The 71,496-nt window shown below is 45.0% G+C and overlaps 1 protein-coding gene across 1 annotated transcript; it reads left to right on the forward strand.

The window, feature by feature from the left end:
• Nucleotides 1-2,919: 2,919 nt before the first annotated feature.
• Nucleotides 2,920-32,951, forward strand: fgl1b (fibrinogen like 1B). Its single transcript, XM_060826801.1, has 8 exons — nt 2,920-2,986; nt 13,969-14,047; nt 16,222-16,429; nt 24,726-24,885; nt 27,066-27,163; nt 27,301-27,389; nt 27,507-27,697; nt 30,615-32,951. The coding sequence occupies exons 2-8, from the start codon at nt 13,988-13,990 to the stop codon at nt 30,802-30,804; spliced, it is 996 nt and encodes a 331-aa protein (XP_060682784.1). The 5' UTR covers nt 2,920-2,986; nt 13,969-13,987; the 3' UTR covers nt 30,805-32,951.
• Nucleotides 32,952-71,496: the final 38,545 nt, after the last annotated feature.

Here is a 71,496-nt window from a genome sequence, read left to right on the forward strand (position 1 = left end):
AAACCTCACAATACCATGAAGCATTCACATTGTGTATTGAAAGCAACTCCTTGTCGAGATGCTTATTTGACATTCCTCCACAATATAAGGAATACAAATGGAACCGAGCATGAGCCAATCAGTCCCATTATGGATATTATGGTGGAAGGAAGGCTATTGAGGAAGCAACTGAAGATGACAGATTTGATAGGCTGACCCAATTTTACATTTCATTGGAGAGCGAATGTGTCAGGGTATCAAAACTGTGTTTAACCTGATCCCATCGGCTTCCTGCCAGAGTTATGTCAAATTTACTCCTGAGTGAATGCTGAATTTTTCAAAGATGTTGATTTCATCACTTGTTTTTTAAAAAAATTTTGTTTGGCAGAGAAGTTATTTTGAAAAATGATTATGAATTTCTCATACTTGGAGATTCCATTTGTAACTATAGTTAACTTAATGTTTTCTACCTTTAAATTTAAACTGTTGATATTCATTACAAAATATCAGTTGGTAAATTCCTGATCTGTATAGTAATATCCATTCTTGTATACTTTCATTAAACATTGTAGGAAAGTTATGTGCTTGTTAACCAGTGAAGTTTGAGGAAAAAAATTAAAATAGTTAAGACTGCAATGATCAATTTAATTAACAGACCTCAGTTACTATTCTATTCCTAATGGTGGAGCATATTTCAATCTGTACTCTCCATTTGGGAAATCAAATGGATGAAGATGAGGCAAAATTGTATTATTTTATCATAATCCCTTATTAGGACCTCAATTAGCTCACGGCCACGGGAATGGTTTGCATTATCTCTGGGCTCTAATGGAGAATGCAAACTGGCAGAAATAATATTGTTGATGTTTTCATGACCTAGTTTCAAATTAAAATCATATTTCCACCAGATGCATACTTAGAGAAAACTTAGTATCTAATTGTGATCATGATTTATATTTTTGTATATATAAAACGCTTATGTGCGTGCATACATAAACAAGGAAATTTGCATTTTATGCAATTTCCATGCTAATTTAGTGTGGTCATTGTGTGATATAAACTCTGATTTATACATACTATTCTTAAGATTGGGTTTTACATTTTGAGTTAGTAACTTATGGATTTTCGAGGTGTCTGAAATTGTTAATTAACTTGTAAGTATTTCTAAAACTATGGTTATTTCTTTTAAAACATTTTTTGAAGACTACTTTGGTAGTCAATTGAGTTTCTGTTTACTTTGAGATTTTATGATTTGGCAAGGTAAACAATTGTACCTCAAGGTTTTTGTTAGAAATTTCTGGACTGGGAGTTTTATTTTAAAGCATTTAGACAACATCCATAATCAAGAAAGATAAAGACTTTTCATTCAGTTTCACATCGTTTCGGGGAGTTCTGTGAAATTCGTGCATTGAGATGCACTGAGTGCTCCTGAGACAGGGAGAATATAGTAAGGCAAATAGTAACATGAAATGGGAAATTAGTGATAACCCTGGACCACAAATGTTGGGATAAAACCAGAACAGGAATTGAACCTGAGTCTTTTTAAACTCAGGTGTATGATAATTCTAGGAATAAGCTGTCAGAGGTTTTAGTGTAAGAGTATCAAGGTATTCGAGTATAGAGTAATCTATCGAGGTGTTTGAGTAAGAGTTTATGGTATTACTACTGTGCAATGTTTTCTGTTGGGTAATGTGCAAGGGATTTTCTTTACCTTGTAAAGGTATTTTGGGATGATTGGAATTACACTTTTATTTCGTGTTTAAAGCTTTCTGAACTTGTAACTAAGTAGATCAGCTTATTCTATGTATATTAATATACAATATATTATATTCAATTAGTAAACGCCTGTTTTATTACTAAGGCAAAATGTGTAGTATTGCATGTTACTGTTTCAATGACAGAGACTGCCTTGTCAAAACCAAACCAAAACAAAATGTGATCTATCAAGCGGATTTTGATCTGAGATCTGATAGAAGTTTATAAGGTTGTGAATAGCATGGATAGAGTGGAAAGTGTGAGGCTTCTTCCCAGGGTGGAGGGGTCAATTACAATGGGACACAGGTTCAAAGTGCAGGGGGAAGTTTAAGAGAAATGTGCAAGGCAAGCTTTTCACACAAAGGGTGATGAGTGCCTGGAACGTGCTACCAGAGGAGGTGGTGGAAGCAAACTCAGTAGCAACATTCAAGAGGAACCTGAATGATACCTGAATAGGAAAGGATTAGAGAGAGACAGATTCTTTAAGTGAAGACAGTTTTAGTGTGGAAGGGCAAAATGTGTCATTGCTGACTTGGGTGGTCAAAAGGCCTGTCCCTGCACTGTATCATTCATTGTTATTCTCTGCTCTTTGTTCTTTGTCCAGTAATAACATCAGCTGGAATCATAACTGTTTCCACTGTGTAGATGGTATTTAAATAGATCCATAAGGGATGATGGGACAGTGTATTTTCATTCTCACCTATCAGCAAATTGTGCATCTAATGGTTGCTCTTACCCCAGTCAAAAATGTGCTGTTAAAGCTGACAATTTGGAACTGAAGTATAATCATTTAGCCCAGCTGCTGAGACCACTTAACACAGCTTTGAAATGTAATAACATGGAAGAAATTGCAAATTTTCCAATACGTATTGTTGCTGCCCATGCGTTCCTTTCAAATTACTTAATGGGTGTCGAGCCAAGATTGCTATGCACCTCTCTCTATTTAAAATGTGCAAGTCTAATCTTAATAAAGTTGTACATCTGTGAACATGGACATTTTCACAAGAGATTAAAATGTACTTTCACTTGTCAAAATATTGCAAATGGAAAAAATTTTATCACTTTGGCAGAATAAGCAGAAGATCTCCATTGCTGCAATGTGATGAAATAGTTTCCTCAGGGACCTTGATATAAACCATCTGGTTTCTTATGCACAGTAATATCAACAATTTTAGTGCCATTCTTGTTCGTATAAACCTTCGAACACAGACTGCTCTGTGTGAATACCTTATGAGATATTACTATAGTTCAGGTGAGTTTTGTTCTCCATCTTGTTTATCACTGTACAAATAATCAGGCTAAGTTAGAAGTCATGCCAAATGTATAAAAATGCTAAGTGCTTTCTTAATTGACCATTTGCTTTTCCAGTATTTGTTTGCATTTTGGTGTCGTATATATTGCAAAACATTATGATTTGACTTTTAAGGTATCAATAGTTATTTTAAATGAAGAAACAAATCTGTTAAATAGTGAATCTGTCAAAAAGACAAGCCAAACAAGTCTTTTGTCCTCACATAATAGATTGAATCTTTGTTTTTTTTTGTTTTCTAAATACACTGAGACTTTCAGAGGGATTTTAACTGTGAGGCCTAGCAAGAATTTTCACCTTATCTTAATAACATAGTTACATTAACTATTTAGTTCCTCCCTTTTGATTCTGGCCCCATCTAACCACACACTGTTTCCAGAATAACTTGTCACTCAATAGACAGTTGTCGGAAAGCCAGCAATCCCTGTGCCCAAGCCATCTTTCAAAGCCTGCTGCACTCCCAGGCAAGTGTTGGCAGCCTAACATTACCCATCACCAGTAATGTAATGGCACAGATGCCAGAAAGCTGCCCACAGCACCTAGCTAGCATGACTAACTCTTCCTCAGACATGCAACTGCATTCTCACAGCTGAGTCACTGTTTAACTACCCTGTCACACATCGGACCTCTCCTTAGATATGTCTCCTCTACCCACCCTCAATGAGTTCATAGAACATAGAACATAGAAGGATACAGCGCAGTACAGGCCCTTCGGCCCTCGATGTTGCGCCGACCGAGTCCTACCTAACCTATACTAGCCCAATAACTTCCAAATGCCTATCCAATGCCCGCTTAAATGAACATAAAGAAGGAGAGTTCACCACTGATACGGGCAGGGCATTCCATGAACTCACAACCAGCTGTGTGAAGAATCTACCCCTAACATCTGTCCTATACCTACCACCCCTTAATTTAAAGCTATGTCCCCTAGTAACACCTGACTCCATTAGCGGTAAAAGGTTCTTAGTATCTACCCTATCTAAACCCCTAATCATCTTATACACTTCTATCAGATCTCCCCTAAACCTTCTCTTCTCCAATGAGAACAGCCCCAAGTGCCTCAGCCTTTCCTCATAAGATTTTCCTACCATTCCAGGCAACATCCTGGTAAACCTCCTCTGCACTCGTTCTAAAGCTTCCACATCCTTCCTATAGTATGGCGACCAAAACTGCACACACTACTCCAGATGAGGCCTCACCAGAGTCTTATACAACTGCAACATGACCTCAGGACTCCGGAACTCAATTCCTCTGCCAATAAAGCCCAGTACACCATATGCCTTCCTCACAGCACTATTTACCTGGGTGGCAACTTTCAGAGATCTGTGTACATGGACACCAAGATCCCTCTGCTCATCCACACTACCAAGTAGCCTACCATTAGCCCAGTAATCCATCATCTTGTTATTCCTACCAAAGTGAACGACTTCGCACTTAGCTACATTGAATTCCATTTGCCACATTTCCGCCCAGCTCTGCAACTTATCTATATCCCGCTGTAACCTACCACTTCCTTCCTCACTATCCACAACTCCACCGACTTTTGTGTCATCCGCAAACTTGCTTACCCAGCTTTCAAGTCCTTCCTCTAGATCATTTATAAAGATAACAAAAAGCAATGGTCCCAAAACAGATCCTTGTGGTACACCGCTAGTAACTGCGCTCCAAGATGAACATAATCCATCAACTACTACCCTCTGTCTCCTTCCAGCCAGCCAATTCCTAATCCAAACCTCTAATGTATCCTCAATGCCATACCTCCGAAGTTTTAGCATTAGCCTACCATGGGGAACCTTATCGAACGCCTTACTAAAATCCATATACACAACATCTACTGCTTTACCCTCATCCACTTCCTTACTCACCTTCTCAAAGAACTCTATAAGGTTTGTGAGGCATGACCTGCCCTTCACAAAACCATGCTGGCTATCCCTGATCACGTTATTCCTACCCAGATGTTCATAAATCTTATCCCTTACCATTCTCTCTAAGACTTTGCCCACCACTGAAGTCAGACTCACTGGCCTATAGTTACTAGGGCTATCCCTACTCCCTTTCTTGAACAATGGGACCACATTCGCTATCCTCCAGTCCTCTGGTACTATTCCCGTTGACAATGACGACATAAAAATCCAGGCCAATGGCTCTGCTATCTCCTCCCTAGCTTCCCATAGGATCCTGGGGTAAATGCCATCAGGCCCAGGAGACTTGTCTATATTCATCCTTTCCAATATTCCCAAAACCTCTTCCCTGCATATTTCCAGGGCATCCATTCTAATTATTTGTGATTCCATATTCACATCAGCAACAGTGTCCTGTTCCTGAGTGAATACTGATGAAAAGTACTGATTTAATGTCTCTCCAATCTCCTCCGCCTCCACACACAACTTCCCACTACTATCCTTGACTGGACCGATACCTACCCTAGTCATCCTTTTATTCTTGACATACCTGTAGAAAGCCTTTGGGTTTTCCCTAATCCTACCAGCTAAAGACTTTTCATGTCCCCTTCTCGCTTCTCTTAGCTCCCTCTTTAGCTCCTTCCTGGCTACCTTATAACTCTCAATCGCCCCTACTGAACCTTCACGCCTCATCTTTACATATGCCGCCTTCTTCCCTTTCACAAGGGACTCTAATTCCTTACTAAACCACGGCTGCCTCACAAGGCCCTTTACACCATGCCTGACTGGTACATACCTATCGAGGACACGCAGTAGCTGCTCCTTGAACAATCCCCACATCTCATTAGTGTTCTTCTCTTGAAGCCTGTTTTTCCAATCCACACAACCTAAGTCATGCCTCACTGCATCATAATTTCCCTGCCCCCAGCTATAGCTCTTGCCCTGCGGCGCACGATTATCCCTCTCCATCACTAAAGTAAAAGTCACCGAGTTGTGGTCACTGTCCCCGAAGTGCTCACCTACCTCCAAGTCTAACACCTGGCCTGATTCATTACCTAGAACCAAATCCAATATAGCCTCCCCTCTTGTTGGCCTGTCGACATATTGTGTCAGGAAACCCTCCTGCACACATTGTACAAACACCGACCCATCTAATGAACTCGAGCTATAGCTCTCCCAGTCAATATCTGGGAAGTTAAAGTCCCCCATAACAACCACCCTGCTACCTTCACTCTTTTCCTGAATCATCCTCGCAATATTATCCTCTACTTCTCTAGGACTATTAGGAGGCCTGTAGAAAACACCTAACAGGGTGACCTCACCTTTCCTATTTCTAACCTCAGCCCAAACTACCTCAGATGGCAAGTCCTCTTCCATCGTCCATTCCACTGCTGTGATACTGTCTTTGACAAGTAATGCCACGCCTCCCCCTTTTTTACCCCCATGTCTGATCCTACTAAAACATTTGAACCCTGGAACGTGCAACAGCCATTCTTGTCCCTGTTCTACCCACGTCTCTGTAATGGCCACAACATCGAAGTCCCAGGTACCAACCCACGCTGCAAGTTCACCTACCTTATTCCTTATACTTCTGGCATTGAAGTATACACACTTCAATCCACCTTTCTGGTTACAGGCACCCTCCTTAGAGATCGCTGCATTATTCCTAACCTCCCTACACTCAAGGTCCTGTACCCTAAAGCTACAGTCCTGGTTCCCATGCCCCCGCGGAGTTAGTTTAAACCCTCCCAAAGAGCACTAGCAAACCTCCCCCCAAGGACACTGGTGCCCCTCAGGTTCAGGTGTAGCCCATCCTTTTTATAGAGGTCCCACCTTCCCCAGAAAGGACCCCAGTTGTCCAGAAACCGGAATCCCTCCCTCCTGCACCATCCCTGTAGCCACGCATTTAACTGCTCTCTCTCCCTATTCCTCGACTCTCTATCACGTGGCACGGGTAACAAACCAGAGACTACAACTCTGTTTGTTCTAACTCTGAGCTTCCAACCTAGATCCCTGAAAGCCTGTCTGACATCCTCACCCTTCTTCCTACCTATATCGTTGGTGCCAACGTGGACCACGATCTGGGGCTGCTCCCCCTCCCCCTTAAGGACCCGGAAAACACGATCAGCGACATCACGTACCCTTGCACCTGGGAGGCAACATACCAAACGTGAGTCCCTGTCGCCCCCACAAAACCGTCTGTCTGTACCCCTCACTATCGAGTCCCCAAGAACTATTGCTCTACCTTTCTCCACCCTACCCTTCTGAGCAACGGGGCCAGGCTCCGTGCCAGAGGACTGAACCTCGTTGCTTGCCCCTGGTAAGTCATCCCCCCCACAAGTATCCAAAACGGTATACTTGTTCTTGAGGGGAATGACCGCAGGGGGTCCCTGCACTGGCTTCCTCCTCCCACTCCCCCTCACTGTCACCCATCTATCTTGAACTTTCGGAGTAACTACTTGCCTAAAGCTCCGATCTATGACCTCCTCTGCCTCCCGAATGATCCGCAGTTCATCCAACTCCAGCTCCAGTTCCCTAACACGGGTTTGGAGGAGCTGGAGATGGGTGCACTTCTTGCAAGTGTACTCAGCAGGGACGCTAATGGCTTCCCTCACCTCATACATGTTGCAAGAGGAACATTGCCCTCTCTGCACTGCCATCCCTCTAAAAGTAAGCTTTCCTTAAAAAAAAACAACAAAAACCAACTAAATCTAAAGAAACAAACAAGGAAAATGCAGCACTTACCCGCTAGTCACAATTGGTCTTATTATTAGGTTGGAGGAGGTGGAAGGGTGGGAGGCTCTACTCGTGTAGTGCCTCGGGTGACTCGCCTGCGCCTTTAAATCGCCTTTTAATTGGAGTTCCAGTCACTGTCTCTCCAATGCCCACAGGTGACCTGCACCTTGTCGTTTTCTAGTAGGGGAACATCATATACTGACAAAATTAGAAGATTAGAATCCCTACAGTATGGATACAAGCCCTTCGGCCAACAAGTCCACACAAACTCTCCAAAGAGCAACCCACCCTACACTTACTCCTGACTAATGCACCTGACACTATGGGCAATTCAGCATGGCCAATTCACCTGACCTGCACGTCTTCGAATGTGGGAGGAAACCCATGCAGGCACGGGGAGAATGTGCAAGCTCCACACAGTCGCCCGAGGCTGGAATTGAACCTGGGGCCCTGGTGCTGTGAGGCAGCAGTGCTAACCACTGAGCCACCACGCCACCCAGCACTATTCCAACAAGCAATCGGACAAATCCAAATATGAGCCTACGTTGATGAGATAAAGGGGACACAATCCAGGATGCAGTTCAGTCCCACAGTGCAGACCAAACGTTAGCATCTTAACCATGACAATCCGTGATGGTTTCCTTCACCCAGCAAACATCTACTGGAATAGAGTGTCAGTCAGGTCCTGTTTGCCTAATAGCACCCAATGCAGCTGCTAAATTCTGTCATTCACAAACCGAACTTCCTTCAGTTCAATGTCATTGTCAAAGAGTCATAGAGATGTACAGCATGGAAACAGACCCTTCGGTCCAACCCATCCATCCCGACCAGATATCCCAACCCAACCTAGTCCCACCTGTCAGCATATGGCTCATATCCCTCCAGACCCTTCCTATTCATATACCCATCCAAATGCCTTTTAAATGTTGCAATTGTACCAGCCTCCTCCACTTCCTCAGGCACCTCATTCCTTACACGTACCACCCTCTGCGTGAAAAAGTTGCCCCTTAGGTCTCTGTTATATCTTTCCCCTCTCACCCTAAACCTACGCCCTCTAGTTCTGGAATCCCCGATTCTAGGGAAAAGACTTTGCCTATTTATCCTATCCATGCCCCTCATAATTTTGTAAACCTCTATAAGGTCACCCCTCAGCCTCTGACGCTCCAGGGAAAACAGCCCCAGTCTGTTCAGCGTCTCCCTGTAGCTCAGATCCTCCAACCCTGGCAACATCCTTGTAAATCTTTTCTGAACCCTTTCAATTTTCACAACATCTTTCCAATAGGAAGGAGACCAGAATTGCATGCAATATTCCAACAGTGGCCTAACCAATGTCCTGTACAGCCGCAACATGACCTCCCAACTCCTGTACTCAATACTCTGACCAATAAAGGAAAGCATACCAAATGCCTTCTTCACTATCCTGAATATAGCTCCTTGAAAGTGCGACTCCACTTTCAAGGAGCTATAAACCTGTACTCCAAGGTCTCTTTGTTCAGCAACACTCCCTAGGACCTTACCATTAAGTGTATAAGTCCTGTTAAGATTTCCTTTCCCAAATTACAGCCCCTTGCATTTATCTGAATTAAACTCCATCTGCTACTTCTCAGCCCATTGGCCCACCTGGTCCAGATCCTGTTGTAATCTGAGGTAACCATCAGATTTTGGTGTTATCGGCAAACTTACTAACTGTACCTCTTATGCTCGCATCCAAATAATTCATGTAAATGACAAAAAGTAGAGGGCCCAGCACTGATCTTTGTGGCACTCCACTGGTCACAGGCCTCCAGTCTGAAAAACAACCTTCCACCACCACCCTCTGTCTTTTACCTTTGTGAGCCAGTTCTGTATCCAAATGGCTAGTTCTCCCTGTATTCTATGAGATCTAACCTTGCTAATCAGTCTCCCATGGGGAACCTTGTCGAAAGCCTTACTGAAGTCCATATAGATCACATTTACAGCTCTGCCCTCATTAATCTTCTTCAAAAAATTCAATCAAGTTTGTGAGACATGATTTCCCATGCACAAAGCCATGTTGACTATCTCTAATCAGTCCTTGCCTTTCCAAATACATGTACATCCTGTCCCTCAGGATTCCCTCCAACAACTTGCCCACCACCGAGGTCAGGCTCACCGGTCTATAGTTCCTTGGCTTGTCTTTACTGCCCTTCTTAAACAGTCCTTCTCCTTGGATGACTGTCCCACAGGACCTCAGAAACTCCACAGATGATGGAGTGTTTTTGGGCAGCATTTGCTTCCTTTTAAATTATTATTGTTGATAACTCCTGCAGCACTGAGATGACAATGATAGTTAATCTGGCACCAATGGTTTGGTGCAATCTGCCTTTGCCCTGTATTCTATGCAGCAGCATGTTCACTCTGCATGCACTGCATATGTGCAAAGAAATGTTTACAAACACATGTGTTGTGCATTTGCCCCTTCAACATCCTCAAGTACAGGAGCAATAGATCTTATGATTCCACCCATCAAAGTGGTATTCACTATGCTAATCTTGGGCACGTCACAGCCATTTTCCAGTTGCATTTTAGCTGTTGAGAATGGAAAGTGGGGAAGGTATCTCAACTTGTTGTGAACACAGTCAGCATCATCAGGCTCTGTCTAGTCACCAGGCACACACTGCAATCAGACTTATCATCTCATTCTGCCACAGATTTCACCATCTCACTCAGACCTCTATAAGATTCTGCACATTATTACAAAACAGTGCATTTTAGGAGTTCTGTTGTCACTGGGTTGATTGTTCAACAGCTGAATGGGTGATACATCTTGTACCCCATACGTTAAACTAGACCAGCTATAAAGTAGTTGTGAAACTTCTGTCAATATGAATTGAGAATGAAATAATGCACTTTTAACTTTGTTTAATTGTTGGCTTTTCATAGCAGAATATGTTCCCTATTCATTACATCTTCAATATTGCCAGCTCAGATGTTCAAGTAAATTTACTTTATCAACAGGCTGTAGTGTACTTTCCTCTGAACCCCTGTCAACACTGCTAAGGCAGGATTTGTTCATCTGTTGTGATTGCTTGATAATGGATACCTGAAGGATAGAACTAAACAAATTCAGTTTTTCCGACAATCTAGCAGCTTCACAGACACTCTAGTGCACCTTGTACATTCCTGCCACAGAGTATTGGTGGCAGAGGGAGTGGCTATTAGTGGATGTGATACCAATCAAGTGGGCTCTTTGTCCTGGGTGATGTCAAGCTTCTAGAGTGTTGTTAGAGCGGCACCCACCCAGGCAAGTCAGGAAATATTCCATTACACTCCTGACTTGTGCTTTGCAGATGGATATGTTTGGGGGGTCAAGAGGTGAGTTATCTGCTGCAATACTCTTAGCTTCTAACCTGCTCCTGTTGCCAATGTATTTATATGGTAAGTCAAGTTCAGTTTCTGATGAATGGTGACCCTGAGGATGTTGACCATGGGGCATTCAGTATGGTAACACGATAGAATGTCAAGGGATGATGACTATATTCTCTGTTGCTGGTCATTGCCTGGTATTTGTGTGGTTCAAATGTTACTTGCCACCTTCAACCCAAGTCTGGATATTGTCCAGGCCTCGCTGCATTTGGACACTGACTGCTTCAGAATCTGAGGGGTTGTTAATGTTGCTAAGCATTGTGTAATCTTCAATGAACATTCCCACTTCTGATCTTATGATGAAGGGATGGTCATTGATGAAGGAGCTAAAGGTAATTGGGCTTAGAATGGTCCTCTAAAGAATTCATGCTGTGGTAAATAACATCTGAGGCACATAAGTGTCAAACAATGATCATTTCCAAGCAATAATTGACAAAAAGCTGAACTGAACAAGTCATATTAATGACTGGGTGAGTATTGGGAATTCTGCATTGAGCAATTCACCATCTATCTCCCCAGTAATTGCCCACCATCAACAGCACACAAATTAGGATTGTGATAAAATATTCTCCACTTGCCTTGATGGGTGTTGTTCCAGCAATACTGGGGAAACTTGACAATCCCTCAGGCCAAAGCAGCCTGCTGATTGACATCCTGTCTGCTACCATAGATATTCATTCCCTTCACCATCTATGCACAGTTGCAGCAATGTGTATCATTCATAAGATGCACTGGCTCACTCAATGGCACCTTCCAAACCTGTGACCTCTACTACCTAGAAAAAGAAAGGCAGCCAGTATGTGGAAACACCACCACCTGCAAGCTCTCTCCAACTCACACACCACCCTAACTTGGAAATATATCACCATTCCTTCACTATCCTTGGATCTCACTCTCAGAAGTGTGAGTGTGTCTAAACACATGGAATGTAACAGTTCAATAAATCAGCTCACCACCACCTTCCCCAAAGCAATAAGGAATTGGCAATAAATATTGATCCAGACAGTGAAGCCCCATCCTGAAAACTGATAATTTTGTTTTAAAATGTCTTAAATAAGATGTTATGTGTTTTCCATTCACCACTGACTTAATCATTAAGATTGGAAGTAATTTGGAAAAATTGCTATATAATGAATTTTGGATACAAGTGGATGGAATGTGGTTCCTATCATTGGGGCACCATGAATCCTGACCTACCACTGAAATGCTGCTAACTAAATCACTTAAACTCTACTCAGCATCAGAGAGTTAGGATTTCACCTCTTGATTGGTAAAGTTACATTTCCGGTTCTCAGTGGCCTGTTATGGACCAGACCAAATTCCCTCAAAATATATTAAGAAGACAGCCTAGACCCAAACATTGTCCTGTTTTAAAGGCAAGTGTAAGGTCGATTGGTCAAACTACCAGGCTTGAAGCAAAACAGACTTTAGTCATACAACAAAGTTAAAATACAGGCAAGATAAAAATGGAAGAAAAGAATTGGTTCGATTGTGACAGTATAGAAATAAATAAGATGTGATATATATATATATATATATATATATATATATATATATAAAAACCATTACTGCTACCAATATACTAATATCCCATAAACACACCCTTGACAAAGGCAAATTCAGCAAAATAGACTATCTCACATGCAATTCTAGCAGCAGGAAGAGACCCCAGCTTTTACCTGTAACAGAGAGACGAATAAAAACTTTCACATTCAGCTTAAACACCCCAGGACCTGCTACTGAATGCTAACACTAAAAACAATCTGGTTCTGTGGGAGCTTGACCCAATCCATTCAGACAGTTCCAACTGTAAAAAATTGTTCCAACTATAAAAAATAACCTCAAGGCCTCACAAACCTGTTGCCTTATTGGCTTTGGAGCAGAGCGCTCCTCACTTTTGTCTCAATCTTTCTTCATAAACAAAAAACAGGACAAAATATACCTTGTAGAGTCATAGTTTCATCAGTGGCACAATAAATTCCACTAATTGAGTGAAGTTTATGTGGTCATAGAGTCGTAGAGGTGTACAGCACGGAAACAGACCCTTTGGTCCAACTAGTCTATGCTGACCAGATATCCCAACCCAATCTAATCCCACCTGCCAACACCCTGCCCACATTCCTTCAAACCCCTCCTATCCATATACCCATCCAAATGACTTTTAAATGTTGCAATTGTACCAGCCTCCACCACATCCTCTGGCACCTCATTCCATGCATGTACCACCCTCTGTGTGAAAACGTTGCCCTTTAGGTCTCTTTTATATCTTTCCCCTCTCACCCTAAACCTATGCCCTCTAGTTCTGGACTCCCCAACCCAGGGAAAAGACTTTGTCTATTTGTCCTGTCCATGCTCCTCATAATTTTGTAAATCTCTATAAAGTCACCCCTCAGCCTCCGATGCTCCAGGGAAAACGACCCCAGCCTGTTCAGCTTCTCCCTATAGCTCCGATCCTCCAACCCTGGCAACATCCTTGTAAATCTTTTCTGAGCCGTTTCAAGTTTCACAACATCTTTCCGTTAGGAAGGAGACCAGAATTGCACACAATATTCCAACAGTGGCCTAAAATGACCTCCCAACTCCTGTACTCAATACTCTGACTGATAAAGGAAAGCTCTGACTCTCTACATTGTTACCAAAACACCACTCAATAATGTAGACTTATTATTTCATTGAAGTTGATCTTCTATTACAGAGGTTGCCCAATTTTCATGAGATTCAGGTAAATAGAATGCTACTTCAATTCTCAAAAATATAGTTTTATCGTCAGTTCTTAAGTTGAAAATCTATTCCAGTGAATCTCTTCAAATTTAGAAAAATATGAAAAATTAGATAGAGGGCAAGTCACTCTATGATTCGTTTGTAACACCAATGTTTTTTTTAAGATGAATTTGTTTTTTGCAGGTAGAAAACATTGGAAGCCATGATGCTACTGGTCTTTTTACTTTTGTTGGATCAAAGTTTAGCAGCTCACAGAGCTTTGGTATGTGTGCTCAAATTCAAAATATCATCTTTTCTAAACATGTCTGAATTCTCTATTTTTTTCTGAATGGAATTTGGAGTTGCAAATGAGTTAGGGTGTAAGCCATTTTCAAAGTAAATACCACTGTCAAATCGCTGCAAGGAGAGTTCCTGATTACCACTGAAGTAATGACCTTTCTTCTTGAACCATTGCAATTCATGTGGTGAATGGACTCCTGCAATGCTAACCTGTGGGGAATCCAGGTTTCTGGAATAAACAAATCAGAATATCATGTGGCTCGGATGGGGATCCTGAAGTTAGTGGTGTTTCCACAGACCTTGTTTCTTAGCCCATCTTGGTGGTGGAGATTCTGTCAAAGCACACTCCAGGAGTTGTCACAATGAGTACTTTAGGTGATACAAACTGCAACGATATCTGCCAGTGGTGGATACAGTGAGTCCTTGAGGTGGTGACTGGGCTGCCTATCAAATGGACTGCTTTGTGTATAGAGTTTCTTGAGCACTGTTGGAGCTCACTCACATAAGTCCACGTGAGCAGTATTCCACCATGTTACTGACTTCAGCCTTGTACTGAGGCTTGAATTGTCTGTTCTGGATTATGTGGAATCTTAGCAATAGTTGTGAATTTGGGTAATATTAACAGGAAGCAATGTAACAAAATTGTACTAGAATCTTCTTATCATCACTACTTTTATGCCTTTTGTAGGGAGTTGAAGACCATAGCTTGTGCTCCGTTTCCATTGATATTTGGGAGTCCTGATTTGTAAGAACTTCCCCTTTAAAATGAAGATCTAGAGAGAAACTTGTGCCAGTTGCTGTAGTCTGAGGATGAAGAGGCCAGCTCAGTCTACAGCAGTCTCAGTGAGCTGCTGTTTTGATCCAAAGAGAAGGGAGAGTGCAGTGGACCTTTCTACTCCTGCTTCTCCAGAGGCACATGGAGGAGTGGATTTATAGAGCTACATGCTTGAAGGAGGATGCACCACTCGATTATCATGAACTGTGCACTATATCTAGTAGAAAGGATTCCAATGAGAATGGTGACCGTTCTGCTAGCAGATCATCTGGGCTATTGCAGTCTGATACTGAGCTTTATTTTTATTTTTATACTGAGGTCATGTTTTGTTGGGGCATGGACCGGGATCGTGTTTCTACCCTTCCTCTGAGATCTGTGGGTTGACTTTTGAAATTTGGCCTGGAACATGTATTTTCTGCAGGACAGTGAGTTTCTTCCATTTGCCATTTCATTTTATTTACTGCATCCGCTGCACCCGATGTGGCCTCCCCTATATTGGGGAGACAGGCTGCCTACTTGCGGAACGTTTCAGAGAATACCTCCGGGACACCCGGACCAACCAACCCAATCACCCCGTGGCTCAACACTTCAACTCCCCCTTCGACTCCACCAAGGACATGCAAGTCCTTAGACTCCTTCATCACCAGACCATAGCACCACGACGGCTAAAGGAAGAGCGCCTCATCTTCTGCCTGGGAACCCTCCAACCACAAGAGACAAACACAGATTTCTCCATTTTCCCCATTTCCCCTCCCCCCACCTTGTCTCAGTCCCAACCCTCGAACTCAGCACCGCCTTCCTAACCTGCAATCTTCTTCCTGACCTCTCCGCCCCCACCCCCACTCCGGCCTATCACCCTCACCTTGACCTCCTTCCACCTATCGCAGTTCCAACACCCCTCCCCCAAGTCCCTCCTCCCTACCTTTTATCTTAGCCTGCTTGGCACACTCTCCTCATTCCTGAAGACGGGCTCATGCCCGAAACGTCGATTCTCCTGCTCCTTGGATGCTGCCTGACCTGCTGCGCTTTTCCAGCAACACATTTTCAGCCCATTTAATTTTATGTCAATAAATTGGAAGGAATTACCAAGCTGGTTCTGTACTCTAAAATTCTATTCAACCTAAGCCAGTGTCAATGCCCCCTAGGAGTCTTCACCCACTTCATCGGATCCTACCAACTTACAATCTTTCTTTATGTACTCAGCTACTGCCCACTCAAGTTCACCTTGAACTGCACCTCTCCCTCTAATATCAGGAGAAAATCTCAACATTCATTGAATACACATTATATGGTAACAGCTGCAGCAATATCTCCCAAAACACAAGACAAGCTTTGGCACTGTGTGTGTGGAATTTGCTTCAGGGTTATGTTTTTCATTTTAGCAGGAGGATGAGATATGTATGTTTGAAGTCTCCAAGCTTCAACAGCAGTTACAACATTTGCAGGCTCAGTTCCTGCGTGGAACATGGCAACTAAAGCATTTGAGGGAACATAACGAGCACTGGACAAAGAAAAACACAACAGCAGAAAAGAATGAACAAGGGACAACATTACAACCCATTACTTCACACCAGTTTGCATATCACCATGGTAAATATGTCGATATAAGTTAACATGTTTGATATAAAAACAGTCTTTGAAATGTTAGCTGTTTCCTCTGATTGTAATACTTGCTGTTTATGATATTTAGTAAATTAATCATCCCATTTGAATGTTTGTTACTTTTTAGCAACTTAATAGAAAGAATTGAACAAGTTGTAGGAAACAAAGTAATTGTAAGTGAAGTTACCATTTTCAGAGCCTTCATTGCTAAGCTTCAGGTATCTCCTGTTTTACATACACTGACCTGTCATTCATGATGGAAGATATATCTTAGATTATATTAGATAAGATTCCCTACAGTGTGAAACAGGCCTTCGTCCCAACAAGTCCACTCCGAAGAGTAACCCACCCAGACACCTTTTCCTCTGACTAATGCATCTAACACTATGGGCAATTTAGCATGGCCAATTCACCTAACCTGCACGTTTTTGGACTGTGGGAGGAAACTGGAGCACCCAGAGGAAACCCAATGCGATAATAGTGAAACATTTAGTTCAATGGGATATTACCGCTCACTGCCAGTACGCAAATCAGTAAAAAGATTTATGTGGTCATCACCAAGAGACTCAATGTTTTGAGCAAACCTGGCAAAAAGTAATCAGATCTGTGTTGATCAGCAGGAACATGATGGACCAAATGGCCTCCTGCTGTGTTGTAAATATCAGAACACAAAGTCAGGAAATGTCACCATGCAAAATGAGCAAAGCAGAAGTCAGCTTTTACTAGTAATACAGGTGAAACCCACAGCATATCCCACTCATACTGACCATGGGCTAAATTACCTTCAATAGCTATCTTTCAATTTATTTTATATAGAGAGCAAAAATGAAATCAGTTAATAGCAAAACTAGCTGGTATAATCATTTTTATACATTCCTATTGTACTCTTGTCCTGGAAGTTCGATTTCGGATCTGGGTTTTCATGCCTCTAGTCGTGTTGGAATGGAGTGAGGATACATTTAAAGTGGAAGAGTGGATCCAATCTAGGATTCCACCCACAAATCACCCAGTCCTGGATCTTCAATTTTTGATGGTGCAGGATGAGAGTGCACCCTGTACTCCTGGCTCAACCAACTCCATTTTGTGGTGGTGGTGGTGGTACTGAGTGGGGAGGGGGGGCTGTGGTTGTGGAGTTGTATGGAGTTCAGATCTCTGAGACTCATGCAATTTCCATGGAGTCAGACCACCTTCTTAGTAGGTAAAAACAATGACTGCAGATGCTGGGGAAATGAGATTCTGGATTAGTGGTGTTGGAAGAGCACAGCAGTTCAGGCAGCATCCGAGGAGCAGTAAAATTGATGTTTCAGGCAAAAGCCCTTCATCAGGAATAAAGGCAGAGAGCCTGAAGCGTGGAGAGATAAGCTAGAGGAGGGTGGGGGTGGGGAGAGAGTAGCATAGAGTACAATGGGTGAGTGGGGGAGGGGATGAAGGTGATAGGTCAGGGAGGAGAGGGTGGAGTGGATAGGTGGAAAAGAAGATAGGCAGGTGGGACAAGTCTGGACAAGTCATGGGGACAGTGCTGAGCTGGAAGTTTGGAACTAGGGTGAGGTGGGGGAAGGGGAAATGAGGAAACTGTTGAAGTCCACATTGATGCCCTGGGGTTGAAGTGTTCTGAGGCAGAAGATGAGGTGTTCTTCCTCCAGGTGTCTGGTGGTGAGGGAGTGGCGGTGAAGGAGGCTCAGAACCTCCATGTCCTCAGCAGAGTGGGAGGGGGAGTTGAAATGTTGGGCCACGGGGCGGTGTGGTTGATTGGTGCGGGTGTCTCGGAGATGTTCCCTAAAGAGCTCTGCTAGGAGGCGCCCAGTCTCCCCAATGTAGAGGAGACTGCATCGGGAGCAACAGATACAATAAATGATATTAGTGGATGTGCAGGTAAAACTTTGATGGATGTGGAAGGCTCCTTTAGGGCCTTGGATAGAGGTGAGGGAGGAGGTGTGGGCGCAGGTTTTACAATTCCTGTGGTGGCAGGGGAAGGTGCCAGGATGGGAGGGTGGGTTGTGGGGGGGGTGGGGGCATGGACCTGACCAGGTAGTCACGGAGGGAACGGTTTTTGCGGAAAGGGGTGGGGAGGGGAATATATCCCTGGTGGTGGGGTCTTTTTGGAGGTGGTGGAAATGTCGGCGGATGATTTGCTTTATGCGAAGGTTGGTAGGGTGGAAAGTGAGCACCGGGTCGTTCTATCCTTGTTACTGTTGGAGGGGTGGGGTCTGAGGGTGGAGGTGCGGGATGTGGACGAGAAACGTTGGAGGGCATCTTTTAAGTGGTTTACTATTCCTAAGTAGAATGGCAAGGGCAAAAGACCTTATCCATGCCTCTATCCATTGCCATCCTCCATATCAACCCATGGCACTTTCACCTGGTATAAACACCATGCAGAACCAGTAATCTTTCTACTAACAAGCAATTGCATGTGTGGAACTGCTTAAAAAAGTCCCATTCATAATTTTCTTTTTTGTTGGTCACCTCCTGGGTTCGGAAGGGGTATTTTGAGCTGAAGGTGTAGTGTCCATTGTTCATAGTCACATGATTGAGGGCCCCGGATTCAGAAAGGTGTCCCTCTGAGAACCAGCCCCCAGCTCTTTCTTAAGACTTCCATCTAATCCTCATTTGACTGTGATGTGGGTCTTATGGCAATACTGGGCCTCTCTCTAGGTACTATATGTCCTTGGCAGCAATGGTGGTTATGATTAGCTGTCACTTCTGAGTGAGCAACATTTCTGCCCCTGATGGTCAAAAGTCTAAGTGAAGGCCCAACACCAGCTAGCTAAGTGACCGATTGATTGGCACCTAATTCTATTGGGCCTTCCCCAGAATTGGCAGGGTAGATCTCCTGCTGGTTCTGCAACTGCTGCTGATCAACACCCTCAATGCCAAGATTAAATCCTGCCCTTAACTACTGGAGATTATTCTTAAACTCCTAATTATCCCAATTAAAGTGATATAACCCTATCCTCCTGTGTAACCTCTTTGCTGGTTCAGTCATTTAGAGTTCTTCTTCCTTCTTATACAAGGCTAATTTCAATGTATTCAGTGTAAAGTAAAACTTTATCTCAATGGCAATGACAATCTCTCACACAATTCTGTTTTATTCAATCCAGGGAGGTGGGTGTCACTGGGTGGCCAGCATTTACAGCCCATATCCCTAATTGCTCTTGGTGCAGATGATGATGAGTCTGAAAACTTTGGTTGATTCTTATTGTAGGGTGATTCTCCACATTCCCAAGGGATCAGAAAAGATTTATAAGGATGTTGCCAGGGTTAGAGGGTTTGAGCGATAGGGAGAAGTTGAATAAGCTAGGGCTGTTTTCCCTGGACCATCGGAGGCTGAGGGGTGACCTTATAGAGGTTTACAAAATTATGAGGGGCATGGATAGGATAAATAGACAAAGTCTTTTCCCTACGGTGGCGGAGTACAAAACTAGAGGGCATAGGTTTAGGGTGAGAGGGGAAAGATATAGAAGAGACCTAAGGGGCAACCTTTTCACACAGAGAGTGTACGTGTATGGAATGAGGTGCCAGAGGAAGTGATGGAGGCTGGTACAATTGCAACATTTAAAAGGCATTTGGATGGGTATATGAATAGGAAGGATTTGGAGAAATATGAGCCGGGTGCTGGCAGATGGGACGAGATTGTGTTGGGATATCTGGTTGGCATGAATGAGTTGGACCAAAGGGTCTATTTCCATGCTGTACATCTCTATGACTCTAATTGATCCAAATATTGGAAATACTATTTGACAATATCATTGAATTGCTTGATTACTTAACAGATCTTGCTTAGTTCCTGGTTACGTCGGTTAGTTCAGTTGGCTGAATGGCTGGTTTGCAATTTTTTTAAATTTCAAAAATATACTTTATTCATTAAATATTTTGATGATCTGTACAATTGGTCATGCCATACATACGTAAACATTCCATTTCTTTGCATACAGAGACAGAGTAATCATTCATATATACAGGTCTGTATGATTACAATCCACATATTTAGCTGGGGGGGGTCAGCAGAACCCCCCTTTCTGCGTCAGACCCCTGTGCTTAGGCAGGCAGATGTTACACAGTGGTCTTTCCCCACCTCACCTTAGCGGCAGCTGCCACAAGCTTCAGCGCGTCCCTCAGCACGCAGTCCTGGACCTTGGAATGTGCCAGTCTGCAACACTCAGTCGGGGTCAACTCCTTCAGCTGGAAGATTAACAGGTTTCGGACCACCAAGAGAGCATCCTTCATTGAGCTGATGATCCTCCAGGCACAGTTGATGTCCTTCTTGGTGTGCGTCCCGGGGAACAGACTGTAGAGCATAGAGTCCCGTGTCACGGCGCTGCTCGGGACGAACCTCAACAAACACCACTGCATTCCTCTCCAGACTTCCTCTGCATAGGCACATTCTAGAAGGAGGTGTGTGACAGTCTTGTCCCCCCCGCAGCCGCTTCGAGGGCAGCGTGCAGTGCGGGAGAGAGTCCAGGCATGCATAAAGGATCTCACAGGCAGAGCCCTTCTCACCACCAGCCAAGCCATGTCTTGGTGCTTGTTGGAAAGTTCTGGCGATGAGGCATTCTGCCAAATGGCTTTGACAGTCTGCTCAGGGAACCGCTTGATAGGATCCGCCCTCTCCTTTTCCTGAAGGGTCTCAAGGACACCATGTGCCGACCACTTCCTGATGGACTTGTGGTCAAAGGTGTTTTTCTTCATAAACTTCTCCACGAAGACAGGTGGTACGGAACGGTCCAACTACTCGGAGCGTTCCGCGGGAGCGAGGTCAGGCCCATCCTTCACAACACCGGGGACAGGTAGAACCTCAGTACGTAGTGACACTTGGTGTTTGCGTACCGGGGATTCATGCACAGCTTGATGCAGCCATGTACAAAGGTGGCCATCAGGGTGAGGGTGGCATTGGGTGTACTTTTTTCCCCCATTGCCCAGATCTTTGTATAGCGAGTCCCTTCGGACCCGGTCCATCTTTGATCTCCATTAAAATTGGAAGATAGCCCGGGTGACTGTAGCGGCATAGGTTCTGGGAATAGGCCAGACCTGTGCCACATATAACAGCAATGACAGTGCCTCACACCTGATGACCAGGTTTTTTCCCGCGATGGAGAGTGACTGTAGCTTTCATCTGCCCAGTTTCTGCCTCACTTTGCTGATATGCTCCTCCCAAGACTTGGCGCACGCCCAGCGCCCCCCCCCCCCCAAAATACCCAGCACCTTCAGGTGGTCGGTCCTGATGGTGAAGGGGATCGAGGATTGGTCGGCCCAGTTCCCGAAGAGCATGGCCTCGCTCTTGCCTCGGTTTACCTTGGCCCCCGAGGCCCGTTCGAACTGGTCACATATGCACATGAGTCTGCGCACAGACAGCGGATCCGAGCAGAAAACGGCGACGTCATCCATGTACAGGGAGGCCTTAACCTGCAGGCCCCCGCTGCCTGGAATAGTCACCCCTCAGGCTCGCATCCTTCCTGATGGACTCGGCAAATGGCTCTATGCAACACACAAACAAGGCAGGAGAGAGAGGGCAGCTCTGCCTGACTCCAGATCTGACTGGGAAGCTATCTGATTCCCACCCATTGATGGAGACTGCACTGACAGTGTTGGTGTAGAGCAGTCTGATCCAATTGCAGATTCCCTCCCCAAAGCCCATTTTGGAGAGAACATCTCTCATATACCTGTGTGATATCCTGTCAAAGGCTTTCTCCTGGTCCAGGCTGATCAGGCAGGTGTCCAACCCTCTGTCCTGCACATAGACGATCGCATCCTTGAGGAGTGCGAGATCTCAGCGATCTTCCTGCCCAGTAGAGTATAGGTTTGGTCAGGGTGAATCGCCACCCCCAGAGCAGACCTGACCTGGTTGTCGATTACCTTTGAGAGAACTTTGTAATCCGCATTCAAAAGTGAGATTGGTCTCCAGTTTCTGAGTTCCTCCCTCTCCCCCTTCCACTTGTAGATGAGGGTGATGATGCCTTTCCTCATGGATTCACTCATGGTACCTTCCAGAAGCACACTGACATACACCTGCAGCAGGTCCTGGCCAATCAAGTCCCACAGAACAGAATAGAGCTCGATTTGTAAACTGTCGCTTCTGGGAGTTTTATTCTTTTCGAAGGACTCGAGGGCCTTGGTCAGTTTGTCCAGAGATAGCGGCTGGTCCAGCCTCTCCCATGTTCTGTCGTCTAAGACCTCCGTGATAGAGGACAGGAATGACTGGGAGGCCACGCTGTCGGTTGGCTTTGCGTCGTACAGACTGGCATAGAAGGATTTGCTGATCCTCATGATGTCTGCCTGAGGTGACGTTATCTAGCCATCTTCTTCCTTCAGGCTGACGAGCATGGAAGAAGAAACATGGCTGGTTTACAATGCAGAATGACACCAAAGGTTGGGTTCAATTCTTGCCCTGGCTGAGGTAACCATGAAGGACTCTCTTCTCAAACCCTTCTTCACCTGAGATGTGGTGACCCTCAGATTAAACTACTCCCCAGTCACCCTTCTGTAATGAGAGAGCAGCCCTATAGTCTGGCATGACTATGGTGACGTGACCTTTAAAGCCATGAACCAAATCTCACAACAGCCAATCCTGAGTCAGTCACATTATTTGAAAATATAAATGATAAATCCAACCATTGCATTCTGGGATGAATCCTGTGAGGCGTTGACACCAATTGGGCACCATTACGCAGATAGCATTAGGCTTTCAAATCTCGAGCAACTTGAATACTGAACTAGCCTGTGGGCAAGTTGAGTTGTAGGCGATGCATTTGAATTGGGATCAGATGTAGGCCATTCAGCCCCTCAAGCCTATGCTGCCAATTAATAGAAGTATAGCTAATCTGACTCCTCCCCATTCCCACTCACTTCCCAATAACCTTTCATTTCTATGATAATCAAGAATCTATCTGTATCTCCCTTAATATATTCAAAGATGCTGCTTCCACTATCATTCAAGGAAGTGAGTTCCAAAGATTCACCACCATCTGAAGAGAAAATATTTCTCCTCATCTCTGTCTTCCTTATTTTGAAACAGAGACCCTTAGTTCTAGATTGTCCACAAGAGGAAATAGCTTTTCCACAACCTGTCAAGATCCCTCAGGTTCTTATAATCCTCATTCAAGTCACCCCTTGCTCTCCTCATCTTCAGCAGATAAAAGCCTAGACTGTCTAAACTTTCCTCAGAAGCCACCTGCCCATCCCATGATGGGGTGCAATCGAGGCCAATAAGAAAGGGGTGAGAGAGCACACACTGACAGCCCACCCATGTTAATGTGGATGCAGGAGGACCAGTCCTGCTTACTTTGGCTCTGCCTTTAGGTAAACTAAAGAAAATTGATTCCACGTGATTATATCCATGTAAAGCCTAAAATAAACTAGTGTAAAATTAGGATATGCTCCAATGGATTTAGTGACAGTCAAATGCAGTACAAATTTATCATTGTTGCACCTGTTCCACACCTGTAAAATAACGTTGAATTTAAGCATCGTTATCTCCAACTGAGTGTAAGCAAGACTGCAGGGTAGGCACTTTGAGAATTATACATATGAGTGGTGACCTGTCTTTATACATGTGGTGACTTGTCACATATTCATTCCATGTACTTGCTGAATGATCATTGAATTGCCAGCACATGAATGGAATCAGTCTGTGTTGAAAGTACTTTAGATCAGGATTCTTGTGGCACAGTGATAGTATCCCTAATTCTGGGCCAGAAGGTCAGGGTTCATGTTTCAATTGCTCCAGAGGTGTGTCTGACCAAAAATATCAGTACTTCAGGTCAACCGAAATCATCACAGGTAGAGGTGGTGCAATTCCAGATACAGATACTTCTCAATCATCTGCATCCATTTGGCAAACTGGAGAATCTCCTTGAGCAATGCACTTCCACTAATTTCATATCTGGCATGAACACAGAAAATGCTGGAGAAACTCAGCAGATCTGGCTGTATCTGTAGAGAGAGAAAAAAAAATTGAGTCCAATATGCCCCTTCTTCAGAATAATTCAGATTTAAATGTTGCTAGACCTGCTGCGTTTCTCCAGCATTCACTGATTGTTTCAGATTTCCAGCATCTTTGCTTTTAGTTACCTCTGATATTCTAGCTTCACAAACCCTGTTCCCTCGTATGCCATATACAAGAGTATATTACTTGCGTCTTTGTTGGGAACCATGGTTGGAACAGGATCCATTCTGCTGTTCTCTATAACTTTATTATATCACACTTCCAAACTTAGGTCTGGTTTTGCATGGCTTTTCAATTTGTATTTTTATGTGAATTAATAGTAATACAAGGTTCCCTTTTGCACAGATTGTTCAGATATTTACAACAGTGGCAAAACCACAAGCGGGTATTACCAAATCAAGCCAAAGTCTATGGCTGAACCATTTCTGGCATACTGTGATATGTCAGATGGTGGAGGATGGACAGTTATTCAACGTCGCAGTAACGGCAAAGTGAATTTTAACAGGTAAATGATCTGAATAACTGTAAGGCCACATATTGCAATCATTCTACTTCCTCTCTTTCAGAGACTGGGATTTTGCATTTTATGGTAGCCTGCCAATGCCTAGAAAATCAGGGCAATGTTACAACATGTGCCCATGGTTTTAAAGTATTTCTAACTCTATTCTGAATAGTAAAAAAGCACAATATAATTATTGAAGTCTAACAGAAACCCTTTGGTAATGTATAGCAATTGTCATTCTCCAAATGTATTGTAAAACAAAAGGTGTTGTTTTGGATTTAACATATATGGAATTTGTACACTACTCCAATGTTCAAAACCGTTAGTGCTTAAGTAATGAATATTAATGTAGTAGTGGTACAGGCAATCTGCACTGCTGAATGCTATTGTGTTTTCATGTGATACAGCCCTTGTGCACTTAACACTGCTATTTGTTTCAGTACCAAGACAGGTAGGCCACAGAGAAAGTTATGATTCAATGTGGTTTGGAAAAATAGAATGATTGTGAAATGTTCCTCATTAAAAGTAAACATTACCTCTCAATTAACCAGATCTTTCACTAAGTATATACATTAACTTAAAAAAATATTTTTAACATCTCATTTATATTAAATGGTCAGGAAGCATTTTGAATATGGGCTCATCCACGCAATTTTGAATTCTCATTTTGAAGTAAGGGCTGTATAGGCCATAGAACTAATCAAGGCAAACATGCTGTATGTCTTCCTCACTGCTTTATCTAATTGTGTTCTCATTTTTAGAGAGCTATGGACTTACATATGCTCTGTATATCAATCATCCTACAGGTCCTGCCATTTATTCCCCACTAATGTCTCGTTTAATTCGAGAATTGAAATTTGTTAACTATAAGATGCTACTTACGTAACAGCATCTAAATATTATTAATATTATAATTAACAAACAAATCTTCATAGAGCAATTAGTACTTGATTGATAAAGACAACTTGCACTCTCAGGTCATAGAAATCATAGAACAAAGTAAAGCCATGAGTATAATGAACATCTGAATGATGCTATTTCTAAACTCTACTGTATCAGTGCACATCCTAATTTACCGCTAATGGAGTCAGGTGTTACTAGGGGACATAGCTTTAAATTAAGGGGTGGTAGGTATAGGACAGATGTTAGGGGTAGATTCTTCACACAGCGGGTTGTGAGTTCATGGAATGCCCTGCCCGTATCAGTGGTGAACTCTCCTTCTTTATGGTCATTTAAGCGGGCATTGGATAGGCATTTGGAAGTTATTGGGCTAGTATAGGTTAGGTAGGATTCGGTCGGCGCAACATCGAGGGCCGAAGGGCCTGTACTGCGCTGTATCCTTCTATGTTCTATGTTCTATCTGTTTAGTCTCTTCCATTTTACACTCTAGAAACACATTAGTCTTCAAAATCTCTGATGCTCATGCTTTAAATCACAGAAAATCCTATTCCACTGTCAGCCCTGTGCTCACTGATCTACATTGGCTCCCAGACGAGAACCCTTTGATTTTAAAATTCTAATCCATGTTTACAAATCCAACCACATCTTTGCCTTTCCAGATCTCAGTACTGTATTCCCCTCAATCCCTACATTCCTTAATGATATCTGTGCATTTCCAATTCTGCTCTCCTGTGCATTCCCAATTAGGATCATTCCCACATTGGTAGACATGCGTTCAGTTACCCAAACCCTAAGTGCTGGAATTTGCTGTCAACATCCCTCTGTAGGTCAGGCAGTATCCAAGGAACAGGAGATTCGACGTTTCGGGCATAAGCCCTTCTTCAGGATTCCTTGGATGCTGCCTGACCTGCTGCGCTTTTCCAGCAACACATTTTCAGCTCTGATCTCCAGCATCTGCAGACCTCACTTTCTCCTCCTACATCCCTCTGTACCTCACTTTACTCCTTGAAGTCACTTTGTATAACCTACCTCTTTGACCAAGATTTTGATCAGCTGGTCTAAAATCTCCCTTGGTTGCTCAGAGTCTTAACTTATTTTATCATGCTGTTGTGAGATGCCTTGGGATATTTCATTTCTTTAAAGATGCTATAAAAATGTAAATTGTTTTTGTCATAAATGTCCTAAAACAGCATGTAACTGGAATATAAAATGAATGGAAATGTTTTGTTCTCAAACAAAATTTAAGTGATTTGTACTAGACTTGCTATTCATTATTTCTTCAGAGGCTGGGATGATTATAAATCAGGCTTTGGATCATTTCAAGGGAGGAAGGATGAATATTGGCTCGGAAATGAAAAGATACATCAAATTCTGACTGCAGGTAGAAATGCATTCAGCTTTGAAGTATTGGAACATCCTACTTAACGTGCAGTTATAATTCACCAAGAAGAAAAGCTTTTAGAAACATTAATAATTGTGAAATTGACATTGTTTTGTCTAATCATAATTTCCTTGCAGGAAAGTATTTAGTAAAGTTTGACCTCACAGACTGGAATGGAGATAAGAGGTATGCTACCTATGAAAAGTTTTACATCTCAGATGAAAAGGTGAGAGAAGTTGAAACTTATTAGATATTATTTTAATTCTGAGTTCAGTAGACCAATATGCTGTGGCAAAGAAAGTGTACTATTTTTGTTAAACATTTGCTTTGCTGTTTAACTCAGGATAAATACAGGCTAACATTTGGAGCTTATGATGGGAATGCAGGGGATGCATTGTCTGGTGGCTTGGTGCCAGAGTTTCAGTGGTCAGCCTCTCACAATGGGATGCAGTTCAGTACTCCAGACCAGGATAATGACAGATACCTGCAGGGGAGTTGCTCACAAGAAACTAAATGTGGCTGGTGGTTTAACAGGTATGAAGTTACATTTATTTATACAAAATTATGTGTATTAAGGTATTTATATACAATCTTTGCTAAAAAGAATAATTATGGCTGGACAATATGATTTTCTGCCCAAATAATGAAAAGGTCAGTTGTATTTGCTACATAAAATTATGGCACATCTGTTTTCATCTTTACACCCAGTAGCCATATCAAACAGAAATAAATTAAATATACCAGATCACGCATAATGGATTTCCACACAATACTATCTATTATTTCACACTCCACCCCAAACAATTTATACCATCAATGCTGCATTTCCATTTTCTATACCCAGTGCCCTGCTCAAAGAGTTATCCAGAGACCTCTGCTGAAACGATACAAGTGTGGTTACTTAGAGAAGACAGGGCTCCATTTTGGTTGGAATGTTGTAGTAATTGAAACCTGGGCCAGGTGAATCTCATTGACTATAAGATCCTTGATTGGGTTGTTAATCTGGACCAACAGGGGGCCCTGGCAGATATAAGCAGGAGATTCAAAAGTTCTCCTCACTCCAGGGACTAGCTTTGAGCTGAAAATGTGTTGCTAGTCAAAGCACAGCAGGCCAGGCAGCATCTCAGGAATAGAGAATTCGACGTTTTGAGCATAAGCCCTTCATCAGGAATGAGAGAGAGTAGCCAAGCAGGCTAAGATAAAAGGTAGGGAGGAGGGACTTGGGGGAGGGGTGATGGAGGTGGGATAGGTGGAAGGAGGTATGACCTGGGGGGTGCAGTGAGAGAGAGACTCCCTGAAATCCTTGTAGAGGGAGAAAGAGAGCTTCTTCAAGGAAGAGCTCTCACTGCACCCCCCAGGTCATACCTCTTTCCACCTATCCCACCCCCATTGCCCCTCCCCCAAGTCCCTCCTCCCTACCTTTTATCTTAGCCTGCTTGGCTACTCTCTCTCATTCCTGATGAAGGGCTTATGCTTGAAACGTCAAATTCCCTATTCCTGAGATGCTGCCTGGCCTGCTGTGCTTTGACCAGCAACACATTTTCAGCTGTGATCTCCAGCATCTGCAGACCTCAGTTTTTACTAGCTTTGAGCTGACTAGTCACGCAGCCTGATGAAGGGCTTTTGCCCGAAACATCGATTTTTCCTGCTTTTTGGATGCTGCCTGACTTGCTGTGTGTTTCCAGCCCAACGCTCTCAACTGACTAGTCACAGTCCATATTACAGTTCACAAGTAAATAAAGGGTGACTTGGTAATGGGATACCAGTCTCTGTGCAGTTGTTTCAAATGTCCAATGAAATCATAGCAATTTTTGTGACTAAAGTGATAGAGATCATTCGCCCTCTCACACCAGCAACAATTCTCTACAAGACCATAAGATATAGGAGTGAAAGTAAGGCTATTCGGCCCATCGAGTCAATAGAGTTGACAATTTAGTTCCAATTGTTAATATTCTCCTCTAACTTCTAAATTATTGTAATGAAATCCATTTCTCTTTTAAAAACAATTTCAAAATCCTGGCTTTCTATAGTTTGGGGAGGACACTCCATGTCCTAACCACATACCATGTTAAAAAAAACCCAGACAAAGCTGAGATTATGCAGATAACCCTCTGCGTGTGTTAGTGGTTCTGCAGGTGTAGCAATAGGGATCTGGAGCATATGCAGCTCTACCTAGTGGTGAAAGTACACAGTTGCAGAATGACTGAGTAACAGACTACTGACACCTAGATAAGGCATGCACAACATTCACATTAAATTGCCTTTGTTTAGTGAACAAAATCTTAAATGAACTGTCCTGTTTTGGCAGACCCAGTTACAAAGAAACATTATAATTTTGAAATTGCAGAGGACAAACAGTATCAAAATTGCTTGAAAATAAGTTTACCAAAAAGTCATGGCACTAGCTTAAATGATATTGAAGAAAAAAAATTAAAATAGATATCTGCTATCTACTTCAGTGTCGCACATTAGAGACCAATTCAATTTGTTTGAATTAATTTTTATTCATTTAAGCTGGAAACATTGGGAGACAATCTGCTAAAATTTGTGACAAGGGTTTAAATGCATCTCAAACAAAAGTGATGAATGTCTTATTTTTCACAGGATGCAGAAGTCTCAAATATAGTGTGTTTGGCTAATCTCAATCTACTTCATGTTTTGTGTGTATCTCAAAGGTATTCATATTTCATCAATTAACTTCCACATTCCAAGTGATCATTAATTTTGAATCAATATCACACACACACACACACACACACACACACACACACACACACACACACACACACACACACACCTATGCAGAGCAGGCTGTATCAAGTATCCAACTGAGCAGATGTGCTTAATTCCAGAATAAAACAAAGAACTGTGGGTACAGTTCTGAAGTAAGTCTTGAAACGTTAACTCTGCTTTCTCTCCACAGATGCTGCCAGACTTGCCAAGTTTCTCCAGCAAATTTCAGTTTTTGTTTGCTTAATTCTAAATGTGCGTGGAAAATGCTACTCATCACAGACCTTTTCTCTCATTTTTTCTCATGCAGATGTTGCTGTGTTCAAGGATTAAACAAAAAATATTTCCAAACATGAATTCTGACCACTTTTGAGAAAGAGGGGGAAATAGATTAAATTCTAGATTTTGAGAGAGCAGAAATCTTAAAGAAATAATTTTAAAGGGAAGTGGACATTGGATTTATCACACTCTATAGACATTTAAGGGGCTAGAAATTCATCCAGTATCGTGACACAGAATTGTCTGTCCATTTAACTGGTCACTAGGATTAAATATCAGGTGCTGAGTTTGACAGGTGACCAAGCCAATTTCATCTATTTTTGGTCACTACCCAAGATAAATTTCTTGTCAAACTTGTTTGTTTGATTAAATCTGTGATACCCCTGTCTCTGCACAACCTTTTAATAATATCCATATCTCTTATTTTTACCCAAAATCAAAGGTGTCATGCAGCCAACCTTAATGGAAAATACTATCGACACGGCAACTACACTGGAAAACATGATAAGGGAATTATCTGGTTCACCTGGACAGGCTGGTGGTACTCTTTGAAAAACACAGTCATGAAAATCAGACCACTCTACTACTTCCCAAGTGCTGGAAGTGGAGATTATGAGAGCAAACTGGGCTAATATTCATTTGATAAGGAATTACATTTTTAATACCAAATGTCAGGTACTTTATCCAAAGAGGAGAGAAATATTATCCAATTTGACTTTCGTATCTAGTACGTTAATGCATTGTTAAGTAGGTCATGCCTAATCTTCGTGTCAAGTTGTAATGACAAAATGTCAAGTTGTGTCCATCCATTTTAATTAGTGAAATTTCCAATCTGCACATAAGACATAAATAATGATAAAATGAAAGGGTGGGATACTTAACTTGCAGAAGGCCATTTTGTTGGACTGATTCAAGGTCTGATTTGATATACAGCTGACCCTGTAAATAGTTGAGCAGTTCTGGTCTCCTGAAATTAGCGAAGGCTAAATATGGGAATACAAGGTTACACTGGTTATAGAAAAAACAGAAAATAAGTGTAGGGGTAGGCCAATCAGCCCTTCTAGCCTGCACCACCATTCAATATGATCATGGTTGATTATGCAATTTCAGTATCTCGTTACTGCTTTGTGTCCATACCCATTCATCTCTTTAGCTGCAAGGGCCACATCCAGTTTCCCCTTGAATGTATGTAACAAACTGGAACCAACAGTTTTCTGTGGGAGACAACTGCCTCAGGTTGCTCAGAAATGCTCAACCTTTGTGCATTGAGAAAAGTAGAGCAGCTTTGGAGGAGCAAAGGCAATGTCAGGAGTGGGGCAGCAAAATACTGGCAATAGGCTGGAGACCTTTTTGATCTGAGTGAGTTTGATTTTGCTCCCCCAGGGCTGACCTACAATCCAGTACCTACTAAGAGATGATGGATTTTCTCCCATCAGTGACCAGTTTTGCATCCACAGCTCACTGTTAGCATTTAAATGTAGCCTTTAGCTTACTCAATACATCCCAGCCTCAGCATGGACCAGCCCTTAGATTTGCAACTGTGTGACCATTCTGAATAGAAATTAAATGTAACAAGGCTGTTAAATATCCTGAGCTTAAATCTCCGAAAGGATGTTCAAGAATCTGTTACCATGCTGTATAAAATGTGGCATTCAAATTCATACTGAGCACTTTTTTATTGTTTCCTCTTTTTTCCTTAAAGTATATCTTTGGGGTTTTAAGTAAATTGTTGATATTATGTTCAAATGAGCTTTTTCACCGAAAATAATGTTTGTTCCTAAATAAAAGCAAAGTACTTTGGAAGCTGGAAATCTGAAATACAAACTCAAAATGCTGGATACGTTCATTAGGCTTAGCAGCATCAATGAAGAGAGAGTTAAGTTTCAAGTCCTCCCAGTTCTGAAGAAGTTATATTGACCTTGAGCCGTTAACTCTGTTTCTGTCTTCACTGATGCTGCCAGGCTAAGAGGTGACCTTACGGAAGTATACAAAATTACGAGGGGAAAGGATAAGGTAAATACCCAAGGTCTTTTCCCCAGGGTAAGGTCCAAAGCTAGAGTTGTGAGGGGAAAGATTTAAAGGGAACCTGAGGGGCAACTTTTCCAAAGAGAGGATGATGCTTATATGGAATGAGCTGCTAGAGGAAGTGGTAAAGGCTGGTACAGTTACAACTTTTAAAAGGTACATGGATAGGAAAGATGCAGAGGGATATGAGCCAAATGCTGGCAAATGGGACTAATTCCGTTTTGGTAACCTGGTTGGCACAGATGAGTTGGGCTGAAGGGTCTGTTTCAGTGCTATATGACTCTATGACCTGATGAGTTTATCCCACACTTTCTGTTTGTGTTACTTCTAATTGCCATATTTAATAAGCCATAAAACATTGACATTCATGAACTGTTTTGAAGCCATTGTGAACGTATGAGATCAGAGAAATAGGAATTGTCTGATCATTTGGGAATATCCTCTTGTGGTTGACTAACTGGCAATACTTTAACCAATATGTAATATAATAAAATGCCAGCTTGAAACAATGAAAACTTCTGCAAACTAACATCGTTTAATTAAGAAAGTGTTTATTTTTCTAAAGGTCTGGGAATTTCACATTTTTTTAATCCATGTATAATGATAAATGATGTTAAGTTTTAGAGTGCCATAAGTTTAAAATTACTTCTGATTCTCTGGTTGGACCACATTTCAGCTTGCATGCTGAATTACTGTAATAAAGGTGATATTACTTTAATAAAGCTATACAAATATAAGAACTTTGACTTTAATGATAACCCAGTACAATTAAAATAAAGTAGTAAGTAAACTTTATAAACAAATGCTTCTATTCATTCTGTATTTTTCCCATTCTTTCCTTGACTGTCAGCTATTTGATTGATTACATGTAATAAATATACATCTATTTCTACAAAAAGCTAATACCCAAACTGCACATTCTCCCCGTGTCTGCATGGGTTTCCTCCAGGTGCTCTGGTTTCCACCCACAGTCCAAAGATGTACAGGTCTGGTGAATTGGCCATGTTAAATTGCCCATAGTGATAGGTGCATGAGTCAGAGGTAAATGTCGGGAAATGGGTTTGGGTGGGTTACTCTTCAGAGGGTCGGTGCGGACTTGTTGGGCCAAATGGCCTGTTTCCACACTGTAGGGAATCTAATCTAATCTAAAAAGACCATTATCATTTCCACAGAGTCACTACAGAAGCTGTTTTACAAAATTAGAATTTCTATATTTAAGAAAACAGTCAACACGCTATTAGAACCTGTGCTGAATCATCTAACATTATATTCTTTAGCAAGTGTACAGTTGTGAGAACATATCTTTATACTTCTTGCAATAAAGCTTAATTCTTTTGCTTTGTCATTTTCCTGCCAATGTATCTTGTAGCTATGCATTATAGAACATGCACAGAAGGATTCAGTTTTAGTCAATCAACATTTGGAAACTCCAGTTTAAGGAAGACACACAGCCATTCTTCTTTCAAATGGTCTTTTCCTTCTGGTTTTCACCTTTTGTAGCCCTTTACCCCTGAACATGTTAGATAGTAGCTCATCTGGGAGGCAGATAGCATAAGGAGGAATGCAAACCTGTGATTTTTCAGGCCTTTGTGGATCGGTATCCATCCTAGAACATTGGAAAGTTCTAAATTATTATTAAATCTAGTATTTCTCTGTTTTTGAAGCCCTTCTCTACTATGTATCTTTCTCGGTGCAATATGGAGCCAGATGACAGGCAGTCAATCATTGCTGACATTGGTCAGGAACTGTCTTCTCCGAAAGATACGCAAAAATAATCTTTCAGGGTGGCCTTCTCAACTTTTGATCTTCACTTTGAGAAGAAACTTGCCTTCATTTAGCATCACTGCCCACCCCAACATCTCCTCACTATGTCCTCCTCCACTTGGGTCCCCCACCGCCATCAATCTTTTAAAAAAATTTTTATGCGGGATGAGGCTGATGATGGCCAGGCCAGTATTTATCACCGGTCTCTAATTGCCCAGAGGGCAGTCAAGAGTCAACACACATTGCTGTGCATCTGAAGTCATATGTCAGCCAGACAAGGTAAGGATGGCAGTTTTCCTTCCTAAACCACATTAGTGAATTCGGAGGTTTTTTTCCAACAATCAACAATAGGTTCATGGTCATCATTAGACTCTTGACAGTCTGAAAGTTCTTATTGCAAAATCCCATTTCTTATCCAGGCTCCAAGTGTTAATGAACAATCATATTACCAGGCACAACTAAAGCTGCATTGCCCATATCAAACAATTTTCACCAAAGCTTTGATTTGATAAGAACTTGTGTTCAAAGCTGCGATTGTAAATTTTCCCAGAACCAAACTGGAAGAACCAGGAGACTCCCATTCTCTCCTGCTTGACAGGAAATGCAAGCATGGAGCTAAGGTCACACAGAAACATTATTTCAATCTTTGCTTTAAGCATAGCGAGAAGGGTCTCCAAAGGGATTTTAGAGCATTGAATAACCTTTTAATATAAAACCCACATGACTCCATAATCCTTATTTTAATCCTTTCAGAAAACATCTTAAATTATAAACTCAGGTCGATTTTGAAGATGTACTATTTCAAAAGGGCATCAATTATTTGAAATACGCATTCTGTTTAAATACAAGAAGCTTAACTTCACATTTAAATTTACAGAAAGTTAATTAAACAGACAATTGTTTAGAATTCAACTGCCAGACAGTTCCTTAGAAAACTGATCTTATCTATCCATCTGGTGAAACATTTTGTACATTAAACATTCAAGTAAAATATATAATTATTTTAATCTGTATGCCCTCAAAATTCAAAAATATTTAGAGATATCTCTCGCGGGGGGTGCATTATTTTAAAAACAATCAGCAATTTTTCAACTGAATCTCAATTGTGGATTCTACAGCTTTAAACTTCCTTTGTTTATTAAAAAAGTATACACTTTTCATGAAGGTACAGAAAGTAATGTAACATATAATACTACAGAGCTGAGCAAAATAATGCACATATTCTTCATAATGTATCAAGGTCAAATAAAGGGTAGCTAATTTAATCAGGATAAATAGTGTCTGTCCATTTTGTTGTCATACTAAACATACAAGCAGAAGGTCTGTTAGTTCCATAACAAAGTTGGTGTATTAAACAGTAATGTCCAATCCTTTTTGAGAAAAGAGAGATATGAACTGGCATATAAAGGGAGAACAAAGGGGGATAAGGTTGAGTGGAAAACGTCTGTGACAAATTCAAGCTAAGTGTGGTGATGGGGGCGGGGAAGCGGTAAATAAATTGGTGGCACACCAAAAACGACTCTCAAAATGGGGCAAAGTTGTCCAAGTATTCTTTCTGATTCATTTGGATTAAATATGCAAATCAGCAACATCAAGATGATGGTAGATGGTGTATCTGTTTGTAAAGCAGTCTCACACCACATGACTGAGGGGAGCTATCGTACAATACAAGACTTGTGCAGAGTTGCAAGAATTTGGTGACCATCTTATTGTACAATGTGAGGCACTGTGCTGTTAATTGACATGATTGCTTTGAAAATCACAACTAAGTAAAGCCTGGTTAGTGCCAGGAGGAAGATGTGTTAATTCATCCACCCTCCAGCCAACAACAATGATTTGCATTCAGATAGTTCCCGAGATGCTGCACAAATGGAAATGGACAGGATACTTGATGCTGAGCAGAAATATTTCAATGACTGAAAGTTGCTTCACGTGACGTTTGTTGAGAAGACATTTAAAAGAGAGACACAAAGGGCTTTGGAATGGCTTTCCTAAGATCAGGGCAAGAACTTTCCATGTCTTTTAAAAGGGTTGGCAAGGGAAATTGATTGAATGGGAGGCAAAAGTTCAGTTTCTCCAAAGCTGATTAAAGTTTTGCTCTATCATAACCCTTCAGGCACCAAACATAGCCTGTTTTGCATTTGTTAGCATACCATTGTTAACATCCCAGTCCACTGGAATTACATCTGTGAGTACAATCTTGGTAAGACAAAAATAGGAAACCAATGTGTTCACAAAGCAGGCCATGTATATGAGGTACAGACCTGGTGGAGTAGGCTTCTTCCTTTAAACTCCAGTCAATACAAACTCCTCCAGTTATAACCAAGGTATCACTGTGCCCAAACATGCAGAGTGTCACAATGAAGCCTCGCCATGTTAATCACCTCATGAGAAGGCTCAGTCATATGAGCCTGGCTTGTCGTTGTGAAGCATGAACAGTGTTATGGGTGCAGCCTGCCCAAGTGAGGCATCACACTTGCTGACACCAGCAAACCTGATGAGAGTGGGGTTGAACTCAAAAGATCACCTTCTGTGGTTGTGTCCTTGTCCAATTTAAGGTAATTGGGAAAAAGGTGAGAGACAGAGATGGTTTCCTAATTGTAAGAGGTCAATGACTTGATGGTGAGTGAGCTACTGAACTTTGTAGTTCCTTTTATGTTTTAAGTAGATCTATGAGAGGCAGCACACATGTGAACAGATGTATCCTGTGGTGGTTCAGAAGTAGCTGCAGTAAATAGACCATACCTGATGAAGACACTTAGTAGCCAACCTCTTGTGTGATATTCCCCTGCAGTGGCAACTTTACAGTGCTAACTCACACTGATAGGGACAAAGGCAGCCCCTTGGGATTGTGAAACTACAGCAACTAACACTGCAATATCCACTGCTCCCAAAGTACAGGGCCCAGGCTGTTGCCCTGACTTAGGGTCAGCTCCGTAATATGATACAGTGAGTAGACAGTGCTACACACCCAGGTAGAGTGTGGCAGATCATTCAAACACTTGCAGCAATTAAATCAGGTGACCTTGAGCCATCCATAGGTACTGACCTCCATAGTCACCACTGTCCATGCCTGCATTCTTAAATCAGGGTTGCCTCTTGTTGGTATCCATATGAAAAATAGTTTCTCTTCTCTCTTTCATAGCCTTCAGAAGAACTTCCAGGGAGGAATTGCTAAATCATCACCACTTTTTTTTAGGCAAAAACAATGACTGCAGAAGCTGGAAACCAGATTCTGGATTAGTGGTGCTGGAAGAGCACAGCAGTTCAGGCAGCATCCAACGAGCAGTGAAATCGACGTTTCAGGCAAAAGCCCTTCATCAGGAATAAAGGCAGTGAGCCTGAAGGGTGGAGAGATAAGCTAGAGGAGGGTGGGGGTGGGGAGAGAGTAGCAGAGAGTACAATTGGTGAGTGGGGGAGGGGATGAAGGTGATAGGTCAGGGAGGAGAGAGTGGAGTGGATAGGTGGAAAAGGTGATAGGCAGGTAGGACAAGTCCGGACAAGTCATGGGGACAGTGCTGAGCTGGAAGTTTGGAACTCGGGTGAGGTGGAGGAAGGGGAAATGAGGAAACTGTTGAAGTCCACATTGATGCCCTGGGGTTGAAGTGTTCCGAGGCGGAAGATGAGGCGTTCTTCCTCCAGGTGTCTGGTGGTGAGGGAGCGGCGGTGAAGGAGGCCCAGAACCTCCATGTCCTCAGCAGAGTGGGAGGGGGAGTTGAAATGTTGGGCCACGGGGCGGTGTGGTTGATTGGTGCGGGTGTCTCGGAGATGTTCCCTAAAGCGCTCTGCTAGGAGGCACCCAGTCTCCCCAATGTAGAGGAGACCGCGTCGGGAGCAAGGGATACAATAAATAATATTAGTGGATGTGCAGGTAAAACTTTGATGGATGTGGAAGGCTCCTTTAGGGCCTTGGATAGAGGTGAGGGAGGAGGTGTAGGCACAGGTTTTACAGTTCCTGCGGTGGCAAGGGAAAGTGCCAGGATGGGAGGGTGGGTTGTAGGGGGGCGTGGACCTGACCAGGTAGTCACGGAGGGAATGGTCTTTGCAGAAGGCGGAAAGGGGTGGGGAGGGAAATATATCCCTGCTGGTGGGGTCTTTTTGGAGGTGGCGGAAATGTCGGTGGATGATTTGTTTTATGTGAAGGTTTGTAGGGTGGAAGGTGAGTACCTGGGGCGTTCTGTCCTTGTTACGGTTGGAGGGGTGGGGTCTGAGGGCGGAGGTGCGGGATGTGGACGAGATGCGTTGGAGGGCATCTTTAACCACGTGGGAAGGGAAATTGCGGTCTCTAAAGAAGGAGGCCATCTGGTGTGTTCTATGATGGAACTGGTCCTCCTGGGAGCAGATACGGTGGAGGTGGAGGAATTGGGAATACGGGATGGCATTTTTGCAAGAGATAGGGTGGGAAGAGGTGTAATCCAGGCAGCTGTGGGAGTCGATGGGTTTGTAAAAATTGTCAGTGTCAAGTCGGTCATCATTAATGGAGATGGAGAGGTCCAGGAAGGGGAAGGAGGTATCAGAGATGGTCCAGGTAAATTTAAGGTCAGGGTGGAATTAGATTAGATTATTTACAGTGTGGAAACAGGCCCTTCGGCCCAACAAGTCCACACCGACCCGCCGAAGCGCAACCCACCCATACCCCTACACTTACCCCTTATCTAACACTACGGGCAATTTAGCCTGGCCAATTCACCTGACCCGCACATCTTTGAACTGTGGGAGGAAACCGGAGCACCCGGAGGAAACCCACGCAGACACGGGGAGAACGTGCAAACTCCACTCAGTCAGTCGCCTGAGTCGGGAATTGAACCCGGGTCTCAGGCGCTGTGAGACAGCCACCGTGCTGCCCAGGAGTGTGTTGGTGAAGTTGATGAATTGCTCAACTTCCTCGCGGGAGCACAAGGTGGCGCCAATGCAGTCATCAATTTAGCGGATGAAGATGTGGGGAGTGGTGCCGGTGTAATTACGGAAGATCAACTGTTCTACGTAGCCAACAAAGAGGCATGCATAGCTGGGGCCTATACGTGTGCCCATGGCTACCCCTTTGGTCTGGAGGAAGTGGGAGGATTCAAAGGAGAAATTGTTAAGGGTGAGGCCCAGTTGGGCCAAACGGATGAGAGTGTCAGTGGAAGGGTACTGTTGGGGACGTCTAGAGAGGAAAAAATGGAGGGCTTGGAGGCCCTGGTCATGGCGGATGAAGGTGTAGAGGGATTGGATATCCATGGTGAAGATGAGGCTGTGGGGGCCGGGGAAACGGAAGTCTTGAAGGAGGTGGAGGGCGTGGGTGGTGTCTCGAATGTATGTGGGGAGTTCCTGGACTAAGGGGGATAGGACAGTGTCGAGATAAGTAGAGATGAGTTCAGTGGGGCAGGAGCATCTTGAGACAATGGGTCGGCCAGGGTGGTCAGGCTTGTGGATCTTGGGAAGGAGGTAGCACCGGGCAGTGCGGGGTTCCCGGACTATGAGGTTGGAAGCTGTGGGTGGGAGATCTCCTGAGGTGATGAGGTTCTGTATGGTCTGGGAGATGATGGTTTGGTGATGGGGGGTGGGGTCATGGTCGAGGAAGCAGTAGGAAGAGGTGGCCTCGAGTTGGCGTTTGGCTTCAGCGGTGTAGAGGTCAGTGCGCCAGACTACCACTGCGCACCCTTCATCCACTGGCTTAATGGTGAGATTGGGCTTGTAGCAGAGGGATTGGAGGGCTGCGCGTTGTGAGGGTGAGGTTGGAGTGGGGGAGGGGGAGTAGACAGGTTGAGGCGGTTAATGTCCCGGCGGCAGTTGGAAATGAAGAGGTCGAGGGCAGGTAGTAGGCCAGCGCGGGGTGTCCAGGTGGATGCAGTGTGTTGGAGGTGGGCGAAGGGGTCCTCGGAAGGTGGGCAGGAGTCCTGATTGTGAAAGTAAGCTCGGAGGCGGAGGCGACGGAAGAATTGTTTGACGTCACGGCGTGTATTGAATTCATTGATGCGTGGACAGAGGGGGATGAAAGTGAGTCCACCACTTATTTTTAGCTGGGTTTTAGACACCTCTAGGTAAGATGGGTGAGGTGGGTGGGGGGGGGAGGTGGTGGAGGGAGGGGAGTCAATGCAAAGAGTTGTGTAATCTTCCTGAGAAGAGTGTCCTTCAGTCAGCATCTGACTGTAACAGTCTGGGACGAGTGTCCGCCCTTGAGCCCTGCACCACCAATCGCCACCAGGACAGAACCCCACTGGCCCTCACCTACCATCCCACCAACCTCCATATACATCATATCATCCGTCGTCATTTCCGCCATCTCCAAACGGACCCCACCACCAGGGATATATTTCCCTCCCCTCCCCTATCAGCATTCTGAAAAGACCACTCCTTACGTGACTCCCTTGTCAGGTCCACACCCCCCACCAACCCAACCTTCACTCCCAGCACCATCCCCTGCAACCGCAAGAAATGCAAAACTTGGGCCCTCTCCTCCCCCATTACTTCTCTCCAAGGCCCCAAGGGATCCTTCCATATCTGCCACAAATTCGCCTGCACCTCCACACACATCATTTACTGCATCCGCAGAACCCGATGTGGCCTCCTCTACATTGGGGAGACAGGCCACCTATTTGAGGAATGTTTCAGAGAACACCTCTGGGACACCCGCACCAACCAACCCAACCACCCCGTGGCTCAACACTTTAACTCTCCCTCCCACTCGACCAAGGACATGCAGGTCCTTGGACTCCTCCATCACCAGACCATAGCAATACAACGGCTGGAGGAAGGGTGCCTCATCTTCCGTCTAGGAACCCTCCAACCACAAGGGATGAACTCAGATTTCTCCAGTTACCTCATTTCCCCTCCCCCAACCTTGTCTCAGTCTCAAACCTCGAACTCAGCACCGCCTTCCTAACCTGCAACCATCTTCCCGAACTCTCCGCCCCCACTCCGGCTTATCACCCTCAGCTTAACCTCCTAACACCTATCGCATTTCCAACGCCCCTCCCCCAAGTCCCTCCTCCCTATCTTTTATCTTAGCCTGCTTGGCACACTCTCCTCATTCCTGAAGAAGGGCTCACGCCCAAAACGTCGATTCTCCTGCTCCTTGGATGCAGCGTGACCTGCTGCGCTTTTCCAGCAACACATTTCCAGCTCTGATCTCCAGCATCTGCAGTCCTCACTTTCTCCAAGACAGTCCTTCAGTCAGCACCTGAATGAAACACTCTGAGAAGAGTGTCCTTCAGTCAGCATCTGAGTGAAACATTCTGAAAAGATTGTCCTTCAGTCAGCATCTGAGTGTAACAATCTAAGAATAGTATCCTTCGATCAGCATTTAAATGAAACAGTCTGGGAAGAGTGTCCTTCAGTCAGCATCTGAGTGAAACAGTCTGGGAAGAGTGTCCTTCAGTCAGCATCTGAATGAAACAGTCTGGGAAGAGTGTCGTTCAGTCAGCATCTGAATGAAACAGTCTGGGAAGAGTGTCGTTCAGTCAGCATCTGAATGAAACAGTCTGGGAAGAGTGTCCTTCAGTCAGCATCTCAGTGAAACAGTCTGAGAAGAGTGCCCTTCAGTCAGCATCAGAGTGAAACAGACTGTAAAGAGTGTCCTTCAATCAGCATCTGAGTGAAACAGTCTGGAAAGAGAGTCCTTCAGTCAGAATCTGAGTGTAACAATCTAAGAATAGTGTCCTTCGATCAGCATTTAAATGAAACAGTCTGGGAAGAGTGTCCTTCAGTCAGCATCTGAGTGAAACAGTCTGGGAAGAGTGTCCTTCAGTTCAGCATCTGAATGAAACAGTCTGGGAAGAGTGTCGTTCAGTCAGCATCTGAATGAAACAGTCTGGGAAGAGTGTCCTTCAGTCAGCATCTGAGTGAAACAGTCTGAGAAGAGTGCCCTTCAGTCAGCATCAGAGTGAAACAGACTGTAAAGAGTGTCCTTCAATCAGCATCTGAGTGAAACAGTCTGGAAAGAGAGTCCTTCAGTCGGCATCTGAGTGAAACAGGCTGAGAAGAGTGTCCTTCAGTCAGCATCTGAGTGAAACAGTCTGAGAAGAGCTATCTACATTCAGCATCTGAGCGAAGCAGTCAGAGAAGAGTGTCCTACAGTCAGCATCTGAGTGAAACAGTCTGAGAAGACTGTCCGACAGTCAGCATCAGAGTGAAACAGACTGTAAAGAGTGTCCTTCCATCAGCATCTGAGTGAAACAGTCTGGAAAGAGAGTCCTTCCGTCGGCATCTGAGTGAAACAGGCTGAGAAGAGTGTCCTTCAGTCAGCATCTGAATGAAACAGGCTGAGAAGAGTGTCCTTCAGTCAGCACCTGAGTGAAACAGTCTGAGAAGAGCTATCTACATTCAGCATCTGAGTGAAGCAGTCAGAGAAGAGTGTCCTACAGTCAGCATCTGAGTGAAACAGTCTGAAAAGATTGTCCTTCAGTCAGCAATTGAGTGAAACATTCTGAAAAGATTGTCCTTCAGTCAGTATCTGAGTGATACAGTCTGAAAAGGGTGTCCTTCAGTCAGCTTCTGAGTGTAACAATCTGAGAACAGTGTTCTTCGATGAGCATCTGAATGAAACAGTCTGAGAAGAGTGTCCTTCAGTCTGTATCTGAATGAAACTGTCTGAGAAGTGTGTCCTTCAGTCAGCATCTGAGTGAAACAGTCTGGGAAGAGTTTCCCCAACCTTATCTCAGTCCCAAACCTCGAACTCAGCACCACCTTCCTAGCCTGCAACCATCTTCCCGAACTCTCCGCCCCCACTCCGGCCTATCACCCTCAGCTTAACATCATAACACCTATCGCATTTCCAACGCCCCTCCTGCAAGTCCCTCCCCTCTACCTTTTATTTTAGCCTGCATGGCACACTCTTCTCATTCCTGAAGAAGGGCTCACGCCCGAAACGTCGGTTCTCCTGCTCCTTGGATGCAGCGTGACCTGCTGCGCTCTTCCAGCAACACATTTCCAGCTCTGATCTCCAGCATCTGCAGTCCTCACTTTCTCCAAGACAGTCCTTCAGTCAGCAACTGAATGAATCAGTCTGGGAAGAGTGTCCTTCAGTCAGCAATTGAGTGAAACATTCTGAAAAGATTGTCCGTCAGTCAGCATCCGAGTGTAACAATCTGAGAATAATGTCTTTCGATCAGCATCTGAATGAAACAGTCTGGGAAGAGTGTCCTTCAATCAGCATCTGAGTGAAACAGTCTGGGAAGAGTGTCCTTCGATCACCATCTGAATGAAACAGTCTGGGAAGAGTGTCCTCCAGTCAGCATCTGAATGATACAGTCTGGGAAGAGTGTCCTTCAGTCAGCATCTGGGTGAAACAGTCTGGGAAGAGAGTCCTTCAGTCGGCATCTGAGTGAAACAGTCTGGGAAGAGTGTCCTTCGATCACCATCTGAGTGAAACAGTCTGGGAAGAGTGTCGTTCAGTCAGCATCTGAATGACACAGTCTGGGAAGAGTGTCCTTCAATCAGCATCTGAGTGAAACAGTCTGAGAAGAGTGCGCTTCAGTCAGCATCTGAGTGAAACAGTCTGTAAAGAGTGTCCTTCAATCAACATCTGAGTGAAACAGTCTGGGAAGAGTGTCCTTCAGTCGGCATCTGAGTGAAACAGGCTGAGAAGAGTGTCCTTCGATCAGCATCTGAGTGAAACAGTCTGGGAAGAGTGTCATTCAGTCAGCATCTGAATGACACAGTCTGGGAAGAGTGTTCTTCAGTCAGCATCTGGGTGAAACAGTCTGGGAAGAGTGTCCTTCAATCAGCATCTGAGTGAAACAGTCTGTAAAGAGTGTCCTTCAGTCAGCATCTGAGGGAAACAGTCTGAGAAGAGTGCCGTTCAGTCAGCAACTGAGTGAAACAGTCTGGGAAGGGGGTCCGACAGAAAGCATCTGAATGAAACAGTCTGGAAAAGAGTGTCCTTCAATCAGCATCTGAGTGAAGGTGTCTGAAAAGCGTGTAGTTCAGTCAGCATCTGAGTGAAACAGTCTGGGAAGAGTGTTTGACAGTCAGCATCAGAGAGTAACAATCTGGGAATAGTGTCCTCCTGTCAGCATCTGAGTGAAACAGTCTGGAAAGAGTGTCTGACATTCAGCACCTGAGAGAAACAGTCTGGGAAGAGTGTCCTTCAGTCAGCGTCTGAATGAAACAATCTGGAAAAAAGTCCTTCAGTCAGCATCTGAATGAGACAGTCTGAGAAGAGTGTCCTTCAGTCAGCATCTGAGTGAAACAGTCTGAGAAGAGTGTCCTTCAGTCTGCATCTGAGTGAAACAGTCTGGGATGAGTGTCTGCCCTTGCGCCCCGCACCACCAATCGCCACCAGGACAGAACCCCACTGGTCCTCACCTCCCATCCCACCAACCTCCATATACATCATATCATCCGTCGTCATTTCCGCCATCTCCAAACGGACCCCACCACCAGGGATATATTTCCCTCCCCTCCCCTATCAGCATTCCGAAAAGACCACTCCTTACGTGACTCCCTTGTCAGGTCCACACCCCCCACCAACCCAACCTTCACTCCTAGCACCATCCCCTGCAACCGCCAGAAATGCAAAACTTGGGCCCTCTCCTCCCGCATTACTTCCCCCCAAGGCCCCAAGGGATCCTTCCATATCTGCCACAAATTCGCCTGCACCTCCACACACATCATTTACTGCATCCGCAGAATCCGATGTGGCCTCCTCTATATTGGGGAGACAGGCCACCTATTTGAGGAATGTTTCAGAGAACACCTCTGGGACACCCGGACCAACCAACCCAACCACCCCGTGGCTCAACACTTTAACTCTCCCTCCCACTCGACCAAGGACATGCAGGTCCTTGGACTCCTCCATCGCCAGACCATAGCAACACGACGGCTGGAGGAAGAGTGTCTCATCTTCCGTCTAGGAACCCTCCAACCACAAGGGATGAACTCAGATTTCTCCAGTTACCTCATTTCCCCTCCCCCAACCTTATCTCAGTCCCAAATCTCGAACTCAGCACCGCCTTCCTAACCTGCAACCATCTTCCCGAACTCTCCGCCCCCACTCCGGCCTATCACCCTCAGCTTAACATCATAACACCTATCGCATTTCCAACGCCCCTCCTGCAAGTCCCTCCCCTCTACCTTTTATTTTAGCCTGCATGGCACACTCTTCTCATTCCTGAAGAAGGGCTCACGCCCGAAACGTCGGTTCTCCTGCTCCTTGGATGCAGCGTGACATGCTGCGCTTTTCCAGCAACACATTTCCAGCTCTGATCTCCAGCATCTGCAGTCCTCACTTTCTCCAAGACAGTCCTTCAGTCAGCATCTGAGTGAAACATTCTGAAAAGATTGTCCGTCAGTCAGCATCCGAGTGTAACAATCTGAGAATAATGTCTTTCGATCAGCATCTGAGTGAAACAGTCTGGGAAGAGTGTCCTTCGATCACCATCTGAATGAAACAGTCTGGGAAGAGTGTCCTCCAGTCAGCATCTGGGTGAAACAGTCTGGGAAGAGAGTCCTTCAGTCGGCATCTGAGTGAAACAGGCTGAGAAGAGTGTCCTTCGATCAGCATCTGAATGAAACAGTCTGGGAAGAGTGTCCTTCAATCAGCATCAGAGTGAAACAGTCTGGGAAGAGTGTCCTTCGATCACCATCTGAGTGAAACAGTCTGGGAAGAGTGTCGTTCAGTCAGCATCTGAATGACACAGTCTGGGAAGAGTGTCCTTCAATCAGCATCTGAGTGAAACAGTCTGAGAAGAGTGCGCTTCAGTCAGCATCTGAGTGAAACAGTCTGTAAAGAGTGTCCTTCAATCAACATCTGAGTGAAACAGTCTGGGAAGAGTGTCCTTCAGTCGGCATCTGAGTGAAACAGGCTGAGAAGAGTGTCCTTCGATCAGCATCTGAGTGAAACAGTCTGGGAAGAGTGTCGTTCAGTCAGCATCTGAATGACACAGTCTGGGAAGAGTGTTCTTCAGTCAGCATCTGGGTGAAACAGTCTGGGAAGAGTGTCCTTCAATCAGCATCTGAGTGAAACAGTCTGTAAAGAGTGTCCTTCAGTCAGCATCTGAGGGAAACAGTCTGAGAAGAGTGCCGTTCAGTCAGCAACTGAGTGAAACAGTCTGGGAAGGGGGTCCGACAGAAAGCATCTGAATGAAACAGTCAGAAAAGAGTGTCCTTCAATCAGCATCTGAGTGAAGGTGTCTGAAAAGCGTGTAGTTCAGTCAGCATCTGAGTGAAACAGTCTGGGAAGAGTGTTCGACAGTCAGCATCAGAGAGTAACAATCTGGGAATAGTGTCCTCCTGTCAGCATCTGAGTGAAACAGTCTGGAAAGAGTGTCCGACATTCAGCACCTGAGAGAAACAGTCTGGGAAGAGTGTCCTTCAGTCAGCGTCTGAATGAAACAATCTGGAAAAAAGTCCTTCAGTCAGCATCTGAATGAAACAGTCGGAGAGGAGTGTCCTTCAGTCTGCATCAGAATGAAACAGTCTAAGAAGTGTGTCCTTCAGTCAGCATCTGAGTGAAACAGTCTGAGAAGTGTGTCCTTCAGTCAGCATCTGAGTGAAACAGTCTGGGAAGAGTGTTTGACAGTCAGCATCAGAGAGTAACAATCTGGGAATAGTGTCCTCCTGTCAGCATCTGAGTGAAACAGTCTGGAAAGAGTGTCCGACATTCAGCACCTGAGAGAAACAGTCTGGGAAGAGTGTCCTTCAGTCAGCGTCTGAATGAAACAATCTGGAAAAAAGTCCTTCAGTCAGCATCTGAATGAGACAGTCTGAGAAGAGTGTCCTTCAGTCAGCATCTGAGTGAAACAGTCTGAGAAGAGTGTCCTTCAGTCTGCATCTGAGTGAAACAGTCTGGGATGAGTGTCTGCCCTTGCGCCCCGCACCACCAATCGCCACCAGGACAGAACCCCACTGGTCCTCACCTCCCATCCCACCAACCTCCATATACATCATATCATCCGTCGTCATTTCCGCCATCTCCAAACGGACCCCACCACCAGGGATATATTTCCCTCCCCTCCCCTATCAGCATTCTGAAAAGACCACTCCTTACGTGACTCCCTTGTCAGGTCCACACCCCCCACCAACCCAACCTTCACTCCTAGCACCATCCCCTGCAACCGCAAGAAATGCAAAACTTGGGCCCTCTCCTCCCGCATTACTTCCCCCCAAGGCCCCAAGGGATCCTTCCATATCTGCCACAAATTCGCCTGCACCTCCACACACATCATTTACTGCATCCGCAGAATCCGATGTGGCCTCCTCTATATTGGGGAGACAGGCCACCTATTTGAGGAATGTTTCAGAGAACACCTCTGGGACACCCGGACCAACCAACCCAACCACCCCGTGGCTCAACACTTTAACTCTCCCTCCCACTCGACCAAGGACATGCAGGTCCTTGGACTCCTCCATCGCCAGACCATAGCAACACGACGGCTGGAGGAAGAGTGCCTCATCTTCCGTCTAGGAACCCTCCAACCACAAGGGATGAACTCAGATTTCTCCAGTTACCTCATTTCCCCTCCCCCAACCTTGTCTCAGTCTCAAACCTCGAACTCAGCACCACCTTCCTAACCTGCAACCATCTTCCCGAACTCTCCGCCCCCACTCCGGCTTATCACCCTCAGCTTAACCTCCTAACACCTATCGCATTTCCAACGCCCCTCCCCCAAGTCCCTCCTCCCTATCTTTTATCTTAGCCTGCTAGGCACACTCTCCTCATTCCTGAAGAAGGGCTCACGCCCAAAACGTCGATTCTCCTGCTCCTTGGATGCTGCGTGACATGCTGCGCTCTTCCGGCAACATATTTCCAGCTCTGATCTCCAGCAGCTGCAGTCTTCACTTTCTCCAAGACAGTCCTTCAGTCAGCACCTGAATGAAACAGTCTGAGAAGAGTGTCCTTCAGTCAGCAATTGAGTGAAACATTCTGAAAAGATTGTCCTTCAATCAGCATCTGAGTGAAACAGTCTGAGAAGAGAGTCCGACAGTCAGCATCTGAGTGGAACAGTCTGAAAAGATTGTCCTTCAGTCAGCAATTGAGTGAAACATTCTGAAAAGATTGTCCTTCAGTCAGTATCTGAGTGAAACAGTCTGTAAAGAGTGTCCTTCAATCAGCATCTGAGTGAAACAGTCTGGGAAGAGAGTCCTTCAGTCAGCATCTGAGTGAAACAGGCTGCGAAGAGTGTCCTTCAATCAGCATCTGAGTGTAACAATCTAAGAATAGTGTCCTTCGATCAGCAATTAAATGAAACAGTCTGGGAAGAGTGTCCTTCAGTCTGCATCTGAATGAAACAGTCTGGGAAGAGTGTCCTTCAGTCAGCACCTGAATGAAACAGTCTGGGAAGAGTGTCCTTCGATCAGCATCTGAGTGAAACAGTCTGGGAAGAGTGTCGTTCAGTCAGCATGTGAATGAAACAGTCTGGGAAGAGTGTCGTTCAATCAGCATCTGAATGAAACAGTCTGGGAAGAGTGTCCTTCAGTCAGCATCTGGGTGAAACAGTCTGAGAAGAGTGCCCTTCAGTCTGCATCTGAGTGAAACAGTCTGTAAAGAGTGTCCTTCAATCAGCCTCTGAATGAAACAGTCTGTAAAGAGGGTCTTTCAGTCAGCATCTGGGTGAAACAGGCTGCGAAGAGTGTCCTTCAGTCAGCATCTGAGTGTAACAATCTAAGAATAGTGTCCTTCGATCAGCAATTAAATGAAACAGTCTGGGAAGAGTGTCCTTCAGTCAGCATCTGAATGAAACAGTCTGGGAAGAGTGTCCTTCATTCAGCATCTGAGTGAAACAGTCTGGGAAGAGTGTCGTTCAGTCAGCATCTGAATGAAACAGTCTGGGAAGAGTGTCGTTCAGTCAGCATCTGAATGAAACAGTCTGGGAAGAGAGTCCTTCAGTCAGCATCTGAGTGAAACAGTCTGTAAAGAGTGTCCTTCAATCAGCATCTGAGTGAAACAGTCTGGGAAGAGAGTCCTTCAGTCAGAATCTGAGTGTAACAATCTAAGAATAGTGTCCTTCGATCAGCAATTAAATGAAACAGTCTGGGAAGAGTGTCGTTCAGTCAGCATCTGAGTGAAACAGTCTGGGAAGAGTGTCCTTCAGTCAGCATCTGAGTGAAACAGTCTGGGAAGAGTGTCGTTCAGTCAGCATCTGAATGAAACAGTCTGGGAAGAGTGTCCTTCAGTCAGCATCTGAATGAAACAGTCTGGGAAGAGTGTCCTACAGTCAGCCTCTGAGTGAAACAGTCTGGGAAGAGTGTCCTACAGTCAGCCTCTGGGTGAAACAGTCTGGGAAGAGTGTCGTTCAGTCAGCATCTGAGTGAAACAGTCTGGGAAGAGTGTCCTACATTCAGCATCTGAGTGAAACAGTCTGAGAAGAGTGTCCGACAGTCAGCATCTGAATGAAACAGTCTGGGAAGAGAGTCCTTCAGTCAGCATCTGAGTGAAACAGGCTGCGAAGAGTGTCCTTCAGTCAGCATCTGAGTGAAACAGTCTGGGAAGAGTGTCCTTCGATCAGCATCTGGGTGAAACAGTCTGAGAAGAGTGCCCTTCAGTCTGCATCTGAGTGAAACAGTCTGGGAAGAGTGTCCTTCGATCAGAATCTGGGTGAAACAGTCTGAGAAGAGTGCCCTTCAGTCTGCATCTGAGTGAAACAGTCTGTAAAGAGTGTCCTTCAATCAGCCTCTGAGTGAAACAGTCTGTAAAGAGTGTCCTTCAATCAGCATCTGAGTGAAACAGTTTGGGAAGAGAGTCCTTCAGTCGGCATCTGAGTGAAACAATCTGGGAAGAGTGTCCTTCAGTCAGCATCTGAGTGTAACAATCTAAGAATAGTGTCCTTCAATCAGCAATTAAATGAAACAGTCTGGGAAGAGTGTCCTTCAGTCAGCATCTGAATGAAACAGTCTGGGAAGAGTGTCGTTCAGTTCAGCATCTGAATGAAACAGTCTGGGAAGAGTGTCCTTCAGTCAGCACCTGAGTGAAACAGTCTGAGGAGAGCTATCTCCATTCAGCATCTGAGCGAAGCAGTCAGAGAAGAGTGTCCTACAGTCAGCATCTGAGTGAAACAGTCTGAGAAGAGTGTCCGACAGTCAGCATCTGAGTGAAACAGTCTGGGAAGAGAGTCCTTCAGTCGGCATCTGAGTGAAACAGGCTGAGAAGAGGTTCCTTCGATCAGCTTCTGGGTGAAACAGTCTGGGAAGAGTGTCCTTCAGTCGGCATCTGAGTGAAACAGGCTGAGAAGAGTGTCCTTCAGTCAGCACCTGAGTGAAACAGTCTGAGGAGAGCTATCTACATTCAGCATGTGAGCGAAGCAGTCAGGGAAGAGTGTCCTACAGTCAGCATCTGAGTGAAACAGTCTGAGAAGAGTGTCCGACAGTCAGCATCTGAGTGAAACAGTCTGGGAAGAGAGTCCTTCAGTCGGCATCTGAGTGAAACAGGCTGAGAAGAGGTTCCTTCAGTCAGCATCTGAGTGAAACGGTCTGGGAAGAGTGTCCTTCAGTCAGCATCTGGGTGAAACAGGCTGCGAAGAGTGTCCTTCAGTCAGTATCTGAGTGTAACAATCTAAGAATAGTGTCCTTCGATCAGCAATTAAATGAAACAGTCTGGGAAGAGTGTCCTTGAGTCTGCATCTGAATGAAACAGTCTGGGAAGAGTGTCCTTCAGTCAGCATCTGAATGAAACAGTCTGGGAAGAGTGTCCTTCGATCAGCATCTGAGTGAAACAGTCTGGGAAGAGTGTCGTTCAGTCAGCATCTGGGTGAAACAGTCTGAGAAGAGTGTCGTTCAATCAGCATCTGAATGAAACAGTCTGGGAAGAGTGTCCTTCAGTCAGCATCTGGGTGAAACAGTCTGAGAAGAGTGCCCTTCAGTCTTCATCTGAGTGAAACAGTCTGTAAAGAGTGTCCTTCAATCAGCCTCTGAGTGAAACAGTCTGGGAAGAGTGTCGATCAGTCAGCATCTGGGTGAAACGGTCTGGGAAGAGTGTCCTTCAGTCGGCATCTGAGTGAAACAGTCTGAGAAGAGTGTCCTTCAGTCAGCACCTGAGTGAAACAGTCTGAGAAGAGCTATCTACATTCAGCATCTGAGCGAAGCAGTCAGAGAAGAGTGTCCTACAATCAGCATCTGAGTGAAACAGTCTGAGAAGAGTGTCCGACAGTCAGCATCTGAGTGAAACAGTCTGGGAAGAGAGTCCTTCAGTCGGCATCTGAGTGAAACAGGCTGAGAAGAGGGTCCTTCAGTCAGCATCTGAGTGAAACAGTCTGTAAAGAGTGTCCTTCAGTCAGCATCTGAGTGAAACAGTCTGGGAAGAGTGTCGTTCAGTCAGCATCTGGGTGAAACAGTCTGAGAAGAGTGTCGTTCAATCAGCATCTGAATGAAACAGTCTGGGAAGAGTGTCCTTCAGTCAGCATCTGGGTGAAACAGTCTGAGAAGAGTGCCCTTCAGTCTTCATCTGAGTGAAACAGACTGTAAAGAGTGTCCTTCAATCAGCCTCTGGGTGAAACAGTCTGGGAAGAGTGTCGATCAGTCAGCATCTGGGTGAAACGGTCTGGGAAGAGTGTCCTTCAGTCGGCATCTGAGTGAAACAGTCTGAGAAGAGTGTCCTTCAGTCAGCACCTGAGTGAAACAGTCTGGGAAGAGAGTCCTTCAGTCGGCATCTGAGTGAAACAGGCTGAGAAGAGTGTCCTTCAGTCAGCATCTGAGTGAAACAGTCTGTAAAGAGTGTCCTTCAATCAGCATCTGAGTGAAACAGTCTGGGAAGAGAGTCCTTCAGTCGGCATCTGAGTGAACAGGCTGCGAAGAGTGTCCTTCAGTCAGCATCTGAATGAAACAGTCTGGGAAGAGTGTCCTTCAGTCAGCCTCTGAATGAAACAGTCTGGGAAGAGTGTCGTTCAGTTCAGCATCTGAATGAAACAGTCTGGGAAGAGTGTCCTTCAGTCAGCATCTGGGTGAAACGGTCTGGGAAGAGTGTCCTTCATTCGGCATCTGAGTGAAACAGGCTGAGAAGAGTGTCCTTCAGTCAGCACCTGAGTGAAACAGTCTGAGAAGAGCTATCTACATTCAGCATCTGAGCGAAGCAGTCAGAGAAGAGTGTCCTACAGTCAGCATCTGGGTGAAACAGTCTGAGAAGAGTGTCCGACAGTCAGCATCTGAGTGAAACAGTCTGGGAAGAGTGTCCTTCAGTCAGCATCTGGGTGAAACAGTCTGGGAAGAGTGTCCTTCAGTCAGTATCTGAGTGAAACAGTCTGTAAAGAGTGTCCTTCAATCAGCATCTGAGTGAAACAGTCTGGGAAGAGAGTCCTTCAGTCAGCATCTGAGTGAAACAGGCTGCGAAGAGTGTCCTTCAGTCAGCATCTGAGTGTAACAATCTAAGAATAGTGTCCTTCGATTAGCAATTAAATGAAACAGTCTGGGAAGAGTGTCCTTCAGTCAGCATCTGAATGAAACAGTCTGGGAAGAGTGTCCTTCGATCAGCACCTGAGTGAAACAGTCTGGGAAGAGTGTCGTTCAATCAGCATCTGAATGAAACAGTCACATTTCCAGCTCTGATCTCCAGCATCTGCAGTCCTCACTTTATCCAAGACAGTCCTTCAGTCAGCACCTGAATGAAACAGTCTGAGAAGAGTGTCCTGCAGTCAGCATCTGAGTGAAACAGTCTGGGAAGAGAGTCCTTCAGTCGGCATCTGAGTGAAACAGTCTGGGAAATGTGTCCTTCAATCAGCATCTGAATGAAACAGTCGGAGAGGAGTGTCCTTCAGTCAGCATCTGAATGAAACAGTCTGGGAAGAGTGTCCTTCAGTCAGCATCTGAATGAAACAATCTGGGAAGAGTGTCCTTCAGTCAGCATCTGAATGAAACAGTCTGGGAAGAGTGTCTTTCAGTCCGCATCTGAATGAAACAGGCTGGGAAGAGTGTCCTTCAGTCAGCATCTGGGTGAAACAGGCTGAGAAGAGTGCCCTTCAGTCAGCATCTGTGTGAAACAGTCTGTAAAAAGTGTCCTTCAATCACCATCTGAGTGAAACAGTCTGGGAAGAGTGTCCTTCAGTCAGCATCTGAATGAAACAATCTGGGAAGAGTGTCCTTCAGTCAGCATCTGAATGAAACAGTCTGGGAAGAGTGTCCTTCAGTCAGCATCTGGGTGAAACAGGCTGAGAAGAGTGCCCTTCAGTCAGCATCTGTGTGAAACAGTCTGTAAAAAGTGTCCTTCAATCACCATCTGAGTGAAACAGTCTGGGAAGAGAGTCCTTCAGTCGGCATCTGAGTGAAACAGGCTGAGAAGAGTGTCCTTCAGTCAGCATCTGGGTGAAGCAGTCTGGGAAGAGAGTCCTTCAGTCAGCATCTGAGTGAAACAGGCTGCGAAGAGTGTCCTTCAGTCAGCATCTGAGTGTAACAATCTATGAATAGTGTCCTTCGATCAGCAATTAAATGAAACAGTCTGGGAAGAGTGTCCTTCAGTCTGCATCTGAATGAAACAGTCTGGGAAGAGTGTCGTTCAGTCAGCATCTGAATGAAACAGTCTGGGAAGAGTGTCGTTCAGTCAGCATCTGAATGAAACAGTCTGAGAAGAGTGCCCTTCAGTCTGCATCTGAGTGAAACAGTCTGTAAAGAGTGTCCTTCAATCAGCCTCTGAGTGAAACAGTCTGTAAAGAGTGTCCTTCAATCAGCATCTGGATGAAACAGTCTGGGAAGAGTGTCCTTCAGTCGGCATCTGAGTGAAACAGTCTGAGAAGAGTTTCCTTCAGTCAGCATCTGAGCGAAGCAGTCAGAGAAGAGTGTCCTACAGTCAGCATCTGAGTGAAACAGTCTGAGAAGAGTGTCCGACAGTCAGCATCTGAGTGAAAAAGTCTGGGAAGAGAGTCCTTCAGTCGGCATCTGAGTGAAACAGGCTGAGAAGAGGGTCCTTCAGTCAGCATCTGAGTGAAACAGTCTGTAAAGAGTGTCCTTCAATCAGCATCTGAATAAAACAGTCTGGGAAGAGAGTCCTTCAGTCAGCATCTGAGTGAAACAGTCTGAGGAGAGCTATCTACATTCAGCATCTGAGCGAAACAGTCTGTAAAGAGTGTCCTTCAATCAGCCTCTGAGTGAAACAGTCTGTAAAGAGTGTCCTTCAATCAGCATCTGAGTGAAACAGTCTGGGAAGAGAGTCCTTCAGTCGGCATCTGAGTGAAACAGGCTGCGAAGAGTGTCCTTCAGTCAGCATCTGAGTGTAACAATCAAAGAATAGTGTCCTTCAGTCAGCATCTGAATGAAACAGTCTGGGAAGAGTGTCGTTCAGTTCAGCATCTGAATGAAACAGTCTGGGAAGAGTGTCGTTCAGTCATCATCTGGGTGAAACGGTCTGGGAAGAGTGTCCTTCAGTCGGCATCTGAGTGAAACAGGCTGAGAAAAGTGTCCTTCATTCAGCACCTGAGTGAAACAGTCTGAGAAGAGCTGTCTACATTCAGCATCTGAGCGAAGCAGTCAGAGAAGAGTGTCCTACAGTCAGCATCTGAATGAAACAGTCTGGGAAGAGAGTCCTTCAGTCGGCATCTGAGTGAACAGGCTGCGAAGAGTGTCCTTCAGTCAGCATCTGAGTGTAACAATCTAAGAATAGTGTCATTCGATCAGCAATTAAATGAAACAGTCTGGGAAGAGTGTCCTTCAGTCAGCCTCTGAATGAAACAGTCTGGGAAGAGTGTCGTTCAGTTCAGCATCTGAATGAAACAGTCTGGGAAGAGAGTCCTTCAGTCAGCATCTGAGTGAAACGGTCTGGGAAGAGTGTCCTTCATTCGGCATCTGAGTGAAACAGTCTGGGAAGAGTGTCGTTCAGTCAGCATCTGAATGAAACAGTCTGGGAAGAGTGTCGTTCAGTCAGCATCTGAATGAAACAGTCTGGGAAGAGTGTCCTTCAGTCAGCACCTGAGTGAAACAGTCTGAGGAGAGCTATCTACATTCAGCATCTGAGCGAAGCAGTCAGGGAAGAGTGTCCTACAGTCAGCATCTGAGTGAAACAGTCTGAGAAGAGTGTCCGACAGTCAGCATCTGAGTGAAACAGTCTGGGAAGAGAGTCCTTCAGTCGGCATCTGAGTGAAACAGGCTGAGAAGAGGTTCCTTCAGTCAGCATCTGAGTGAAACGGTCTGGGAAGAGTGTCCTTCAGTCAGCATCTGGGTGAAACAGGCTGCGAAGAGTGTCCTTCAGTCAGTATCTGAGTGTAACAATCTAAGAATAGTGTCCTTCGATCAGCAATTAAATGAAACAGTCTGGGAAGAGTGTCCTTCAGTCTGCATCTGAATGAAACAGTCTGGGAAGAGTGTCCTTCAGTCAGCATCTGAATGAAACAGTCTGGGAAGAGTGTCCTTCGATCAGCATCTGAGTGAAACAGTCTGGGAAGAGTGTCGTTCAGTCAGCATCTGGGTGAAACAGTCTGAGAAGAGTGTCGTTCAATCAGCATCTGAATGAAACAGTCTGGGAAGAGTGTCCTTCAGTCAGCATCTGGGTGAAACAGTCTGAGAAGAGTGCCCTTCAGTCTTCATCTGAGTGAAACAGTCTGTAAAGAGTGTCCTTCAATCAGCCTCTGAGTGAAACAGTCTGGGAAGAGTGTCGATCAGTCAGCATCTGGGTGAAACGGTCTGGGAAGAGTGTCCTTCAGTCGGCATCTGAGTGAAACAGTCTGAGAAGAGTGTCCTTCAGTCAGCACCTGAGTGAAACAGTCTGAGAAGAGCTATCTACATTCAGCATCTGAGCGAAGCAGTCAGAGAAGAGTGTCCTACAATCAGCATCTGAGTGAAACAGTCTGAGAAGAGTGTCCGACAGTCAGCATCTGAGTGAAACAGTCTGGGAAGAGAGTCCTTCAGTCGGCATCTGAGTGAAACAGGCTGAGAAGAGTGCCCTTCAGTCAGCATCTGAGTGAAACAGTCTGTAAAGAGTGTCCTTCAGTCAGCATCTGAGTGAAACAGTCTGGGAAGAGTGTCGTTCAGTCAGCATCTGGGTGAAACAGTCTGAGAAGAGTGTCGTTCAATCAGCATCTGAATGAAACAGTCTGGGAAGAGTGTCCTTCAGTCAGCATCTGGGTGAAACAGTCTGAGAAGAGTGCCCTTCAGTCTTCATCTGAGTGAAACAGACTGTAAAGAGTGTCCTTCAATCAGCCTCTGGGTGAAACAGTCTGGGAAGAGTGTCGATCAGTCAGCATCTGGGTGAAACGGTCTGGGAAGAGTGTCCTTCAGTCGGCATCTGAGTGAAACAGTCTGAGAAGAGTGTCCTTCAGTCAGCACCTGAGTGAAACAGTCTGAGAAGAGCTATCTACATTCAGCATCTGAGCGAAGCAGTCAGAGAAGAGTGTCCTACAATCAGCATCTGAGTGAAACAGTCTGAGAAGAGTGTCCGACAGTCAGCATCTGAGTGAAACAGTCTGGGAAGAGAGTCCTTCAGTCGGCATCTGAGTGAAACAGGCTGAGAAGAGGGTCCTTCAGTCAGCATCTGAGTGAAACAGTCTGTAAAGAGTGTCCTTCAATCAGCATCTGAGTGAAACAGTCTGGGAAGAGAGTCCTTCAGTCGGCATCTGAGTGAACAGGCTGCGAAGAGTGTCCTTCAGTCAGCATCTGAATGAAACAGTCTGGGAAGAGTGTCCTTCAGTCAGCCTCTGAATGAAACAGTCTGGGAAGAGTGTCGTTCAGTTCAGCATCTGAATGAAACAGTCTGGGAAGAGTGTCCTTCAGTCAGCATCTGGGTGAAACGGTCTGGGAAGAGTGTCCTTCATTCGGCATCTGAGTGAAACAGGCTGAGAAGAGTGTCCTTCAGTCAGCACCTGAGTGAAACAGTCTGAGAAGAGCTATCTACATTCAGCATCTGAGCGAAGCAGTCAGAGAAGAGTGTCCTACAGTCAGCATCTGGGTGAAACAGTCTGAGAAGAGTGTCCGACAGTCAGCATCTGAGTGAAACAGTCTGGGAAGAGTGTCCTTCAGTCAGCATCTGGGTGAAACAGTCTGGGAAGAGTGTCCTTCAGTCAGTATCTGAGTGAAACAGTCTGTAAAGAGTGTCCTTCAATCAGCATCTGAGTGAAACAGTCTGGGAAGAGAGTCCTTCAGTCAGCATCTGAGTGAAACAGGCTGCGAAGAGTGTCCTTCAGTCAGCATCTGAGTGTAACAATCTAAGAATAGTGTCCTTCGATTAGCAATTAAATGAAACAGTCTGGGAAGAGTGTCCTTCAGTCAGCATCTGAATGAAACAGTCTGGGAAGAGTGTCCTTCGATCAGCACCTGAGTGAAACAGTCTGGGAAGAGTGTCGTTCAATCAGCATCTGAATGAAACAGTCACATTTCCAGCTCTGATCTCCAGCATCTGCAGTCCTCACTTTATCCAAGACAGTCCTTCAGTCAGCACCTGAATGAAACAGTCTGAGAAGAGTGTCCTGCAGTCAGCATCTGAGTGAAACAGTCTGGGAAGAGAGTCCTTCAGTCGGCATCTGAGTGAAACAGTCTGGGAAATGTGTCCTTCAATCAGCATCTGAATGAAACAGTCGGAGAGGAGTGTCCTTCAGTCAGCATCTGAATGAAACAGTCTGGGAAGAGTGTCCTTCAGTCAGCATCTGAATGAAACAATCTGGGAAGAGTGTCCTTCAGTCAGCATCTGAATGAAACAGTCTGGGAAGAGTGTCTTTCAGTCCGCATCTGAATGAAACAGGCTGGGAAGAGTGTCCTTCAGTCAGCATCTGGGTGAAACAGGCTGAGAAGAGTGCCCTTCAGTCAGCATCTGTGTGAAACAGTCTGTAAAAAGTGTCCTTCAATCACCATCTGAGTGAAACAGTCTGGGAAGAGTGTCCTTCAGTCAGCATCTGAATGAAACAATCTGGGAAGAGTGTCCTTCAGTCAGCATCTGAATGAAACAGTCTGGGAAGAGTGTCCTTCAGTCAGCATCTGGGTGAAACAGGCTGAGAAGAGTGCCCTTCAGTCAGCATCTGTGTGAAACAGTCTGTAAAAAGTGTCCTTCAATCACCATCTGAGTGAAACAGTCTGGGAAGAGAGTCCTTCAGTCGGCATCTGAGTGAAACAGGCTGAGAAGAGTGTCCTTCAGTCAGCATCTGGGTGAAGCAGTCTGGGAAGAGAGTCCTTCAGTCAGCATCTGAGTGAAACAGGCTGCGAAGAGTGTCCTTCAGTCAGCATCTGAGTGTAACAATCTATGAATAGTGTCCTTCGATCAGCAATTAAATGAAACAGTCTGGGAAGAGTGTCCTTCAGTCTGCATCTGAATGAAACAGTCTGGGAAGAGTGTCGTTCAGTCAGCATCTGAATGAAACAGTCTGGGAAGAGTGTCCTTCGATCAGCATCTGGGTGAAACAGTCTGAGAAGAGTGCCCTTCAGTCTGCATCTGAGTGAAACAGTCTGTAAAGAGTGTCCTTCAATCAGCCTCTGAGTGAAACAGTCTGTAAAGAGTGTCCTTCAATCAGCATCTGGATGAAACAGTCTGGGAAGAGTGTCCTTCAGTCGGCATCTGAGTGAAACAGTCTGAGAAGAGTTTCCTTCAGTCAGCATCTGAGCGAAGCAGTCAGAGAAGAGTGTCCTACAGTCAGCATCTGAGTGAAACAGTCTGAGAAGAGTGTCCGACAGTCAGCATCTGAGTGAAAAAGTCTGGGAAGAGAGTCCTTCAGTCGGCATCTGAGTGAAACAGGCTGAGAAGAGGGTCCTTCAGTCAGCATCTGAGTGAAACAGTCTGTAAAGAGTGTCCTTCAATCAGCATCTGAATAAAACAGTCTGGGAAGAGAGTCCTTCAGTCAGCATCTGAGTGAAACAGTCTGAGGAGAGCTACCTACATTCAGCATCTGAGCGAAACAGTCTGTAAAGAGTGTCCTTCAATCAGCCTCTGAGTGAAACAGTCTGTAAAGAGTGTCCTTCAATCAGCATCTGAGTGAAACAGTCTGGGAAGAGAGTCCTTCAGTCGGCATCTGAGTGAAACAGGCTGCGAAGAGTGTCCTTCAGTCAGCATCTGAGTGTAACAATCAAAGAATAGTGTCCTTCAGTCAGCATCTGAATGAAACAGTCTGGGAAGAGTGTCGTTCAGTTCAGCAACTGAATGAAACAGTCTGGGAAGAGTGTCGTTCAGTCATCATCTGGGTGAAACGGTCTGGGAAGAGTGTCCTTCAGTCGGCATCTGAGTGAAACAGGCTGAGAAAAGTGTCCTTCATTCAGCACCTGAGTGAAACAGTCTGAGAAGAGCTGTCTACATTCAGCATCTGAGCGAAGCAGTCAGAGAAGAGTGTCCTACAGTCAGCATCTGAGTGAAACAGTCTGGGAAGAGAGTCCTTCAGTCGGCATCTGAGTGAAACAGGCTGAGAAGAGGGTCCTTCAGTCAGCATCTGGGTGAAACAGTCTGGGAAGAGAGTCCTTCAGTCAGCATCTGGGTGAAACAGTCTGGGAAGAGAGTCCTTCAGTCAGCATCTGAATGAAACAGTCTGTAAAGAGTGTCCTTCAATCAGCATCTGAGTGAAACAGTCTGGGAAGAGAGTCCTTCAGTCAGCATCTGAGTGAAACAGGCTGCGAAGAGTGTCCTTCAGTCAGCATCTGAGTGTAACAATCTAAGAATAGTGTCCTTCGATCAGCAATTAAATGAAACAGTCTGGGAAGAGTGTCCTTCAGTCTGCATCTGAATGAAACAGTCACATTTACAGCTCTGATCTCCAGCATCTGCAGTCCTCACTTTCTCCAAGACAGTCCTTCAGTCAGCACCTGAATGAAACAGTCTGTAAAGAGTGTCCTTCAATGCGCATCTGAGCGAAACAGTCTGGGAAGAGTGTCCTTCAGTCAGCAATTGAGTGAAACATTCTGAAAAGATTGTCCTTCAGTCAGCAGCTGAGTGTAACAATCTAAGAATAGTGTCCTTCGATCAGCATCTAAATGAAACAGTCTGGGAAGAGTGTCCTTCAGTCAGCATCTGAATAAAACAGTCTGGGAAGAGTGTCCTTCAGTCAGCATCTGAATGGAACAGTCTGGGAAGAGTGCCCTTCAGTCAGCATCTGAGTGAAACAGTCTGTAAAAAGTGTCCTTCAATCAGCATCTGAGTGAAACAGTCTGGGAAGAGAGTCCTTCAGTCGGCATCTGAGTGAAACAGGCTGAGAAAAGGGTCCTTCAGTCAGCATCTGGGTGAAACAGTCTGGGAAGAGTGTCCTTCAGTCAGCATCTGAGTGAAACAGTCTGTAAAGAGTGTCCTTCAATCAGCATCTGAGTGAAACAGTCTGGGAAGTGAGTCCTTCCGTCGGCATCTGAGTGAAACAGGCTGCGAAGAGTGTCCTTCGATCAGCATCTGAGTGAAACAGTCTGGGAAAAGTGTCCTTCAATCAGCATCTGAATGAAATAGTCTGGGAAAAGTGTCCTTCAATCAGCATCTGAATGAAACAGTCGGAGAGGAGTGTCCTTCAGTCAGCATCTGAATGAAACAGTCTGGGAAGAGTGTCCTTCAGTCAGCATCTGAAGGAAACAGTCTGGGAAGAGTGTCCTTCGATCAGCATCTGAATGAAACAGTCTGGGAAGAGTGTCCTTCAGTCAGCATCTGGTGAAACAGTCTGGGAAGAGTGTCGTTCAGTTCAGCATCTGAATGAAACAGTCTGGGAAGAGTGTCGTTCAGTCAGCATCTGAGTGAAACAGTCTGGGAAGAGTGTCCTACAGTCAGCATCTGAGTGAAACAGTCTGAGAAGAGTGTCTGACAGTCAGCATCTGAGTGAAACAGTCTGGGAAGAGAGTCCTTCAGTCGGCATCTGAGTGAAACAGGCTGAGAAGAGTGTCCTTCAGTCAGCACCTGAGTGAAACAGTCTGAGAAGAGCTATCTACATTCAGCATCTGAGCGAAGCAGTCAGAGAAGAGTGTCCTACAGTCAGCATCTGAGTGAAACAGTCTGAGAAGAGTGTCCGACAGTCAGCATCTGAGTGAAACAGTCTGGGAAGAGAGTCCTTCAGTCAGCATCTGAGTGAAACAGTCTGTAAAGAGTGTCCTTCAATCAGCATCTGAGTGAAACAGTCTGGGAGGAGAGTCCTTCAGTCAGTATCTGAGTGAAACAGGCTGCGAAGAGTGTCCTTCAGTCAGCATCTGAGTGTAACAATCTAAGAATAGTGTCCTTCGATCAGCAATTAAATGAAACAGTCTGGGAAGAGTGTCGTTCAGTCAGCATCTGAATGAAACAGTCTGGGAAGAGTGTCGTTCAGTCAGCATCTGAATGAAACAGGCTGAGAAGAGTGCCCTTCAGTCAGCATCTGTGTGAAACAGTCTGTAAAAAGTGTCCTTCAATCACCATCTGAGTGAAACAGTCTGGGAAGAGAGTCCTTCAGTCGGCATCTGAGTGAAACAGGCTGAGAAGAGTGTCCTTCAGTCAGCATCTGGGTGAAGCAGTCTGGGAAGAGAGTCCTTCAGTCAGCATCTGAGTGAAACAGGCTGCGAAGAGTGTCCTTCAGTCAGCATCTGAGTGTAACAATCTAAGAATAGTGTCCTTCGATCAGCAATTAAATGAAACAGTCTGGGAAGAGTGTCCTACAGTCTGCATCTGAATTAAACAGTCTGGGAAGAGTGTCGTTCATTCAGCATCTGAATGAAACAGTCTGGGAAGAGTGTCCTTCAGTCAGCATCTGAATGAAACAGTCTGGGAAAGAGTGTCGTTCAATCAGCATCTGAATGAAACAGTCACATTTCCAGCTCTGATCTCCAGCATCTGCAGTCCTCACTTTCTCCAAGACAGTCCTTCAGTCAGCATCTGAATGAAACAGTCTGGGAAGAGTGCCCTTCAGTCAGCATCTGAGTGAAACAGTCTGGGAAGAGAGTCCTTCAGTCGGCATCTGAGTGAAACAGGCTGAGAAGAGTGTCCTTCAGTCAGCATCTGGGTGAAACAGTCTGGGACGAGAGTCCTTCAGTCAGCATCTGAGTGAAACAGTCTGGGACGAGAGTCCTTCAGTCAGCATCTGAGTGAAACAGTCTGTAAAGAGTGTCCTTCAATCAGCATCTGAGTGAAACAGTCTGGGAAGAGAGTCCTTCAGTCAGCATCTGAGTGAAACAGGCTGCGAAGAGTGTCCTTCAGTCAGCATCTGAGTGTAACAATCTGAGAATAGTGTCCTTCGATCAGCATCTGAAAGAAACAGTCTGGGAAGAGTGTCCTTCAGTCATCATCTGAATGTAACAGTCTGGGAAGAGTGTCCTTCAGTCAGCATCTGAATGAAACAGTCTGGGAAGAGTGTCGTTCAGTCAGCATCTGAATGAAACAGTCTGGGAAGAGTGTCGTTCAGTCAGCATCTGAATGAAACAGTCTGGGAAGAGTGTCCTTCAGTCAGCATCTGGGTGAAACAGTCTGGGAAGAGTGTCCTTCAGTCAGCATCTCAGTGAAACAGTCTGAGAAGAGTGCCCTTCAGTCAGCATCAGAGTGAAACAGACTGTAAAGAGTGTCCTTCAATCAGCATCTGAGTGAAACAGTCTGGGAAGAGTGCCCTTCAGTCAGCATCTGAGTGAAACAGTCTGTAAAGAGTGTCCTTCAATCAGCATCTGAGTGAAACAGTCTGGGAAGAGAGTATTTCAGTCGGCATCGAGTGAAACAGGCTGAGAAGAGTGTCCTTCAGTCAGCATCTGAATGGAACAGTCTGGGAAGAGTGTCGTTCAGTCAGCATCTGGGTGAAACAGTCTGAGAAGAGTGTCCTTCAATCAGCATCTGAGTGAAACAGTCTGCGAAGAGTGCGCTTCAGTCAGCAGCTGAGTGAAACAGTCTGAAAAGATTGTCCTTCAATCAGCATCTGAGTGAAACAGTCTGAAAAGCGTGTAGTTCAGTCAGCATCTGAGTGAAACAGTCTGGGAATAGTGTCCTCCTGTCAGCATCTGAATGTACACAGTCTGGGAAGAGTGTCCGACAGTCAGCATTTGAGAGAAACAGTCCGGGAAGAGTGTCCTTCAGTCAGCATCTGAATGAAAACAGTCTGGGAAGAGTGTCCGACAGTCAGCATCTGAGTGAAACAGTCTGGGAAGGGTGTCCTTCAGTCTGCATCTGAATGAAACAGTCTGGGAAAAGTGTACTCCTGTCAGCATCTGTGGGAGACAGTCTGAAAAGAGTGTCCTTCAGTCTGCATCTGAATGTAACAGTCGGAGAAGAGTGCCGTTCAGTCAGCGTCTGAGTGACACAGTCTGGGAAAGGGGTCCGACAGTCAGCATCTGAGAGTAACAATCTGGGAATAAAGTCCTCCTGTCAGCATCTGAGTGAGACAGTCTGAGAAGAGTGTCCTACAGTCTGCATCTGAATGAAACAGTTGGAGAAGAGTGTCCTTCAGTCAGCATCTGAATGCAACAGTCGGGGAGGAGTGTCCTTCAGTCAGCATCTGAATGAAAACAGTCTTTGAAGAGTGTCCTTCGATCAGCATCTGAGTGAGACAGTCTGGGAAGAGTGTCCTTCAGTCAGCATCTCAGTGAAACAGTCTGAGAAGAGTGCCCTTCAGTCAGCATCAGAGTGAAACAGACTGTAAAGAGTGTCCTTCAATCAGCATCTGAGTGAAACAGTCTGGGAAGAGAGTCCTTCAGTCGGCGTCTGAGTGAAACAGTCTGCGAAGAGTGTGCTTCAGTCAGCATCTGAGTGAAACAGTCTGTAAAGAGTGTCCTTCAGTCAGCATCTGAATGCAACAGTCCGAGAAGAGTGTCGTTCAGTCAGCAACTGAGTGAAACAGTCTGGGAAGGGGGTCCGACAGAAAGAATCTGAATGAAACAGTCAGAAAAGATTGTCCTTCAATCAGCATCTGAGTGAAACAGTCTGGGAAGAGTGTCCGACAGTCAGCATCTGAGTGAAACAATCTGGGAAGAGTGTCCGACAGAAAGCATCTGAATGAAACAGTCAGAAAAGATTGTCCTTCAATCAGCATCTGAGTGAAACAGTCTGGGAAGAGTGTCCGACAGTCAGCATCTGAGTGAAACAATCTGGGAAGAGTGTCCGACAGAAAGCATCTGAATGAAACAGTCAGAAAAGATTGTCCTTCAATCAGCATCTGAGTGAAACAGTCTGAAAAGCGTGTAGTTCAGTCAGCATCTGAGTGAAACAGTCTGGGAATAGTGTCCTCCTGTCAGCATCTGAATGAACACAGTCTGGGAAGAGTGTCCGACAGTCAGCATTTGAGAGAAACAGTCCGGGAAGAGTGTCCTTCAGTCAGCATCTGAATGTAACAGTCCGAGAAGAGTGTCCTGCAGACTGCATCTGAATGAAAACAGTCTGGGAAGAGTGTCCGACAGTCAGCATCTGAGTGAAACAGTCTGGGAAGGGTGTCCTTCAGTCAGCATCTGAGAGTAACAATCTGGGAATAAAGTCCTCCTGTCAGCATCTGAGTGAGACAGTCTGAGAAGAGTGTCCTACAGTCTGCATCTGAATGAAACAGTAGGAGAAGAGTGTCCTTCAGTCAGCATCTGAATGCAACAGTCGGGGAGGAGTGTCTTTCAGTCAGCATCTGAATGAAAACAGTCTTTGAAGAGTGTCCTTCAGTCAGCATCTGAGTGAGACAGTCTGGGAAGAGTGTCCTTCAGTCTGCATCTGAATGAAACTGTCTGAGAAGAGTGTCGTTCAGTCAGCATTTGAGTGAAACAGTCTGGGAAGGGGTTCCGACAGTCAGCATCTGAGAGTAACAATCTGGGAATAAAGTCCTCCTGTCAGCATCTGAGTGACACAGTCTGGGAAGAGTGTCCTTCAGTCAGCATCTGAGTGAACCAGTTTGAAAATGGTGACCTTCAGTCAGCATCTGAGTGTAACAATCTGAGAATTGTGTCCTTCAGTCAGCATCTGAATGAAACAGTCTGGGAAGAGTGTCCTTCAGTCTGCATTTGAGTAAAACAGTCTGAGAAGAGAGTCCTTCAGTCAGCATCTGAATGAAACAGTCAGAAAAGTGTGTCCTTTAATCAGCATCTGAGTGAAACAGTCTGGGAATAGTGTCCTCCTGTCAGCATGTGAGTGAAACAGTCTGGGAAGAGTGTCCTCCAGTCGGCATCTGAGAGAAACAGTCTGGGAAGAGTGTCCTTCAGTCAGCATCTGAGTGAAACAGTCTGGGAAGAGTGTCCTTCAATCAGCATCTGAGTGAAACAGTCTGGGAAGAGAGTCCTGCAGTCGGCATCTGAGTGAAACAGGCTGAGAAGAGTGTCCTTCAGTCAGCATCTGAGTGAAACAGTCTGAGTAGAGCTATCTACATTCAGCATCTGAGTGAAACAGTCTAAGAGAGACTTACAGCCAGCATCGGAGTGAAGAAGTCAGAGAAGAGTGTCCTACAGTCAACATCTGAGTGAAACAGTCTGAAAAGATTGTCCTTCAGTCAGCAATTGAGTGAAACATTCTGAAAAGATTGTCCTTCAGTCAGTATCTGAGTGATACAGTCTGAAAAGGGTGTCCTTCAGTCAGCATCTGAGTGAAACAGTCTGGGAAGAGTGTCCTTCAATCAGCATCTGAATGAAACAGTCGGAGAGGAGTGTCCTTCAGTCAGCATCTGAATGCAACAGTCTGGGAAGAGTGTCCTTCAGTCAGCGTCTGAATAAATCAGTCTGAAAAGAGTGTCATTCAGTCAGCATCTGATGGAACTGTGTGGGAAGTGTGTCCTTCAGTCAGCATCTGAGGGAAACAGTCTGAGAAGAGTGTCCTTCAGTCAGCATCTGAATGAAACAGTCTGAGAAGAGTGTCCGACAGAAAGCATCTGAATGAAACAGTCAGAAAAGAGTGTCCTTCAATCAGCATCTGAGTGAAACAGTCTGAAAAGCGTGTAGTTCAGTCAGCATCTGAGTGAAACAGTCTGGGCGGAGTGTCCGACAGTCAGCATCTGAGAGTATCAATCTGGGAATAGTGTCCTTCAGTCTGCATCTGAATGAAACAGTCTGGAAAAGTGTACTCCTGTCAGCGTCTGTGTGAGACAGTCTGAGAAGAGTGTCCGTCAGTCTGCATCTGAAAGAAACAGTCTGGGAAGGGATTCCTTCAGTCAGCATCTGAATGAAACTGTCTGAGAAGAGTGTCGTTCAGTCAGCATCTGAGTGAAACAGTCTGGGAAGGTGGTCCGACAGTCAGCATCTGAGAGTAACAATCTGGGAATAAAGTCCTCCTGTCAACATCTGAGTGAAACAGTCTGGGAAGAGTGTGCTTCAGTCAGCATTTGAGTGAAACAGTCTGGGAAGAGTGTCCTTCAGTCGGCATCTGAGCGAACCAGTTTGAAAATGGTGACCTTCAGTCAGCATCTGAGTGTAACAATCTGAGAATTGTGTCCTTCAGTCAGCATCAGAATGAAACAGTATGGCAAGAGTGTCCTTCAGTCAGCATCTGAGTAAAACAGTCTGGGAAGAGTGCCCTACAGTCAGCATCTGAGTGAAACAGTCTGGGAAGAGTCTCCTTCAGTATGCATCCGAACGAAACAGTCGGAGAAGAGTAACCGACAGTCAGCATCTGAGTGAAACTGTCTGAGAAAAGTGTCCTTCAATCAGCATCTGAGTGAAACAGTCTGGGAAGAGTGCCCTACAGTCAGCATCTGAATGAAACAGTCTGAGAAGAGTGTCCTTCAGTCAAAATCTGAGTGAAACAGTCTGAGAAGAGTGTCCGACAGAAAGCATCGGAATGAAACAGTCAGGAAAGATTGTCCTTCAATCAGCATCTGAGTGAAACAGTCTGAAAAGCGTGTCTTCAGTCAGCATCTGAGTGGAACAGTCTGGGAAGAGTGTCCGACAGTCAGCATTTGAGAGAAACAGTCCGGGAGAATGTCCTTCAGTCAGCATCTGAAGGTAACAGTCCGAGAAGAGTCTCCTCAGACTGCATCTGAATGTAAACAGTCTGGGAAGAGTGTCCGACAGTCAGCATCTGAGAGTAACAATCTGGGAATAGTGTCCTTCAGTCAGCATCTGAGTGAAACAGTCTAAGAGAGACTTACAGCCAGCATCTGAGTGAGACAGTCAGAGAAGAGTGTCCTACAGTCAGAATCTGAGTGAAACAATCTGAAAAGATTGTCCTTCAGTCAGCAATTGAGTGAAACATTCTGAAAAGATTGTCCTTCAGTCAGTATCTGAGTGATACAGTCTGAAAAGGGTGTCCTTCAGTCAGCTTCTGAGTGTAACAATCTGAGAATAGTGTCCTTCGATCAGCATCTGAAAGAAACAGTCTGAGAAGAGTGTCCTTCAGTCTGCATCTGAATGAAACAGTCTGAGAAGTGTGTCCTTCAGTCAGCATCTGAGTGAAACAGTCTGGGAAGAGTGTCCTTCAGTCAGCATCTGAATGAAACAGTCGGAGAGGAGTGTCCTTCAGTCTGCATCTGAATGAAACAGTCTGAGAAGTGTGTCCTTCAGTCAGCATCTGCGTGAAACAGTCTGGGAAGAGTGTCCTTCAGTCAGCATCTGAGTGAAACAGTCTGAGAAGAGTGTCCTTCAGTCAGCATCTGAGTGAAACAGTCTGAAAAGATTGTCCTTCAGTCAGCAATTGAGTGAAACATTCTGAAAAGATTGTCCTTCAGTCAGTATCTGAGTGATACAGTCTGAAAAGGGTGTCCTTCAGTCAGCTTCTGAGTGTAACAATCTGAGAATAGTGTCCTTCGATCAGCATCTGAATGAAACAGTCTGAGAAGAGTGTCCTTCAGTCTGCATCTGAATGGAACAGTCTGAGAAGTGTGTCCTTCAGTCAGCATCTGAGTGAAACAGTCTGGGAAGAGTGTCCTTCAATCAGCATCTGAATGAAACAGTCGGAGAGGAGTGTCCTTCAGTCAGCATCTGAATGAAACAGTCTGAGAAGTGTGTCCTTCAGTCAGCATCTGCGTGAAACAGTCTGGGAAGAGTGTCCTTCAGTCAGCATCTGAATGAAACAGTCTGGGAAGGGGGTCCGACAGTCAGCATCTGAGAGTAACAATCTGGGAATAAAGTCCTCCTGTCAGCATCTGAGTGAAACAGTCTGGGAAGAGTGTGCTTCAGTCAGCATTTGAGTGAAACAGTCTGGGAAGAGTGTCCTTCAGTCAGCATCTGAGCGAACCAGTTTGAAAATGGTGACCTTCATTCAGCATCTGAGTGTAACAATCTGAGAATTGTGTGCTTCAGTCAGCATCTGAATGAAACAGAATGGGAAGAGGGTCCTTCAGTCTGCATTTGAGTAAAACAGTCTGAGAAGAGAGTTCTTCAGTCAGCATCTGAATGAAACAGTCTGAGAAGAGTGTCCGTCAGAAAGCATCTGAATGAAACAGTCAGAAAAGAGTGTCCTTCAATCAGCATCTGAGTGCAACAGTCAGAAAAGCGTGTAGTACAGTCAGCATCTGAGTGAAACAGTCTGGGAAGTGTGTTCGACAGTCAGCATCTGAGAGTAACAATCTGGGAATAAAGACCTCCTGTCAGCATCTGAATGAAACAGTCTGGGAAGAGTGTCAGATAGTCAGCACCTGAGAGAAACAGTCTGGGAAGAGTGTCCGACAGTCAGCATCTGAATGAACACAGTCTGGGAAGAGTGTCCTTCAGCCAGCGTCTGAATGAAACAATCTGGGAAGACTGTCCTTTCGGTCAGCATCTGAGTGAGACAGTCTGAGAAGAGTGTCCGTCAGTCTGCATCTGAATGAAACAGTCAGAGAAGAGTGTCCTTCAGTCAGCAAGTGAATGGAACAGTCGGGGAAGAGTGTCCTTCAGTCAGCATCTCAATGAAACAATCTGGGAAGGGGGTCCGACAGTCAGCATCTGAGAGTAACAATCTGGGAATAAAGTCCTCCTGTCAGCATCTGAGTGAAACAGTCTGGGAAGAGTGTCCTTCAGTCTGCATTTGAGTGAAACAGTCTGGGAAGAGTGTCCTTCAGTATGCATCCGAACGAAACAGTCTGGGAAGAGTAACTGACAGTCAGCATCTGAGTGAAACTGTCTGGGAAGAGTGTCCGACAGTCAGCATCTGTGGGAGACAGTCTGAGAAGAGTGTCCTTCAGTCTGCATCTGAATGAAACAGTCCGAGAAGAGTGTCCTTCAGTCAGCATCTGAATGCAACAGTCTGAGAAGAGTGTCGTTCAGTCAGCATCTGAGTGAAACAGTCTGGGAAGGGGGTCCAACAGTCAGCATCTGAGAGTAGCAATCTGGGAATAAAGTCCTCCTGTCAGCATCTGAGTGAAACAGTCTGGGAAGAGTGTCCGACAGTCAGCATTTGAGTGAAACAGTCTGGGAAGAGAGTCCTTCAGTCAGCATCTGAGCGAACCAGTTTGAAAATGGTGACCTTCAGTCAGCATCTGAGTGTAACAATCTGAGAATTGTGTCCTTCAGTCAGCATCTGAATGAAACAGTATGGGAAGAGTGTCTTTCAGTCTGCATCTAAATGAAACAGTCTGAGAAGAGTGTCCTTCAGTCAGCATCTGAATGAAAACAGTCTTTGAAGAGTGTCCTTCAGTCAGCATCTGAATGAAACAGTCTGGGAAGAGTGTCCGACAGTCAGCATCTGAGAGTAACAATCTGGGAATAGTGTCCTTCAGTCAGCATCTGAGTGAAACAGTCTAAGAGAGACTTACAGACAGCAACTGAGTGAGACAGTCAGAGAAGAGTGTCCTACAGTCAGCAAGTGAATGCAACAGTCGGGAAAGAGTGTCCTTCAGTCAGCATCTGAGGGAAACAGTCTGAGAAGAGTGTCCTTGAGTCAGCATCTGAATGAAAAAGTCTGAGAAGAGTGTCGTTCAGTCAGCATCTGAGTGAAACAGTCTGAGAAGAGTGTCCGTCAGTCTGCATCTGAATGAAACAGTCAGAAAAGATTGTCCTTCAATCAGCATCTGAGTGCAACAGTCAGAAAAGCGTGTAGTACAGTCAGCATCTGAGTGAAACAGTCTGGGAAGAGTGTTCCACAGTCAGCATCTGAGAGTAACAATCTGGGAATAAAGACCTCCTGTCAGCATCTGAATGAAACAGTCTGGGAAGAGTGTCCAACAGTCAGCATCTGAATGAACACAGTCTGGGAAGAGTGTCCTTCAGTCAGCATCTGAATGAACACAGTCTGGGAAGAGTGTCCTTCAGTCAGCATCTGAATGAAACAATCTGGAAAGAAGGTCCATCAGTCTGCGTCTGAATGAAACAGTCTGAGAAGAGTGTCCTTTCAGTCAGCATCTGAGTGAGACAGTCTGAGAAGAGTGTCCGTCAGTCTGCATCTGAATGAAACAGTCAGAGAAGAGTGTCCTTCAGTCAGCAAGTGAATGGAACAGTCGGGGAAGAGTGTCCTTCAGTCAGCATCTCAATGAAACAGTCTGAGAAGAGAGTCCTTCAGTCAGCATCTGAGTGAAACAGTCTGGGAAGGGGGCCCGACAGTCAGCATCTGAGAGTAACAATCTGGGAATAAAGTCCTCCTGTCAGCATCTGAATGTAACAGTCCGAGAAGCGTGTCCTGCAGACTGCAGCTGAATGAAAACAGTCTGGGAAGAGTGTCCTTCAGTCAGCATCTGAATGAAAACAGTCTTTGAAGAGCGTCCTTCAGTCAGCATCTGAATGTAACAGTCTGGGAAGTGTGTGCTTCAGTCAGCATTTGAGAGACACAGTCCGGGAAGAGTGTCCTTTAGTCAGCATCTGAATGGAACAGTCCGAGAAGAGTGTCCTGCAGACTGCAGCTGAATGAAAACAGTCTGGGAATAGTGTCCTCCTGTCAGCATCTGAGTGAAACAGCCTGGGAAGAGTGTCCGACAGTCAGCATCTGAGAGTAACAATCTGGGAATAGTGTCCTTCAGTCAGCATCTGAGTGAAACAGTCTAAGAGAGACTTACATCCAGCATCTGAGTGAGACAGTCAGAGAAGAGTGTCCTACAGTCAGCATCTGAGTGAAACAGTCTGAAAAGATTGTCCTTCAGTCAGCAATTGAGTGAAACATTCTGAAAAGATTGTCCTTCAGTCAGTATCTGAGTGATACAGTCTGAAAAGGGTGTCCTTCAGTCAGCTTCTGAGTGTAACAATCTGAGAATAGTGTCCTTCGATTAGCATCTGAATGAAACAGTCTGAGAAGACTGTCCTTCAGTCTGCATCTGAATGAAACAGTCTGAGAAGTGTGTCCTTCAGTCAGCATCTGAGTGAAACAGTCTGGGAAGAGTGTCCTTCAGTCAGCATCTGAGTCAAACAGTCTGGGAAGAGTGTCCATCAATCAGCATCTGAATGAAACAGTCGGAGAGGAGTGTCCTTCAGTCTGCATCTGAATGAAACAGTCTGAGAAGTGTGTCCTTCAGTCAGCATCTGAGTGAACCAGTCTGGGAAGAGTGTCCTTCAGTCAGCATCTGAATGAAACAGTCTGGGAAGAGTGTCCGACAGTCCGCATCTGAATGTAACAGTCTTTGAAGAGTGTCCTTCAGTCAGCATCTGAATGAAACAGTCTGGGAAGAGTGTCCGTCAGTCAGCATCTGTGGGAGACAGTCTGAGAAGAGTGTCCTTCAGTCTGCATCTGAATGAAACAGTCCGAGAAGAGTGTCCTTCAGTCAGCATCTGAATGCAACAGTCTGAGAAGAGTGTCGTTCAGTCAGCATCTGAGTGAAACAGTCTGGGAAGGGGGTCCAACAGTCAGCATCTGAGAGTAGCAATCTGGGAATAAAGTCCTCCTGTCAGCATCTGAGTGAAACAGTCTGGGAAGAGTGTCCGACAGTCAGCATTTGAGTGAAACAGTCTGGGAAGAGAGTCCTTCAGTCAGCATCTGAGCGAACCAGTTTGAAAATGGTGACCTTCAGTCAGCA

Source organism: Hemiscyllium ocellatum, chromosome 6 (genome assembly GCF_020745735.1).
Source record: "Hemiscyllium ocellatum isolate sHemOce1 chromosome 6, sHemOce1.pat.X.cur, whole genome shotgun sequence".
NCBI classification, from domain to species: Eukaryota; Metazoa; Chordata; class Chondrichthyes; order Orectolobiformes; family Hemiscylliidae; genus Hemiscyllium; species Hemiscyllium ocellatum.

Excerpts from the sequence above, each read along its gene's own strand:
- fgl1b (XM_060826801.1), top strand. The coding sequence starts at position 13,988 with ATGATGCTACTGGTCTTTTTACTTTTGTTGGATCAAAGTTTAGCAGCT. Across the intron at positions 27,390-27,506 it reads TTTACATCTCAGATGAAAAG|GATAAATACAGGCTAACATT; the intron begins GTGAGAGAAGTT and ends TGTTTAACTCAG. Across the intron at positions 27,698-30,614 it reads TGTGGCTGGTGGTTTAACAG|GTGTCATGCAGCCAACCTTA; the intron begins GTATGAAGTTAC and ends CCAAAATCAAAG.